The sequence below is a fragment of the Molothrus aeneus genome, unplaced genomic scaffold, assembly GCF_037042795.1.
Source record: "Molothrus aeneus isolate 106 unplaced genomic scaffold, BPBGC_Maene_1.0 scaffold_214, whole genome shotgun sequence".
NCBI classification, from domain to species: Eukaryota; Metazoa; Chordata; class Aves; order Passeriformes; family Icteridae; genus Molothrus; species Molothrus aeneus.
Window position 1 is genome coordinate 110,218 of NW_027098878.1, and position 63,783 is coordinate 174,000.

The following is a 63,783-nucleotide window of genomic DNA, read 5'->3' on the forward strand; positions in this document are numbered from 1 at the left end:
GGGGACAGCGGTGACACCGCGGGGACAGCGCCGGGGGGGGGCTCAGTAGTACGGGGGTGGCACTGGGGGTGACACAGGTGACACAGGTGTGTCCTGGCGGGTGGCACAGGTGACACAGGTGACCCGGGAGGTGACACAGGTGTGTCCTGGCGGGTGACACAGGTGACACAGGTGACACCGGCGTGTCCTGGAGAGTGACACAGGTGACACAGGTGTGTCCTGGAGAGTGACACAGGTGACACAGATGTGTCCTGGCGGGTGACACAGGTGACACAGGTGACACCAGCGTGTCCTGGAGAGTGACACAGGTGACGCTGCCGTGTCCTGGAGGGTGGCACAGGTGACCCGGGAGGTGACACAGGTGTGTCCTGGCGGGTGACACAGGTGACACAGGTGGCACAGGTGACCCGGGAGGTGACACAGGTGACACCAGCGTGTCCTGGAGTGCGGCACAGGTGACACAGGTGACACAGGTGTGTCCTGGCGGCTGGCACAGGTGACACCGGCATGTCCTGGCGGGTGACACAGGTGACACCAGCATGTCCTAGAGGATGGCACAGGTGACACAGGTGACACTGCCGTGTCCTGGAGGGTGGCACAGGTGACACAGGCGTGTCCTGGTGGGTGACATAGGTGACACGGGTGACCCGGGAGGTGACACAGGTGACTCTGCCGTGTCCTGGAGTGCAGCACAGGTGGCACAGGTGACACAGGTGTGTCCTGGCGGGTGGCCCAGGTGACACAGGAGGTGGCACAGGTGGCCCAGGTGTGTCCTGGCGGGTGGCACAGGTGACCCGGGAAGTGGCCCAGGTGACACCGGCGTGTCCTGACGGGTGGCCCAGGTGACACAGGTGACACAGGAGGTGGCACAGGTGGCCCAGGTGACACAGGTAACCCGGGAGGTGGCCCGGGTGACACAGGTGTGTCCTGGCGGGTGGCCCAGGTGACGCAGGTGACACAGGAGGTGGCCCAGGTGGCCCAGGTGACACAGGAGGTGGCACAGGTGGCCCAGGTGACACAGGAGGTGGCACAGGTGGCCCAGGTGGCCCAGCTACACCACGGTGCCGCTCGGGGAGCCGCCGTTCTGCGAGGACAGGCCCTGCAGGGGGAGGGAGGGGACACAAGCCACGCCCTGTGACGTCACCGCGGGGACACCCGGGGGATTCCCCCCATCCCCAAAATCCGCGATTTGTGCCCAAAAAATCAACCCGGACACCCCAAATGGCCCCAAAACCGCCCCAAATCCCCTCTGAGAGCCCGCAAATCCCCCTGAACCACCCCAAAATCCATCCGGGACACCCCAAATCCCATCCCGGACCCCCCAAATCCCATCCCGGACACCCCAAAATCCCTCCCAGACCCCCCAAATTCCCATCCAGAACCCCCCCAAAATCCATCCGGGACACCCCAAATCTCCTCCTGGACGCCCCAAATCCCATCCAGGATCCCCCAAGTCCATCAGGGGCACCCCAAATCCCCTCTGAGACCCCCCAAAATCCCTCCCAGACTCCCCAAATTCCCATCTTGGAAAGCCCAAATCCCCTCGGAGACCCCTCCCCGGACTCACGGAGACCCCGGGCCGCGCCCAGGTGCGGATGAGCCCCTCCTGGCACCCCCAAACCCCATCCCAGACCCCCTAAACCACCCCAAATCCTCCCAAAATCTCCCCAAATCCCCTCGGAGACCCCTCCCCGGACTCACGGGGACCCCGGGCCGCGCCCAGGTGCAGATGAGCCCCTCCTGGCAGGCTGTGACGATGCAATCCTCCAGGAACAGCAGCACCGTCAGCCTCTCCTGGGCGATTTTCTTGCACACCAGCGGCTCCAGCAGGGGCACCTCGTGCAGCCGCGGGCACAGCGCCGTCCCCAGCACCTTGGCCATGTCCAGAGACGCCCCCCGGCCCCGAGAGGAGCCCCCCGTTTGGGGAGGGGGTTTCTCGGCGTTGTTGCCCCCTCCTCCCCGGCTGATGTTGCCCAGGCTGTGGTAACGTTTGTGCTCCTTCTCGGCCGCGCCTCGCGGGTCCCGCAGGCTCAGAGTGGCGAAACGCCCCACGCTCAGCACCGGCGGGACCCGCGGGGACGTCTGGGGACCCCCGCCCGGTTGCGGGAGGCTGTTGGAGCGGGATAACGAGCGAGGCAGGCCCGGAACAGAAGAGGAGGAGGAGGAGGAGGAGGAGGAGGGCGGCGGCGGTGGCGGCTCCTCCCCGGGAGCGGCGGCGGGGCGGGAGCGGGGAAGGGGCGGCCGCAGCTCCAGCACGTCCTCGGTGAGGTCCCACAGGCAGAACTGCGTGTCCTGGCCGGCAGAGCCGAAGCGGTAGGCGACGCTCGGGGGCTCCTCGGCGCCGTCGCCGCCGTGTCCGTCGGGAGGAGCGAAAGGGTCGAAAGCCACCGCGTTGACCCAGGACTTGTGGCCGTGGCCCCGCGCCACCACGCGGCCCTCGGCGAAGGACCACACGGTGACCAGGTCGTCTTCTCCGCCCGTGACCACGTAGCGGCCGTCGGGGCTCCAGCAGACGCACAGGAGGCCCCCGAAGTAGCTCCTCATCATGCCCTGGAGCAGCATGGAGGAGAAGTGGAAGACCCTGAGGACGCCGTCCTGGCTGACGCAGGCCAGCGAGCGCCCGTCCGGCGAGAAGGCGAACTCGTTGAGGGGCCCCGAGCCCACGGCCCACTTCAGCAGGGGGTTCCTGGGCGTCTTGCTCTTGCAGGAGAAGACCCTGAAGCCTTCTCCTTGCGTGAGCAGCGTGTACTGGGGGCTGGTGGCCCCGCAGGGCTGCTCCGAGTCGTACAGGTACAGGTGGCCGCTGGCGTGCGACGCCAGGAACAGGCGCTCGGTGTCCGGCAGCCACTTGACCAAGGTCACCTTGGATTTGTCGATCAGGCGCTGCGGGGGGGAGAGGAGGAGGAGGAGGAGGAGGGTGGGAGGGGAAGGGTTAAAAAATTGAAATGAAATGAAATAAAATTACAAAAAAAAACAAAAAAAAGGGTGGTAAAAGGGGGGGGTTGTGGTGGGTCTGGGGAGGTTCTGGGGGCTCCTGGTGGCCCCACAAGGGAAACCAAGGGGTTCTTGGTGGTTCTATGGAGGTTCTGGGGGTCCCATGGAGGTTCTGGTGGTCCCAAGGGGGTTCTGGTGGTCCCACAAGGGAAACCAAGGGGTTCTTGGTGGTTCCATGGGGGTTCTGGTGGTCCCATTGGGGTCCCAAGGGGTTCTTGGTGGCACTATGGTGGCCCTGGGGACGTTCTGGTGGTACCACAGGGGAAACCAGGGGGTTCTTGGTGGTTCCATGGAGGTTCTGGGGATTCCATGGAGGAAACCAAGGGGTTCCTGGTGGCTCTATGGTGGCCCTGGGGAGGTTCTGGTGGTTCCATGGGGGAAACCAAGGGGTTCCTGGTGGTTCTATGGGGGTTCTGGTGGTCCCAGGGGGTTCCTGGTGGTCCCATGGGTGATCTCAAGGGGTTCCTGGTGGTTCTATGGGGGTTCTGGTGGTCCCAGGGGGTTCCTGGTGGTCCCGTGGGTGATCTCAAGGGGTTCCTGGTGGTCCCATGGGGGATCTCAAGGGGTTCCTGCTGGTCCCACGGGGTTCCTGGTGGTCCCGTGGGTGATCTCAAGGGGTTCCTGCTGGTCCCAGGGGGTTCCTGGTGGCTCTATGGTGGCCCTGGGGAGGTTCTGGTGGTCCCATGGGTGATCTCAAGGGGTTCCTGCTGGTCCCAGGGGGTTCCTGGTGGCTCTATGGTGGCCCTGCCGGTCCCACGTGGCTCCCAAGGCTCCCCGGTGTCCCCGAGGCGCCCCCGGTGTCCCCGGTGTCCCCTCACCTCCTCGTTGAAGAGCCGCCCGGCGCTGTCCTTCTTGGCCAGGTCCAGGTACTGCACCTGCCCGGCGGAGAAGCCCACGAGCAGCGCCAGCGTCTCGGTGCCCGCCGTGAACTGGTTGAAGTCGTGGCACGTGGGCTGCGTGCCCTTGTACACGCGCTTGTCGATGGGACGCTGCAGGTCCAGCGCCTGCGGGGACACGGGGACACCGGCGCTGGCACCGGGGAGGTGGCGCTGGCACCGGAGGGGTGGCACTGGCACCGGAGGGGTGGCACTGCCGGGGAATGTCACCCCCGGTGCTCTTCGGGGACACTGTGGCCACCCTGGGCCACCACTGGGGCTGTCCTGGGGTCACTGGCATTGTCACTGTCACCGTCCCTGGGGTCATTGTCACCAACCTTGGGGTCACTGTCACTGTCATTGTCACCGTCCCTGGGGTCATTGTCACCAGCCCTGGGGTCACTGCCACCAATCTTGGGGTCATCTTTGCCCCTCAATCCCCCCCGTTATTCCCCTGGTTCTCTCCCGGTTCGCCCCCGTTTTCTCCCCCGGTTCTCTCCCGTTTCTCTCCCACTTCTCCCCCCAGTTCTCTCCCCCGTTATTCCCCCTGCTCTTCCCCGTTTTCTCCCTCGCTTCTCTCCCGCTTCTCTCCCCGCTTCTCCCTCGTTATTTCCCCCGGTTCTCCCCCGTTATTTCCCCCGCTTCTCCCCCGTTATTCCCCCGGTTCTCCCCCGTTATCCCCCCGTTACCCTCCGGCTGCCGCGTCCCCCGCTGCCGGCCCCTCCATAGAAATGCAGCTCCCTGCCGAGGTTGCAGCACACGCGGCTCCGTTCGGCGGCTCCCCCGGGCGGGCTCCGGCTCCGGGCCAGCCTCACCACCGAGAGCCGAACCGGCGGCAGCGCCCCGGGGCCCGGCGGGGCAGGCCCGGCCGGGGCTGAGGCGGAGGAGGCGGCGGCGGCGGCGGGGCCCAGCAGGCGGTAGGAGCCCTCGCGGGTACGGAAGCGGCTCTTGAGCTCCGGAGCGGCCGCGGGAGGCTCGGCCGGGCCCGGGCCCGCAGCCGCCGCCGCCGCCGCCGCCATGGCCGCCGGAAGCCGCCTCAGGCCCGGGCGGGAGCGGCCGCCGCCATAGCGGCGCTGAGTCAGCGAGGCCACGCCCACAGGAGAGGCGGGGAAGCCACGCCCATGGGGGTGGGAAGGGCCAATCAGCGAGCGAGGAGGGAAGGGGCGCGGCCAGGGAGAGTCCATATAAGGGATGGGCACGCCCCGAAAGAGGGGAAGCCACGCCCACAGTTGAGACCGCGCCCAGGAGTGATGGAAGCCACGCCTCAAAACACGGAGACCACGCCCCCAGCTGAGGGCAAATCTATGATTGGTGGAAACCACGCCCCCATAACATGGAAACCACGCCCGAAAACACAGAGACCACGCCCCCAAATGAAGCCACACTTATAAGTGGCAGAAGCCGCGCCCCAAAACACAGAGACCACGCCCCCTGGTAAAACCCCACCCCAAAACCGTGACCACGCCCCCTGGTAAACCCCACCCCCAATTCAGGCACTGCCCAAGCCACGCCCACCCAAAACACCTCCACGGGGCCCCACCCCCTAATCTGCATGCCCAAACCCCACCCCCTTTGGGGCAAACCCCCACCCTGCCATACCCACCATGAAGCCACGCCCCTTTTTTGGCATTGCCCCCCCCAAAACCACCCAGGACCCCCCAAAAACCACCCAGGACTCTCCAAAGCTCCGCCCACACCTTTATTAAGCCCCTCCCCCACAGGCTGGGGGGGGGTCTCGGGGGTCTCCCCGCCCCCCCCTCCCCTCAGCCCTCGCAGGGACCCTCGGGGACCCCCCCCGGGGGGGGGCTCTGGGTGCCGGGGGGGGGCGGCTCCGACGAGGGGGGGCTGGGGGGCGGGGCCTCGCCGGGGTGGGGGAGGGGCTGGGGGAGTTCCGTGCCCGCGGGGGGGTCCTGGAGAGGGGGGGGGGATGGAGGGAGAGAGAAAAGAGAAGGGGGAGGGGTTAGAGATGAACCAAACCCCGCCCTCACCCTCCCCAAATTAAGGTAGGAAATGCCCCTCCCCAAATTCCCCACCCCCTCCCCAAAATAGGGGCTGGAAATGCCCCTCCCACCACCCCAAATGCCCCTCCCCCTCCCCAAATGCCCCTCCCCAAATATGGAGGGGGGCGTGGTCCGGCTCGGGGTGGGGGCGGGGCCGCCCCTCGCTCACCTTGGGGGGCTCCAGGGCGGGGTCCGGGGGGGACGCGTCCCCTCCCCCCCCCGAGCTCTCCTCATCCTCGGCGCCGCTGATGAAGATGGGGGGGGGCTCCAGCTCCGGGGGGGCTCCCTCGGGGTGGGGGGGGGGAGGGGAGCCGGGGGGAACCCCCCCGACCCCTCCCCCTCCCAGGACCCCTCCCCCCGCCTTGGCCTTGGGCTCCTCCTCGGAGCTCGGGGGGCGCTTGGGGGGCTTCTCCTGGGGGGACAGCGCGGGGCGGGCGTGGTGGCACCTGCGGGGACACCTGGGCAGGTGTCCCCCCCATGTCCCTGTGTGCCCACCTGGGCAGGTGTCCCCATGTCCCCCCCATGTCCCCCCAATGTCCCCCTGTGCCCACCTGGGCAGGTGTCCCCCCAATGTCCCCCTGTGCCCACCTGGGCAGGTGTCCCCAATGTCCCCATGTCCCCTCCAGGTGTCCCCATGTCCCTGTCCCCGCCCCTCCAGGTGTCCCTGTCCCCACCCCTCCAGGTGTCCCTGTTCCCACCCATCCAGGTGTCCCTGTCCCTGTTCCCACCCCTCCAGGTGTCCCTGTCCCCACCCCTCCAGGTGTCCCCGTCCCCACCTCCCCAGGTGTCCCTGTCCCCACCTCTCCAGGTGTCCCCTCAGGCTCGTGGCGCGTGGTGGCCTCCAGGATGGCCATGGTGGACAGGGGGATGTGCGCTTGCTGTCACCGGGGGAGGGGACAGGTGTGACACCCCCGAGATTGTCACCTGTCCCCGAGATTGTCACCTGTCCCCAAGGGATGTCCCCCTTCTCCAAGGATGCCCAGGAGATGTCACCTGTCCTTGGGACTGTCACGTGTCCCCAGGACTGTCACCTGTCCCAATGGGATGTCACCTGTCCAAAGTTTGTCACCTTTCCCAATGGGCTGTCACCCGCCCCCAGGTGCTGTCACCCATCCCCAGGTGTGTCACCCGCCCCCAGGTGTGTCACCCGCCCCCAGGGGTGTCACCTATCCCCGGGGCTGTCACCCATCCCAATGGGCTGTCACCCGCCCCCAAGTGATGTCACCCACCCCCAGGTGTGTCACCTGTCCCCGGGGCTGTCACCTGGTGCGGGGTGAGGGCGCGCACGTGGCTCAGCAGGGGCTCCCGCAGCTCCGGGCATTTCTCGAAGACGGCGGCGAGCTGGGGCGGGGGCAGCTGCAGAACCACCTGGAAGGACTGGGGCTTGGTGCGCTGGCAGCACTTGATGAAGCCCTCCCACACCTTGGGGTACTTCCACACCTGAGGAGACACACCTGGGTCACACCTGGGACACACCTGAGACACCTGGGATACACCTGAGATACACCTGAGACACCTGAGACACCTGAGACACCTGGGACACCCCTGGGGCTTGGTGCGCTGGCAGCACTTGATGAACCCCTCCCACACCTTGGGGTACTTCCACACCTGCGGAGACACACCTGGGTCACACCTGGGTCACACCTGGGACACACCTGAGACACCTGGGTCACACCTGGGATACACCTGAGACACCTGGGATACACCTGGGATACACCTGAGACACCTGGGTCACACCTGGGACACACCTGAGACACCTGGGTCACACCTGGGATACACCTGAGACACCTGGGTCACACCTGGGACACACCTGAGACACCTGGGTCACACCTGGGATACACCTGAGACACCTGGGATACACCTGGGATACACCTGAGACACCTGGGTCACACCTGGGACACACCTGAGACACCTGGGTCACACCTGGGATACACCTGAGACACATGGGGGTCACCTGAAACACCTGGGACACACCTGGGGTTCACCTGAGACACCTGGGGGTCACCTGAGTCACTTGGGAAACCTGGGGCTCACCTGGGGCCAGCACTTGCCGGACCCTTCACACTCCTTGGGGTACTGACACACCTGGGAGCGCGTCAGGACTTTTGCAGGAATTTTGGGGTAATTTCAGTGGATTTTGGGGTCTCCAGACCTGTTTCATTCATGATGAGCCTGCTCAGGATGCTCGTGACAGAGCCTGGATCTCCGTGCACATCTGGAGTTTTGTGGCCAGTTTGGGGTGAATTTTGGGGTAATTTTGGGGTAATTTCGGGGGTAATTCTTGCAGGAATTTTGTGGTAATTTCAGGGGGATTTTTGGGGTAATTTTTGCAGGAATTTTGGGGTAATTTCAGAGGATTTTTTTGGGGGATTTTGGGCTCTCCAGACCTGTTTCATGATGAGCCTGGACAGGATGTTCATGGTAGGGGTACATGGTCAGGGCCTGGATCACCGTGCGCATCGGGGATTTCGGGGCCAGTTTCGGGGTGAATTTTGGGGTAATTTCGGGGGATTTTTGGGGTAATTTTGGCAGGAATTTTGGGTCAATTTTAGTGGATTTTGGGGTCCCCAGACCTGTTTCATGATGAGCCTGGACAGGATGCTCATGGTGGGGGTACATGGTCAGGGCCTGCATCACCGTGCGCATCGGGGATTTCGGGGCCAGTTTTGGGGTGAATTTTGGGGTAATTTCAGGGGATTTTTTGGGGGATTTTGGGCTCTCCAGACCTGTTTCATGATGAGCCTGCTCAGGATGTTCATGACGAAGCCCCCCAGGCGGGGGTACATGGTCAGGGCCTGGATCACCGTGCGCATCAGCAGCATGGGCAGCGGGCTCTGCTCCATCAGCTGCTGCATCACCACCGCCAGCACCTCCGAGGTGTAAACGTTGCGCTCCGCAAAGCACAGGTTGGTGGCTGAGGGGACACGGGGGGGATGCTGGGAGGCACTGGGAGGGACTGGGAGGGACTGGGAGAGCAATGGGAGGGGCTGGGAGGGGCTGGGAGGGAATGGGAGAGACTGGGAGGGACTGGGAGGGGCTGGGAGGGAATGGGAGGGACTGGGAGAGCAATGGGAGGGACTGGGAGGGGCTGGGAGGGACTGGGATGCACTGGGAAGCACTAAAAGGGCACTGGGAGGGACTGGGAGGGAATGGGGGGCATTAAAAGGGCACTGGGAGGAACTGGGAGGGCACTGGGAGGGACTGGGATGCACTGGGAAGCACTAAAAGGGCACTGGGAGGGACTGGGAGGGGAGTGGGAGGGAATGGGGGGCATTAAAAGGGCACTGGGAGGAACTGGGGGGCATTAAAAGGGCACTGGGAGGAACTGGGAGGGCACTGGGAGGGACTGGGAGGGAATGGGGGGCATTAAAAGGGCACTGGGAGGGACTGGGATGCACTGGGAGGGACTGGGGTCCATGGACAGGGGTCCCATGTCCCCCCCCAGCTGTGTCCCGTGTCTCCTCCATGGCCCTGTCACCCCCTGGGTGTCCCCATGTCCCCAGGGATGTCCCCAGGGATGTCCCCAGGGATGTCCCCTCCTGTCCCCATGTCCCCACCTCTGATGATGGATTTCGTGTCACACTTGGAGGAGTCGATGTTGTGCAGGGCTCCTGTGTCCCTGTGTCCCTCTGTGTCCCTCTGTGTCCCTTTGGGTGTCCCTGTCACCCCTGGGTGTCCCCATGTCCCCACCTTTGATGATGGATTTCATGTCACACTTGGAGGAGTCCATGTTGTGCAGGAGTCTCTCTGTGTCCCTTTGGGTGTCCCCATGTCCCTGTCACCCCCTGGGTGTCCCTGTCACCCCTGGGTGTCCCCATGTCCCCACCTTTGATGATGGATTTCATGTCACACTTGGAGGAGTCGATGTTGTGCAGGGCGATCAGGAGCTCCCCGGGGTTCAGGGGGGACACGGCCGAGGCGCCGTCACCTGCGGGGACATTGGGGTGACAGGGACAGGGGACAGGGACAGGGGCTGTGTCACACCCTGGGGTGGCCCTGGGGTCACCCTGTGCTCCCACAGCCCCTCCTGGGATGTCCCACCCCAAACTGTCCCCAAACTGTCCCCAAACTGTGCTGTGTCTCACCCCAGCTGTCCCCAAACTGTCCCCAAGCTGTCCCCAAGCTGTCCCCAAGGCTGTCTCCATTGTCCCCTCACCGTGCTGCATCCCCAGCTGTCCCATGTCCCCAAGCTGACCCCAAGGCTGTCCCCACTGTCCCCTCACTGTGCTGCGTCCCCAGCAGGCCTGTCCCCAAGGCTGTCCCCATTGTCCCCTCACCGTGCTGCATCCCCAGCTGTCCCATGTCCCCAAGCCGTCCCCAAGGCTGTCCCCACTGTCCCCTCACTGTGCTGCGTCCCCAGCAGGCCTGTCCCCAAGGCTGTCCCCAAGCCGTCCCCAAGGCTGTCCCCACTGTCCCCTCACCGTGCTGCATCCCCAGCTGTCCCATGTCCCCAAGGCTGTCCCCACTGTCCCCTCACCGTGCTGCGTCCCCAGCTGTCCCATGTCCCCAAGCTGTCCCCAAACTGTCCCCAAGGTGTCCCCAAGCTGTCCCCAAGGCTGTCCCCACTGTCCCCTCACCGTGCTGCGTCCCCAGCTGTCCCATGTCCCCAAGCTGTCCCCATGCTGTCCCCAAGGCTGTCCCCACTGTCCCCTCACCGTGCTGCGTCCCCAGCAGGCGGTTGAAGACCTCCTTGACCACGATGGGGTTGAGTTTGATGAGTTTGGGCAGCGCCTGAATCACCTCTTTCTGCACCAAAACCGCGTCCCCGTCAGCCCGGGTGACGACACCCAGGTGACGGTGACACCCGGGTGACGGTGACACCACCCAGGTGACACCGGGGCAGGGGACAAAGGCCACCCCCCGTCACCTTCTCCAGCCCGTTGAGGACGGGGATGAGGAAGCGCACGTCCGGCAGCCGCTTGTGGTAGAGGTCCCGGACGCGCTTGACCAGCTCGGGCGAGGGTGGCACTGCCGGCGGGGAGGGGACAGCGCTGTCACCCCCCTGCCGGCACCCCCGGTGTCCCCAGGGCGGCCCCGCGGTGTCCCCAAGGGGCACCTTTGTCCGTCAGGCTGTGCAGGCAGCGCGTCACCAGCGTCTCGGCTCCCTTGGGGCAGTTCTCCACCAGCAGCAGCAGCTCCGGGGAGTTCATGCCCATGCCGCGGATCTGGCGGGAGGAAAATGAAAATATAGAAATTAAAAATGAAAATGAAAATAAAAGTAAAAAAATTAAAAATAAAAAAAATTAAAAATAAAAATAAAGATATAAAAATAAAGATATAAAATAAAAAGAAAAATAAAAATGAAAATAAAAATAAAGATATAAAAATAAAAATAAAAATATAAAAATAAAAATAAAGATATAAAATAAAAATAAAGGTATAAAAAAAAAAAGAAAATAAAAATAAAGATCTAAAAATAAAAATAAAGATATAAAATAAAAAGAAAAATAAAAAGGAAAATAAAAATAAAAATAAAAAATAAAAAATAAAAAGGATATAAAAATAAAAATATAAATAAAAATAAAGATAAAAATAAAAACAAAGATATAAAAATAAAAATAAAAATAAAAAATAAAAATGAATATAAAAATAAAAAAATAAAGATACAAAAATAAAAATAAAAATAAAAAAAAGAAGATAAAAATTAAAAATAAAAATATAAGGTTTTGTCACCAAAAAATCAGGGGTTTTTTAAAGGAAAATTTTGTCACTGAAATTGGGGTTTTAAATTTAATTTAAATTAATTTCAATTTTAAATTTAATTTAATTTAATTTCGAGTCTAAATTTAATTTAATTTCGATTTAAAATTTAATTTCAATTTAAAATTAAATTTAAATTAATTTCAATTTTAAATTTAATTTAAATTAATTTAAATTTAGATTTAATTTAAACTAGTTTCAATTTTAAATTTAATTTAAACTAATTTTAATTTAAAATTTAATTTCGAATTTAATTTCGAATTTAAATTAAGTTTAACTTAATTTTAATTTTAATTTTAATTTTAATTAATTTCGATTTAAAATTAAATTTAAATGAAATTTTAATTTTAACTAATTTCGATTTTAAATTAAATTTACATTAATTTCAATTTGAAATTTAATCTAATTTCGTTTTTAAATTTAATTTAAATTAATTTTAATCTAAATTTAAATTAATTTCGATTTTAAATTTAAATTAATTTCCATTTCAAAATTTAATTAAATTAATTTTAATTTTAAAATTTAGTTTAAATTAAATTGAAATTAATTTTAATTTCCAATTGAACTTAAATTAATTTCAATTTTAAATTGAATTTAAATTAATTTAAATTTAAAATTAATTTCGATTTTAAATTTAATTGCGACTAATTTCGATTTCAAATTTAATTGACAATAATTTTAATTTAATTAAAATCAAATAAATAAATAAAATAAAATTAAATTAAATAAAATCCAATGTAACTGAGGTGCTGACCGGCTGCTCGATGACGCGCAGCACCGTGCGCTTGATGTCGGCGATGGCCTCGGTGTAGACGGAGGCGAGCTCGTGGATCAGCTTGTGGTTGTGGGGCAGCAGGGCCAGGTACAGGTACAGGCACTGCTTGATGGTCTCCTCGGTCCAGGGCGCCGCCACCTCTGGGGACACCAAAAATGGGGTGAAAATGAGGAAAAACGAGGTTATTGTGAGCAAAAATGGGATTAATGTGAGCAAAAATGGGACAGGTACAGGTACAGGGACAGGTACAGGGACAGGGACAGGTACAGGTACAGGTACAGGCACAGGTGTAGGTACAGGTACAGGGACAGGGACAGGGACAGATACAGGGACAGGCACAGGTACAGGGACAGGGACAGGCACAGGTGTAGGTACAGGTACAGGTACAGGCACAGGTACAGGTACAGGTGCAGGTACAGGTACAGGTACAGGGACAGGTACAGGTACAGGTGCAGGTACAGGTACAGGGACAGGTACAGGGACAGGTACAGGTACAGGTACAGGTACAGGTACAGGGACAGGTACAGGGACAGGCACAGGTACAGGTACAGGGACAGGGACAGGGACAGGGACAGGTACAGGTACAGGTACAGGTACAGGGACAGGTACAGGGACAGGCACAGGCACAGGTACAGGTACAGGTACAGGTACAGGTACAGGGACAGGGACAGGGACAGGTACAGGTACAGGTACAGGGACAGGTACAGGTACAGGTACAGGCACTGCTTGATGGTCTCCTCGGTCCAGGGCGCCACCACCTCTGGGGACACCAAAAATGGGGTGAAAATGAGCAAAAACGGGGTTAGAGTGAGCAAAAATGGGATTAATGTGAGCAAAAATGGGACAGGGACAGGTACAGGGACAGGCACAGGCACAGGGACAGGTACAGGTACAGGGACAGGTACAGGTACAGGGACAGGTACAGGTACAGGTACAGGCACAGGTACAGGCACAGGTACAGGTACAGGTACAGGTACAGGCACTGCTTGATGGCCTCCTTGGTCCAGGGCGCCGCCACCTCTGGGGACACCAAAAATGGGGTGAAAATGGGCAAAAACGGGGTTAGAGTGAGAAAAAATGGGATTACAGTGGGCATTTTGGGATTCCCATGGGATATTTCGGGATCCCCATGGGGCATTTTGGGATTCCCATGGAAAATTTCGGGATTCTGGGCACATTTTGGGATCCCCACGGGACATTTTGGGATCCCCACGGGACATTCTGGGATCCCCATGGAATATTTTGGGATTCCCGTGGAATTTTCGGGATCCCCGTGGAATTTTCGGGATCCCGGGCGCTCACCTGTGTCCTTGTCGGCCCCGAAGAGCACGGAGGGGGGGTTGGGGTGCACCAGGAGCTGCAGGTAATTGAGGGCGAACTTCTCCACGTACTCGCGCAGCTGCTCCTTCTCGTACATGCGCTTGATGAACTGCAGCGCCTGCTGCCGCACCTGTGTGACACACCTGGGTGTGACACCTGTGCCACCTGTGTGACACCTGGGCACACCTGTGTGACACCTGTGTGACACCTGCTACTTCTCGTACATGCGCTTGATGAACTGCAGCGCCTGCTGCCGCACCTGTGTGACACCTGGGTGACACCTGTGTGACACCTGGGCACACCTGTGTGACACCTGTGTGACACCTGTGTGACACCTGTGTGACACCTGTGTGCCACCTGCTCCTTCTCGTACATGCGCTTGATGAACTGCAGCGCCTGCTGCCGCACCTGTGTGACACCTGGGTGTGACACCTGTGTGACACCTGTGTGACACCTGTGCCACCTCTGTGACACCTGTGTCACCTGGGTGTGACACCTGTGTGACACCTGTGTGACACCTGTGTGACACCTGTGTGCCACCTGTGCCACCTGCTCCTTCTCGTACATGCGCTTGATGAACTGCAGCGCCTGCTGCCGCACCTGTGTGACACCTGGGTGTGACACCTGTGTGACACCTGTGCCACCTCTGTGACACCTGTGTGACACCTGTGTGACACCTGGGCACACCTGTGTGACACCTGTGTGACCCCTGGGTCACCTGTGACACCTGTGTGCCACCTGTGTGTGACACCTGTGTGCCACCTGTGTGACACCTGTGTGACCCCTGGGTCACCTGTGACACCTGTGTGCCACCTGCTCCTTCTCGTACATGCGCTTGATGAACTGCAGCGCCTGCTGCCGCACCTGGGACACACCTGTGTCACCTGTCTGTGACACCTGCGTCACCTGGGGCACCTCTGAGTGCCACCTGGGGGTGCTGGGCACCTGTGCCACCTGGGGCACCTGTATTACCTGGCTCCCCCACCTGGGGCCACCGGGGGCACCCAAACCCTCCAAAATCCCCTTGGCACCTCCAAAAATCCCTTGGGACCCCCAAAACCTTCCTAAAACCTCCCCAAAATCCCCCCCCCCCCGCCCCAAACCCCCCAGGTGTCCCCAATGTCCCCAGGTGTCCCCAGCCCCCCCAGGTGTGCCCAGGTGTCCCCACCTTGTCCTTCTCGTGGGAGCTGAGGTCCAGCAGCACGTGCAGGTACTGGAACTGCCGCGACGGGCGCTTGAAGATCAGGTCCCTCAAGGTGGACATGCCCAGGTAGGTGCGGCTCTGAGGGGACGCAGGTGGCACCTCTGGGTGGCCCCTCCGGGTGGCACCTGCCCCGCGTCACCTCCGGGTGCTCCTCCCCTGTGTCACCTCCAGGTGTCCCCTCACGTCACCTCCAGGTGTCACCTCCCCATTGTCACCTCCCCATTGTCACCTCCCCATTCCCTCATGGTGTCACTTCCAGGTGTCCCCTCCCCATGTCCCTTCCCGTGATGACCCCAGGTGTCCCCTCCCTGATGTCCCCAGGTGTCCCCCCATGATGTCTCCTCCCCATGATGTCCCCATGTGTCCCCTCCCCGCGATGTCCCCAGGTGTCCCCTGCCCGCGATGTCCCCAGGTGTCCCCTCCCCAATGTCCCCCCGTGTCCCCAGCCCGTGATGTCCCCAGGTGTCCCCAGGTGTCCCCAGGTGTGCCCAGGTGTGCCCACCTCGTCCTCGCAGTACTTGCGGATCACCTCCAGGGCGCTCTCGGTGATGAGCGGCGCCTCCAGCACCACCTTGGTGAAGATCCTGGGTGGGGACAGGGACGGCGCCGCTGTCACCGGGCTGGGGACAGGGACACGCCCGGGGTGGCCCCGGGGCTGGCCTGGCCTCGGGGGCCCTGCCCTGTCCCCTCAGGTGGCACCGGTGGCACCAGCTCGGCCCTGAGGGCTCGGTGCCACCCCTGGGGACACCGTCCCACACCTGGGGACACCGTCCCACACCTGGGGACACTGTCCACACCTGGTGGCACTGTCCCACACCTGGGGACACCGTCCCACACCTGGTGGCACTGTCCTGCACCTGGTGGCACTGTCCCACACCTGGGGACACTGTCCCACATCTGGTGGCACTGTCCTGCACCTGGTGGCCCTGTCCCACACCTGGGGACACTGTCCCACACCTGGGGACACTGTCCCACACCTGGTGGCACTGTCCTGCACCTGGTGGCACTGTCCCACACCTGGTGGCACCAACCCAACGGCACCAACCCAACCCCGGTGACACCAACTGAGTTTCGTGTCCCCAGCCCAGCCCTGGTGTCCCCATCCCAATTCCACCAACCCAACTGTGGTGCCCCCATCCCAACTGTGGTGCCCCCAACCCAACCCTGGTGTCCCCGTCCCAACAGCACCAACCCAACCGTGGTGTCCCCATCCCAACCGTGGTGCCCCCATCCCTACTGTGGTGTCCCCAACCCAACCCTGGTGTCCCCAACCCAACCCTGGTGTCCCCATCCCAATGGCACCAACCCAACCCTGGTGTCCCCAACCCAACTGTGGTGTCCCCGTCCCAATGGCACCAACCCAACCCTGGTGTCCCCGTCCCAACAGCACCAACCCAACCGTGGTGTCCCCATCCCAACCGTGGTGCCCCCATCCCTACTGTGGTGTCCCCAACCCAACTGTGGTGTCCCCAACCCAACCCTGGTGTCCCCATCCCAATGGCACCAACCCAACCCTGGTGTCCCCAACCCAACCCTGGTGTCCCCATCCCAATGGCACCAACCCAACCCTGGTGTCCCCAACCCAACTGTGGTGTCCCCGTCCCAATGGCACCAACCCAACCCTGGTGTCCCCAACCCAACCCTGGTGTCCCCATCCCAATGGCACCAACCCAACCGTGGTGTCCCCAACCCAACCGTGGTGCCCCCATCCCTACTGTGGTGTCCCCATCCCAACCCTGGTGTCCCCAACCCAACCCTGGTGTCCCCGTCCCAATGGCACCAACCCAACCCTGGTGTCCCCATCCAACCCTGGTGTCCCCGGTGGTGTCCCCGGTGTCCATACCCGTCCTTCTGGTCGGGTTTCTCCTGCAGCCCGGCCAGCAGCCCGATCAGGCACTCGTCGTAGCGCTCGAGGCCGCCGGCGCCGCCGCGCGCCAGGTGCGCGTTGTACTCCTGGAAGAGCCACGCGAAGGCCAGGTCCAGGCGGCCCCGCACGTCGTCCAGGATGAAGGAGAGCACCTCGCCCTTGAGGGGCACCTCGAACTGCGTCACCAGCGAGGCCAGGATCTTCACTCGGGCCTGCGGGGACATCCAGGGGTCACTCAGTGGTCATCCCATGGTCATTCAAGGGTTAATCAATGGTCATTCAATGGTCAATCAAGGGTTTAGTCAAGGGTCACTCAAGGGTCACTGGAACTGCGTCACCAGCAAGGCCAGGATCTTCACTCGGGCCTGCGGGGGACACACGGGGGTCACTCAGTGGTCATTTGAATGGTCACTCAGTGGTCATTTGAATGGTCACTCAACGGTCATTCAAGGGTTAATCAAGGGATTAGTCAAGGGTCACTGGAACTGCGTCACCAGCAAGGCCAGGATCTTCACTTGGGCCTGTGGGCCAGCTGTACCCCAGGGTTATCCCAGGGTTATCCCAGGGTTGTCCCAGGTGTGTCCCAGGGTTATCCCAGCCCTGCCCAGGTGTATCCCAGCCATGCCCAGGTGTACCCCAGGGTTATCCCTGGGTTATCCCAGGGTTATCCCAGCTGTGCCCACGTGTGCCCAGGTGTACCCCAGGATTATCCCAGCTGTGCCCAGGTGTATCCCAGCTGTGCCCAGGTGTACCCCAGGGTTATCCCAGCCGTGCCCAGGTGTACCCCAGGATTATCCCAGGTGTACCCCAGGGTTATCCCAGGTGTGCCCCAGGGTTATCCCAGGTGTGCCCCAGGGTTATCCCAGGTGTACCCCAGGGTTATCCCAGGTGTGCCCCAGGGTTATCCCAGGGTTATCCCAGCTGTGCCCAGGTGTACCCCAGGGTTATCCCAGCCGTGCCCAGGTGTACCCCAGGATTATCCCAGCTGTGCCCAGGTGTATCCCAGCTGTGCCCAGGTGTACCCCAGGGTTATCCCAGCCCTGCCCAGGTGCGCGGCGCGTACCTGGGCGGCCCCGCTGGCGGCCACGGCCCTCTCGGAGCGCAGGATGCGGCGCACGGCGCCGAGCTTCAGCTTCTCCACCTGCACCTCGCTGAGCGGCTTGAGCACGTCGCTGAGGCGGAACACCTTCTTACGGCCCCCGGCGCCCGCCAGCCTGCGCGGGGACAGCGGCAGCACCGGGGACGTCACCGGGGAACGGTGGGGCCAGCGGGGCCACCCGCGGGATGGGGATCGTGCAGGGGATTGGGATCGTGCAGGGGATTGGGATGATCCATGGGAACGGGATCGTGCAGGGGAACGGGATCGTGCAGGGGATTGGGATCATCCACGGGATTGGGATCGTGCAGGGGAATGGGATCGTGCAGGGGATTGGGATGGGTTGGGATTGGGATGATCCATGGGAACGGGATCGTGCAGGGGAACGGGATCGTGCAGGGGATTGGGATCGTGCAGGGGATTGGGATGGGTTGGGATTGGGATGATCCATGGGAACGGGATCGTGCAGGGGAACGGGATCGTGCAGGGGATTGGGATGGGTTGGGATTGGGATCATCCACGGGATTGGGATCGTGCAGGGGAATAACCCTAACCCAAACCCCACCATGCTCCCACTCCAAACCCCTCTGTGATCCCACCCAAAACCCCATGGGGATCCCACCCCAAACCCTGCCAGGATCCCACCCCAAACTCTTTCATGCTCCCACCCCAAACCCCACCATGATCTCACCCCAAACCCTTCCACGCTCCCACCCAAACCCCGCCATGATCCAACCCCAAATCCCTCCGAGATCCCAACCCAAACCCTGCCATGATCCCAACCCAAATCCCTCCGAGATCCCAACCCAAACCCTGCCATGATCCCAACCCAAATCCCTCCGAGATCCCAACCCAAACCCTGCCATGAACCCAACCCAAACCCCACCATGACCCTACCCCAAACCCTCGCCATGATCCCACCCCAAACCCCACCAGGATCCAACCCCAAACCCCTCTGTGATCCCACCCCAAACCCCATGGGGATCCCACCCCAAACCCTGCCATGATCCCACCCCAAACCCTTCCATGCTCCCACCCAAACCCTGCCATGATCCAACCCCAAACCCTGCCATGCTCCCACCCAAACCCCACCATGCTCCCACCCCAAACCCCATGGGGATCCCACCCCAAACCCTGCCATGATCCCACCCCAAACCCTTCCATGCTCCCACCCAAACCCTGCCATGATCCAACCCCAAATCCCTCCAAGATCCCACCCCAAACCCCACCATGATCCAACCCCAAACCTCTCTGTGATCCCACCCAAAACCCCATGGGGATCCCACCCCAAACCCTGCCAGGATCCCACCCCAAACCCTGCCAGGATCCCACCCCAAACCCTGCCAGGATCCCACCCTAAACCCTGCCATGATCCCACCCCAAACCCCACCATGCTCCCACCCCAAACCTCTCTGTGATCCCACCCAAAACCCCATGGGGATCCCACCCCAAACCCTTCCATGCTCCCACCCCGTGGCGGCCCCGCGCCGTGTCCGGGCACCGACCGTGGCTGCGTGGCCGGCATGATGGGCTCGGGCCGGCGCTTGGCCTGGGGCGTCTCGTCCGGCAGCCCCGGGGCCGAGCCGTGGGCGCCCAGCACGGCGATGGCCTGGCCCTGGCCCAGCGCCGACAGGCGCCGCTTGATCACCACCGCGTCCGGCTTGGCCACCTTCTCCTCCTTGGGCTCCTCCCGCAGCAGCTTCGTCTGCTCCACGCCTGGAACGCGGCGGGCACGGTCAGGAACGAGGCGGGGAATGGGGAAAATGGGGTGGGGATGGTCAGAATGGGGTGGGGATGGTGAAAATGGGGTGGGGATGGTGAAATTGGGGTGGGGATGGTGAAATTGGGGTGGAAATGGTCAAAATGGGGTGGGGATGGTCAAAATGGGGTGGGGATGGTCAAAATGGGGTGGGGATGGTCAAAAATGGGGTGGGGATGGTGAAAAATGGGGTGAGGATGGTGAAAATGGGGTGGGGATGGTGAAATTGGGGTGGGGATGGTGAAATTGGGGTGGGAATGGTGAAATTGGGGTGGGATTGGTCAAAATGGGGTGGGAACAGGACCGGGTGTCCAGGGATTGTGGGTGGCCACCAGGGCCATGCTTTGGCCACCCCCAAACTCGCGAGGGCCAAGCGAAGCCCCGGCCAAACTCCACCCAAATCCCCCCAAACCCCCCAACCTCAGACCCCACCCAACACCTCCCCAAAAAAATCCTCACCCCACCCCAATTTCTGCCCCTCCTTGAAGCCAAAAACCCCAAACTCCTCCCCACCAAAACCAGAAGAACCCTAAAACCCACCCGGAACCTCCACGAATCCCAACTTAGATCCCAATTTGCCCCAAATCCACCCCGATTTTGGGGGGGGACTGGGGGCGTCCCCTGACCTGGCCCCAGGCCGGCCGCGGTCATCTGCGTGGCCATGAGCCGGGCCAGGTGCTTGATCTGCGCCTCGGTGCCGGCCGACTCCACGGGCGTGTAGGTGGCCTGGAAGGAGGCGGGCATGGCCTCGGGCAGGTACACCATGCTGATCAGCACCTGCGGGGACACGGGACACCCCAAAAACAAACAAAAAACAGCTCAGGGAGCCCAGGACTGCCTCAGGGAACTCAAAATCACCTCAGGGAGCCCGAAAACCAGCTCAGGGAGCCCGAAATTGGCTCGGGGAACCCAAAACCAGCTCAGGGAACCCAAAATTGGCTGAGGGAGCCCGAAATCAGCTCAGGGAGCCAGAAATCGGCTCAGGGAACCTAAAAACAGCTCAGGGACTCCAGAACGGCCTCAGGGACTCCAAAAACAGCTCAAGGAGCCCAGAACGGCCTCAGGGAACCCAAAAACAGCTCAGGGAGCCCGAAATCAGCTCAGGGAGCCCGAAATCAGCTCAGGGAGCCCGAAATCGGCTCAGGGTGCCCGAAATCAGCTCAGGGAGCCCGAAATCGGCTCAGGGAACCTCAAAAACCACCTCAGGGACTCCAGAACTGCCTCAGGGAACTCAAAATCACCTCAGGGACCCCAAAAACAGCTCAGGGACTCCAGAACTGCCTCAGGGAACTCAAAAACAGCTCATGAACCCCAAAATCGCCTCAGGGAACTCAGAATCACCTCAGGGAACCTAAAAACAGCTCAGGAACCCCAAAAACGCCTCAGGGAACCCAAAATCACCTCAGGGACACCAAAGTCACCTCAGGGAACCCAAAAACATCTCAGGGACAGCAAAATCACTTCAGGGATCCAAAAACTGCCTTGGAGAACCCAAAACTGCCTTGGAGACCCCCTCAGAGTGTCCTCAAAACCACCCCAGGTCCCCAAGACTGTCCCCAAGACCCCTTAAGGCTCCCCCCTAAGTGTCCCCAAGGCCACTGTCCCCTCCTGACCAGCCTGGGGACATTCCTCGGTGTCAGCAGGACAGGTGACACAGGTGACACCCCCCCAGATGTCCCCAAGGCCACTGTCCCCTCCTGACCAGCCTGGGGACATTCCTGAGGGTCAGCAGGACAGGTGACACAGGTGACACCCCCCCCCCCAAAGTGTCCCCAAGGCCATTGTCCCCTCCTGACCAGCCTGGGGACATTCCTGAGGGTCAGTAGGACAGGTGACACAGGTGACACAGGTGACACCCCCCCAAAGTGTCCCCAAGGCCACTGTCCCCTCCTGACCAGCCTGGGGACATTCCTCGGTGTCAGCAGGACAGGTGACACAGGTGACACCCCCCCAAAGTGTCCCCAAGGCCATTGTCCCCTCCTGACCAGGTTGGCCACGTTCTCGGGGGTCAGCAGGACAGGTGACACAGGTGACACCCCCCACCAAGTGTCCCCAAGGCCATTGTCCCCTCCTGACCAGCCTGGGGACATTCCTGAGGGTCAGCAGGACAGGTGACACAGGTGACACCCCCCCCCCCAAAGTGTCCCCAAGGCCATTGTCCCCTCCTGACCAGCCTGGGGACATTCCTGAGGGTCAGCAGGACAGGTGACACAGGTGACACCCCCCCAGATGTCCCCAAGGCCATTGTCCCCTCCTGACCAGGTTGGCCACGTTCTCGGGGGTCAGCAGCGGCTGCAGGAACTCGGCCGTGATGTCGGTGTCCGAGGGGACGGTGACCGCTCCGGCCACTTTGGCCACGGCCACCGCCGGCGCCTCCAGGTCCTTGTCCTCGTCATCCTCGCCCAGGGGTGGCTCTGAGGGGGACACGGGAGGGTCCCCGAGTGTCCCCACGAGGCCACCGGGACCCTCTGATGGCCACCACCATGGGAGAGGTGACGATGATGCCATCACAGGGGAGGTGACACTGACGCCACCACAGCTTGAGGGCGGCATCAGGGTTGTCCTGGGGACGTGTCCAGAACCTTCTGATGGCCACGTCCAGAACCCTCTGATGGCCACCACGGCCACCAGAACCCACCCGGAACCCTGATGGCCACCATGGCCACCCTGAACCCACCACACCTGACACCACCACCAGGAGGTGACACCGATGCCACCACGCGTTCTCACCGATCTTCATCTTCTTGAGGACTTATCCTGGGGCCATGTCCAGAACCCCCTGATGGCCACCACGGCCACCAGAACCCACCCCGAACCCTGATGGCCACCACCACCACGGGGGAGGTGACAATGATGCCACCACAAGCAAGGTGACAATGATGCCACCAATGTCCCACTCACCGATCTTCATCTTCTTGAGGGCTCACCTTGGGGCCATGTCCAGAACCCTCTGATGGCCACCACGGCCACCACCACCCACCCCTGATGACCACCACCACCACGAGGAGGTGACAATGATGCCACCACGGGTTCTCACCGATCTTCATCTTCTTGAGGGCTCACCTTGGGGCCATGTCCAGAACCCTCTGATGGCCACCACAGCCACCAGAACCCACCCCGAACCCTGATGGCCACCACGGCCATCACCACCCATCCCTGATGGCCACCACCACCCAACCCTGAACCCTGATGGCCACCACGGCCATCACCACCCATCCCTGATGGCCACCACCACCCAACCCTGAACCCACCGCACCCGATACCACCACGAGGAGGTGACAATGACGCCACCACGGGTTCTCACCGATCTTCATCTTCTTGAGGGCGGCGTCGGGCTCGTCGCGGGGCCGCTTGCGGGCCTCGCGGGGGCTGGGCATGCTGCGGGCGATCTCGGCCTGCGGCGTGCCCAGGTCCACCAGCAGCGTGGTGATCTGCGGCTGGAAGTCGCCCGAGGACGGGTGGCGCAGCACGCTCAGCAGGTGCAGCTTCAGGTTCTTGCGCACGCTGCTCACCTGGGACTTGGCCAGCGTGGGAGGCAGGTTGGCTACGGGGACACAGGGGACAGGTTAGGGACACCTGGGGACACCTGGGGACACCTGGGACTTGGCCAGCGTGGGAGGCAGGTTGGCTACGGGGACACAGGGGACAGGTTAGGGACACCTGGGGACACCTGGGGACACCTGGGACTGGGCCAGCATGGGAGGCAGGTTGGCTATGGGGGGACAGGGGACGGGTCAGAGACACCTGGGGACACCTGGGGACACCTGGGACTGGGCCAGTGTGGGAGGCAGGTTGGCTATGGGGGGACAGGGGACGGGTCAGGGACACCTGGGGACACCTGGGGACACCTGGGGACAGCTGGGGACACCTGGGACTGGGCCAGTGTGGGAGGCAGGTTGGCTATGGGGGGAGATGGGACGGGTTAGGGACACCTGGGGACACCTGGGGACACCTGGGAACAGCTGGAGACAGCTGGGACTTGGCCAACATTGGTGGCAGGTTGGGTATCGGGGACAGGGATGGGGTTGGGGACAGCTGGGGACACCCTGAAGATGTCACCATGGAGGCATGGATGAGCTCGGCCATGAACATGGGGACACCAGGGGACACCAGGGGACACCAAGGGACACAGGGGACACAGGGGACGTTACCATGGAGGGTCTCGTAGGCCTGGATGACCCCGGCCATGAACATGGGGACACCAAGGGACACCAAGGGACACCAGGGAACACCAAGGGACACCAGGGGACACCAAGGGACACTGGGGACGTTACCATGGAGGGTCTTGTAGGCCTGGATGACCTCGGCCATGAACATGGGGACACCAGGGGACACCAGGGGACACCAGGGGACACAGGGGATGTTACCATGGAGGGTCTCGTAGGCCTGGATGACCTCGGCCATGAACATGGGCCGCTGGCGGGCGATGGTGGCCAGCGAGCCCAGCGCCGCCGTCAGGTTGATGCTGGAGATGGCCGGGTGCACCATGAACTTGAGCAGCTGCTCCAGCGCCGCCTTGCCCTCCTCCCACAGCACGTCTGGGGACAGCGGCGTCACCCGCGGGTCAGGGGTCACCGGGGTCACCGACCCACGGGGAGGTCACCGGGGTCACCGACCCACGGGGAGGTCACCGGGGTCACCCGCGTGTCAGAGGTCACCGGGGTCACCAACCCACGGGGTGGTCATCAGGGTCACCGATCCATGGGGAGGTCACCGGGGTCCCAGTCAGGGGGGTCGGTGGGGTCTCCTCTCCAAGGGTCAGTGGGGTCACCCCACCCCAAAGCGCCCTCACTGACTGTACCTGATGATGCTGATCCCAATCCCAAATCCCGACCCCAAACCCCAAACCCCAGATCCCAAATCCCAATCCCATTCCCAAACCCCACTCACTGTACTTGATGATGGGGTGGTCCCAAACCCCAAACCCAAACCCCAAACCCAAACCCCACTCACTGTAATTGATGATGGGGTGGTCCCAAATTCCATATCCCAAATCCCAAACCCCAAACCCCAACCCCAAACCCCAAACCCCGTGACTCACTGTACTTGATGGGGTGGTCCCAATCCCATTCCTGACCCCAAACCCCAAACCCCAAACCCCAAACCCCGTGACTCACTGTACTTGATGATGGGGTGGTCCCAATCCCATTCCCAATCCCATTCTTGACCCCAAACCCCAAACCCCAAACCCCGTGACTCACTGTACTTGATGATGGGGTGGTCCCAATCCCATTCCCAATCCCATTCTTGACCCCAAACCCCAAACCCAAACCCCAAACCCCGTGACTCACTGTACTTGATGACGGGGTGGTCCCAATCCCATTCCTGACCCCAAACCCCAAACCCCAAACCCCAAACCCCGTGACTCACTGTACTTGATGACGGGGTGGTCCCAATCCCATTCCCAATCCCATTCCTGACCCCAAACCCCAAATCCCAAACCCCGTCACTCACTGTACTTGATGATGGGGTGGCTCCACTCCCATTCCCAATCCCATTCTTGACCCCAACCCCCAAACCCCGTGACTCACTGTACTTGATGACGGGGTGGTCCCAATCCCATTCCTGACCCCAAACCCCAAACCCCAAACCCCAAACCCCGTCACTCACTGTACTTGATGACGGGGTGGTCCCAAACCCCAAACCCCAAATCCCAAACCCCGTGACTCACTGTACTTGATGACGGGGTGGTCCCAATCCCATTCCTGACCCCAAACCCCAAACCCCAAACCCCAAACCCCGTGACTCACTGTACTTGATGATGGGGTGGTCCCAATCCCATTCCTGACCCCATTCCTGACCCCAAACCCCAAACCCCCAACCCCAAACCCCGTGACTCACTGTACTTGATGACGGGGTGGTCCCAAACCCCAAACCCCAAATCCCAAACCCCGTGACTCACTGTACTTGATGACAGGGTGGTCCCAATCCCAATTCCTGACCCCAAACCCCAACCTCAAACCCCAAACCCCGTGACTCACTGTACTTGATGATGGGGTGGTCCCAATCCCATTCCCAATCCCATTCCTGACCCCAACCCCCAAACCCCGTGACTCACTGTACTTGATGACGGGGTGGTCCCAATCCCATTCCTGACCCCAAACCCCAAACCCCAAACCCCAAACCCCGTCACTCACTGTACTTGATGACAGGGTGGTCGCGCGGGATGCGCTCCAGGCTGACGTCGTTCTCGTGCCTCTTGGGCACGTCGGAGTCGGCCGTGCGCGGCGACAGCGTCACGATCAGCCCCTCCACGAACTTGATGGCGTGCGTGCGGACGCCGTCGTTGTCCGAGTCCAGCAGCAGGATGATGTCGCTGGCCATGGAGGACATCATCTCCCAGCAGGCCTCCTGCAGCTCGCTGATCACCTTGGACTTCACCATCCACTGATCCCAACAAAAAAACCCCACCAAAAAAAAAAATTGGGGGGAAAAAAAAAAAAAAAAAAAAAAAAGAAGTTATTTTTGTGGGTAATTACGGTAATCGCATTGAGGGTCGTGGAAATTTTAAGGGGATTTTAATAGGTAATTACGGTAATTATGGTAATTGTATTGGGTATTAAAGACATTTTTTTAATATGTAATTAATGATGGTGATTGATACCAAATATTAAAGCAATTTTTATGTGTAATTACAGTAATTGGTGTCGACCTAAAGTGATTTCTATGGGTAATTACGGTAATCGCGTTGGGAGTAGTGGAAATTGTGAGGGGTTTTTATTGGTAATTACGGTAATCGTGTGGGATGTTAAAGGGCTTTTAATGTGTAATTATGGTGATTGATATAATTTTTATCTGTAATTACACTAATTGGTGTCGACCTAAAGTGATTTCTATGGGTAATTACGGTAATCGCATTGAGGGTCATGGAAATTTTAAGCGGATTTTTATAGGTAATTACGGTAATTATGGTAATTGTATTGGGTATTAAAGACATTTTTTTAATATGTAATTAATGATGGTGATTGACACCAAATATTAAAGCAATTTTTATCTGTAATTACAGTAATTGGTATTGACCTAAAGTGATTTCTATGGGTAATTACGGTAATCGCGTTGGGAGTAGTGGAAATTGTGAGGGGTTTTTATTGGTAATTACGGTAATTGTGCTGGATATTAAAGACTTTTTTTTACCATGTAATTAATTATGGTGATTGATATCAAATATTAAAGCAATTTTTATCTGTAATTGCACTAATTGGTATCGACTGTTGTAATGGAAAGTGTAAGGCAATTTTTATGGGTAATTATGGTAATCATGTGGGACGTTAAAGACTTTTTAATGTGTAATTATGGTGATTGACATCAAATATTAAAGCAATTTTTATCTGTAATTGCACTAATTGGTATCGATTTAAAGTGATTTTTATGGGTAATTACGGCAATTGTACTGGGTATTAAAGGCTTTTTTTTAACATGCAATTAATGCTGGTGATTGCTATCAAATATCCAAGCAATTTGGAGCAATCGAAGCCTCACCTGCAGGGCCACCTTGTAGAGCTGGGTCATGGTCAGGATGGCCTTTTTGACCACGTTGACGTTCTCATCCTTGAGCAGCATGTTCAGGTTGGCCACCAGCTTCAGCAGCAGCTCGATGTCCCTCTTGCTGGGGACAGCAAAAAAAATTGGGTTTATTTGGTTTTATGGCCACAGAAATGGGCAAAAATTCCTACCCAAACGGGCCAAAAATTCCCAAGAAATGGGCACAAAATTCCTACCAAAATGGCCCAAAAATTCCCAAGAAAACGGGCCAAAAATTCCCGACAAATCGGCACAAAATTCCTACCCAAACGGCCCAAAAATTCTCAACAAAATAGCTCAAAAATTCCCACCAGAACAGCCTCAAAATGGCCTTGAAACAGCCCAAAAATTCCCACAGAAATGGCCCAAAATTCCCACAGAAATGGCCCAAAAACTCACAAGGAAATGGCCAAAAATACCCATGGAAACTGACAAACAATTCCCATCAAAATGGCCCAAAATTCCCACAGAAACGGCCCAAAAATTCCCACCAAAAGGACCCAAAAGTCTGCAACAAAGTGACCCAAAATTCCCACAGAAACGGCCCAAAATTCCCATGGAAACGGCCAAAAAATGCCACCAAAATTGTCAAAAAAAATTCCCACCAAAATAGCGCAAAAATGCCCCCAAAGGAGCCCCAAAATTCCCTCCAAAAGAACCCCAAAATTCCACCAAAACAGCTCAAAAATTCCTACCAAACCAGCCCCAAAAAGGCCCCAAAAAGGCCCCAAAAAAGCCCCAAAATCCCCGTTTTTTGCCCCAAATCTCACCAGGCCTCCTCGATGAATCCCACCACGAATTTCCGCACCTCGATGGATTTGTCGGCCTGGAAGGCGATGATTTCCTGGGGGGGGAACATGGGGGGTCAGAGCGGGCTGGGGGCGCCCCAAATTCCCCCCAAAATCACCCCAAACCAATCCCCAATCGCCCCAAATCCACCCCAATCCTGGATCCATCCCAAATTCCCCCAGATTCACCCCAAATCCATCCCCAAATTCACCCCAAATTCACCCCAAACCAATCCCCAATTCCCCCAAATCCATCCCAATGCTGGATCCATCCCAAATTCCCCCAAATTCACCCCAAAATCACCCCAAATCCATCCTAAACACATCCCTGGTTCTTAAATCCATCCCAAATTCCCCCAAATTCAACCCAAACCTGTCCCAAATTCACCCCCAAATCCATCCCAAATTCCCCAAATCCATCCCAAATTCCCCAAAATTCTCCCTCAAATTCATCCAAATTCCCCCCAAATTCACCCCCAAATTCACCCCAAACACATCCCCAAATTCCCCAAAATCCATCCCCAAATTCCCCCCAAATTCCCCCCAAACCTGCCCCAAATTCACCCCCAAATCCATCCCAAAATTTGGTCAAACTCCCCCCAAATCCATCCCAAATTCACCCCAAACACATCCCCAAATTCACCCAAATTCAACCCAAACCTGCCCCAAATTCACCCCAAACACATCCCCAAATTCACCCAAATTCCCCCCAAATTTCCCCCAAATTCACCCCAAATCAATCCCCAATTCCCCCAAATCCATCCCAATGCTGGATCCATCCCAAATTCCCCCAAATTCACCCCAAAATCACCCCAAATCCATCCTAAACACATCCCTGGTTCTTAAATCCATCCCCAAATTCCCCCAAATTCAACCCAAACCTGTCCCAAATTCACCCCCAAATCCATCCCAAATTCCCCAAATCCATCCCAAATTCCCCAAAATTCTCCCTCAAATTCATCCAAATTCCCCCCAAATTCACCCCCAAATTCACCCCAAACACATCCCCAAATTCCCCAAAATCCATCCCCAAATTCCCCCCAAATTCCCCCCAAACCTGCCCCAAATTCACCCCCAAATCCATCCCAAAATTTGGTCAAACTCCCCCCAAATCCATCCCAAATTCACCCCAAACACATCCCCAAATTCACCCAAATTCAACCCAAACCTGCCCCAAATTCACCCCAAACACATCCCCAAATTCACCCAAATTCCCCCCAAATTTCCCCCAAATTCACCCCAAATCAATCCCCAATTCCCCCAAATCCATCCCAATGCTGGATCCATCCCAAATTCCCACAAATTCCCCCAAATTCACCCCAAATCCATCCTAAACACATCCCCAGTTCTTAAATCCATCCCAAATTCCCCCAAATTCAACCCAAACCTGTCCCAAATTCACCCCCAAATCCATCCCAAATTCCCCAAATCCATCCCAAATTCCCCAAAATTCTCCCTCAAATTCATCCAAATTCCCCCCAAATTCACCCCCAAATTCACCCCAAACACATCCCCAAATTCCCCAAAATCCATCCCCAAATTCCCCCCAAATTCCCCCCAAACCTGCCCCAAATTCACCCCCAAATCCATCCCAAAATTTGGTCAAACTCCCCCCAAACCCATCCCAAATTCCCCCCAAACCCATCCCAAATTCACCTCAAACCTGTCCCCAGTTCCCCCAAATCCACCCCAAATTCCCTCAAATCCCCCAAAATTCCTCCAAATTTCCCGCACCCACCCCAAATTCCCCAAATTCCCCAAATTCCCCCCAAATTTCCCAGCTCCGCCCTGATTCCGCTCACATCCAGGAAGTTGTCCAGGAGCGTGGGGTCCTTGTTGATGATCAGCTCCTGCACCTGGGGACAGGTGGGGACATTGTGGGGACATTGTGGGGACATTGTGGGGACAGAGCCACCTCCACCCCAAATCCCAATTTTCCCCCCCAAATCCCAAATTTCCCACCCAAATCCCAAATTTCCCACCCAAATCCCAAATTTCCCCAAAAAAATCCCAATTTCCCTCCCCCAATCCCATTTTTTCCCACCCAAATCCCAATTTCCCCCCCCCAAATCCCAATTTTCCCTCCCCAAATCCCAATTTCCCACCCCAATCCCATTTTCCCACCCCAAATCCCAATTTCCCCCCCTAAATCCCAATTTCCCTCCCCAAATCCCAATTTCCCACCCCAAATCCCAATTTTCCCACCCCAAATCCCAATTTCCCCACCCCAAATCCCAATTTCCCACCCAAATCCCATTTTCCCACCCCAAATCCCAATTTCCCACCCCAAATCCCAATTTCCCACCCAAATCCCAATTTCCCACCCCAAATCCCAATTTCCCACCCCAAATCCCAATTTCCCTCCCCAAATCCCAAATTTCCCACCCCCAATCCCAATTTTCCCACCCAAATCTTCATTTTTTCCACCCAAATCCCACCCATTCCCCCTCAAATCCCAATTTCCCACCCCAAATCCCAATTTCCCTCCCCAAATCCCAATTTTCCCCCCAATAATCCCAATTTCCCCTCCCAAAATCCCAATTTTACCCCCAAAATCCCCTTTCCTCTTCCCAAAATCCCATTTTTTATATAAAAAAATTCAATTTCCCTGCCCAAAATCCCATTTTACCCCCCCAAAATCCCCTTTCCTCCCTGCAAATGTTCCTTTTCCCCCATTTTTTCCCCATTTTTGCCCAATCTCACCTGTTTTAGGATGCTGATTTTCCCCTCGTTCCCGATCAGCGCCGCCTGGTTCAGCAGATCCACCACCTGCAAATGGAATTTTTCTCCTTTTTTGCTGCTTTTTCACCCATTTTTCCCATTTTTCACCCATTCCCAGGTTCTCCTCCCATCCCTCCCATCCCCATTTTTCCCTCATTTTTCCCATTTTTTGCCTTTTTCCCCTGAGTATTTCTGGATTTTTTCCCATTTTTATCCCGTTTCCCCTCCATTTTCCTGGGTTTGACTCCATTTTTTCTCATTTTCCCAATTTTTTCCCATTTTTATCCCGTTCCCCCCCAATTTTCCTGGGTTTTACCCCATTTTTCCCTTTTTCCTATTTTTACCCAATTTTTACCCATTTTCCCCCCACTTTTCCCCTTTTTCCCCAATTTTTCCCTCCCATTTTTTCCTTTTTCCCATTTTCCCCCATTTTCCTGGGGTTTACCCCATTTTTCCCATTTCTCCCATTTTTTATCCCATTTTCCAGTTTTTAACTCCGTTTTTATCCTGTTTTTTGCCCTGTTTTCCCCATTTTCTGCCCCATTTTCCCCATTTTTTGTCCCATTTCTCACCCATTCCCAGGTGCTCCTCCTGTCTCTCCCATGCCCATTTTTCCTGGGTTTTTTCAGGTTTTTCCCCATTTTTTCTGATTTGTCCCATTTTCCCCATTTTTCGCCCATTTTTCCCTGGTTTTTCCCTGTTTTTCCAATTTTTTGCCCCATTTTTCCTGTTTTTCGCCCCATTTTTTCCCATTTTTTGCCCCATTTTTCCCCGGTTTTTCCCCCATTTTTGCCCCCATTTTTTGCCCCATTTTTCTCATTTTTTGCCCATTTTGTGCCCCATTTTCCCCATTTTTCCCCGTTTTTTGCCCCATTTTTCCCCGGTTTTTCCCCCATTTTTTGCCCCCATTTTCTGCCCCATTTTCCCCATTTTTTGCCCGATTTTCCTAATTTTTTGCCCATTTTTTGCCCCATTTTTCCCATTTTCCCCCGTTTTTCCCTGTTTTCCCAGTTTTTTGCCCCATTTTTCGCCCCATTTTTCCCCGGTTTTTCCCCCATTTCCCCCATTTTTTGCCCCATTTTTCCCTGGTTTTTCCCCCATTTTTTGCCCCATTTTCCCCATTTTTTGCCCCATTTTCCTCATTTTGTTCCCAATTTTTCCTGTTTTTACCATTTTTTGCCCCATTTTCCTCATTTTTTCCCCGTTTTTGCCCGTTTTCCCCGTTTTCTGCCCCATTTTTCCCGTTTTTCCCCATTTTTGCCCGTTTTCCCCGTTTTTTGCCCCGTTTCTCACCCGTTCCGAGGTGCTCCTCCCGTCGCTGCCGGGCTCCTCCTCGCTGGGCCCCTCCTGAGCCCCGGCCATGGCCCCGAAATGGGACCCCAGACCCAAATGGGAGCCTGGGGAGAGAAGGATCCCATAGAGACCCCATAGAGACCCCAGAGAGACCCCATAGGGACCCCAGACCCAAATCAGAACCCATAGAGACCCCAGAGAGACCCCAGACCCAAATCAGACCCCATAGAGACCCCATAGAGACCCCATAGAGACCCCAGACCCAAATCAGAACCCATAGAGACCCCAGAGAGACCCCATAGAGACCCCAGACCCAAATCAGAACCCACAGAGACCCCATAGAGACCCCAGACCCAAAACAGAACCCATAGAGACCCCATAGGGACCCCAGACCCAAATCAGAACCCATAGAGACCCCAGAGAGACCCCAGACCCAAATCAGAACCCACAGAGACCCCAGAGAGACCCCAGACCCAAAACAGAACCCATAGAGACCCCATAGGGACCCCAGACCCAAAACAGAACCCATAGAGACCCCAGACCCAAAACAGAACCCATAGAGACCCCATAGAGACCCCAGAGAGACCCCAGACCCAAATCAGAACCCATAGAGACCCCATAGAGACCCCATAGAGACCCCAGACCCAAACCAGAACCCATAGAGACCCCAGACCCAAAAGGGAATCTGGGGAGAGAGAGATCCTATAGAGAGAGACCCCAGACCCAAAACAGAACCCATAGAGACCCCAGACCCCATGGAGACCCTACAGAGACCCCATAGAGACCCCAGACCCCATAAAGACCCCAGACTCCATAGAAATGCTATAGACACCCTAGACCCCATAGAAACCCTATAGAGACCCCAGACCCATAACGGCCCCTATAGAGATAAACCCTACAGAGACCCCAGACCCCACAGAGACCCTACAGAGACCCCAGACCCTATAGAGACCCCAGACCCCATAGGGACCCTACAGAGACCCCAGACCCAAAACGGCCCCTATATAGATAAACCCTACAGAGACCCCAGACCCCATAGAGACCCCAGACCCATAACGGCCCCTATAGAGACCCCAGACCCATAACGGCCCCTATAGAGATAAACCCTACAGAGACCCCAGACCCCATAGAGACCCCAAACCCCATAGAGACCCTATAGAGACCCTAAAGACACCCCAGACCCCACAGCCCCCCCCATATCCCCCACCCTATCAATCCCCAGCCCCCCCCAGGCACCTCGAGAGCCCCCGCGGCTCCTGCGGGCCCCGAGCCCCCTCCCCACCCCTTATCGATCCCCTATTTCCCCCCTTATCGATCATTATCGATCCCTTATCGGTTCCCCCCCCCCTCACCGCTCCCGCGCTCTCCGCGTCTCCCCCCGCGCGCCGCTGACGTCACCAGCGCGCGCCGCTGACGTCACCAGCGCGCGCCGCGAAGAAAGGGGGCGTGGCTTCATCGCTTGGCTCCGCCCCTTCCTTCACGTCACGGGGGGGAGAGGGAGAGAGAGCGCGGGATCGACGTGGGGAAGGGGGGGAACCCCAAAATATCAGGGAACAACTCCCCCCCCCAAAAAAATAAACCAATCCCACAGACTCCAAAATAGCGGAACCACCCCCAAAAACCCTCCCATATCCATGAGAGCCCCCCCAAAAAATACCGAGACCACCCAAAACACTTCCCATGTCCCCTGAGACCCCCCCCAAAATGCCGAGACCCCCCAAAAGTATCGGGACGACCCCCAAAAATCTCCCCACAGACCCTGAGACCCCCCCCAAAATATCGGGACCCCCCCAAAAAAACCTTCCCATATCCCCTGAGGCCCCCTCCCAAATATCGGGACCCCACCCCAAAATCCCACCCATAGACCCTGAGACCCCTCCCAAATACCGGGACCACCCCAAAATATCGGGACCCCCCACAAAACCCCCCCCCAAAATACCGAGATCCCCTGTATCCCCCCCCCTGCTCTCCCCGAACATGGTACGGCCCAAGCCACGCCCCGTTTGAAGCCTCGTCCAATCAGCGCAGCCTCTTCCTCTGGCCACGCCCCCCCGCGCGAGCCGGAGGCAGCGAGGTGCGAAGGGGGGGGGGAGGGGAGGAAGTCCTGGGACCCCCCAAAATTGAGACCCCCTCCCCAAAATTTGGGACCCCCCTCCTCAAAATTAGGACCCCCACCCTAAATTGGGTCCGCACCCCAAAATTGGGACCCCCCACCCCAAAATCTGCGTCCCCAAAAAGCCCCCAAGGCCTGGGACCGCCCCAATTCCAGGGCCTGGGAATGGCCCCAAAATGGGGACCCCACCCCAAAATTGAGACCCCACCCCAAAACTGGGACCCCTCCCCAGAACTGGGACCCCCCATCCTAAAACTGGGACCCCACCCCAAAACTGAGACCCCCCCACCTCAAAATTGGGACCCCTCCCCACAACTGGGGTTGGGATCTGCGGGGTCTCGGATTTCATTGCAGGTTCGGGACCCCTCCTCAAAAAGGGTCGGGACCCCCAAAAAGGGTCAGGACCCCCCAAAAAGGGTCAGGACCCTCCCAAAAAGGGTCAGGACCCTCCCAAAAAGGGTCGGGACCCCCCCCAGGATGGAGCCCCCGACCTGCGGCAGCCCCGGAGAGTGGCACCGGTGAGGGGGGGACACACCTGGGACACCCCAATGTCCCCAATGTCCCCATCACCCCCCCAGTGTCCCCCATCCCCCCAATGCCCCAATGCCCCCAAATGCCCCCAATGTCCCCAATGTCCCCAATGTCCCCAATGTCCCCAATCCCCCCAATGCCCCAATGTCCCCAAATGCCCCCAATCCCCCCGTTGTCCCCAATGTCCCCTCAGTGTCCCCACTGTCCCCAATGCTCCCAATGTCCCCAATCCCCCCAATGTCCCCAATGTCCCCTCAGTGTCCCCATTGTCCCCGCTGTCCCCTCAGTGTCCCCAATCCCCCCATTGTCCCCACTGTCCCCAATCCCCCCAATGTCCCCATCATCCCCGATGTCCCCGATGTCCCCGATGTCCCCACTGTCCCCGATGTCCCCAGTGTCCCCTCAGTGTCCCCTCGGTGTCCCCGCTGTCCCCAGGTCCCCCCGGGACTGGCGCTCGCTGCTCCCCGAGTTGGCCCAGATGGTGCCATGGCCCCGCGGCGGGGGAGGGGCGCGCTCCGAGGTACCCGGGGGGGGACACAGAGGGGACATGGGGGGGACATTGAGGGGACATTGAGGGGACATGGGGGGGGTATTGAGGAGACACTGGCAGGACACGAGGGGGACATTGAGGGGACATGGGGGGGACATTGAGGGGACACTGGGGGGACATTGAAGGGACATTGAGGGGACACTGGGGGGACATTGAGGGGACACTGGGGGACCCTGGGGGGAGATGGGGACAGGTGACACCAGGAATAGATGACAGCGGGGACAGGTGGCACCGGGGACAGGTGGCACCGGGGACAGGTGACACTTTGCCAAGGTGACATTGGGGACAGGTGACACTGGGGACAGGTGGCACCGGGGACAGGTGGCACTGGGGACAGGTGACACCGGGGACAGGTGTCAGCAGGGACAGGTGACACTGGGGACAGGTGACATTGGGGACAGGTGGCACCGAGGACAGGTGGCACCGGGGACAGGTGACACTTTGCCAAGGTGACATTGGGGACAGGTGACACTGGGGACAGGTGGCACCGGGGACAGGTGGCACTGGGGACAGGTAACACCGCGGACAGGTGACACTGGGGACAGGTGTCAGCAGGGACAGGTGGCACTGGGGACAGGTGACACCGCGGACAGGTGACACTGGGGACAGGTGACAGCAGGGACAGGTGACACCGGGGACAGGTGACAGCAGGGACAGGTGGCACTGGGGACAGGTGACACCGCAGACAGGTGACACCGGGGACAGGTGACACTGGGGACAGGTGACACCGCGGACAGGTGACACTGGGGACAGGTGACACTGGGGACAGGTGTCAGCAGGGACAGGTGGCACTGGGGACAGGTGACATTGGGGACAGGTGACACTGGGGACAGGTGTCAGCAGGGACAGGTGGCACTGGGGACAGGTGGCACTGGGGACAGGTGACATTGGGGACAGGTGACATTGGGGACAGGTGGCACTGGGGACAGGTGACATTGGGGACAGGTGGCACCGGGGACAGGTGACATTGGGGACAGGTGACACTGGGGACAGGTGTCAGCAGGGACAGGTGGCACTGGGGACAGGTGACATTGGGGACAGGTGACATTGGGGACAGGTGGCACTGGGGACAGGTGTCAGCGCTGTGCCCGGGCAGGTGCAGGTGCTGCAGAACGTCCTGGGTTACCTGGAGTTCCTGCAGGAGCGCGTGCGGGCGGCGCGGGCGGCGGCCGGTGAGGACGGGGACCCCAACCCAAATTGGGAACCCCCTCCCCAAATCGGGGACCCCAACCCAAATTGGGGACCCCAACCCAAATCAGGGACCCCCCCCCCAAAATCATGGACCCCAACCCAAATCGGGGACCCCGACCCAAATCAGGGACCCCAACCCAAATCGGGGACCCCCCCCCAGAATCAGGGACCCCAACCCAAATTGGGAACCCCTCCCCAAATTAGGGACCCCAACCCAAATTGGGAACCCCTCCCCAAATTAGGGACCCCAACCCAAATTGGGGACCCCAACCCAAATTGGGGACCCCTCCCCAAATTGGGGACCCCAACCCAAATCAGGGACCCCCCCCCCCCAAAATCAGGGACCCCAACCCAAATCGGGGACCCCTTGTCAATTTAGGGACCCCAACCCAAATTGGGGACCCCTCCTGTAATTGGGGACCCCTCCCCAAATCGGGGACCCCTCCCCAAATCGGGGACCCCGACCCAAATCGGGGATCCCAACCCAAATCAGGGACCCGTCCTCAAATTAGGGACCCCAACCCAAATTAGGCACCCCTCCTCAAATTGGGGACCCCAACCCAAATTAGGGACCCCAACCCAAATTGGGGAGCCTGACCCAAATCGGGGACCCCTTGTCAATTTAGGGACCCCATCCCAAACTGGGGACCCCTCCTCAAATCGGGGACCCCAACCCAAATCGGGGACCCCTCCTCAAATCAGGGACACCCCCGAATCGGGGACCCCAACCCAAATTGGGGACCCCTCCTCAAATTGGGGACCCCAACCCAGATCAGGAACCCCAACCCAAAATCAGGGACCCCAACCCAAATTCAGGACCCAACCCAAATCAGGGACCCCCCCCAAATTGGGGACCCCAACCCAAATCGGTAACCCCAACCCAAATCAGGGACCCCAACCCAAATCAGGGACCCCTCCCCAATTTAGGGATCCCCCCCTAATCCTGCAATGCCCCTTTAAACCCCCCCAAAATCCCCTCTAGACCCCCCCCAGACCCCTCCCCAAATTATCCCAATCCCCAAATACCCCAAAAGGCCCCAAAATCTCCTTCAATCGCCCCAAAATCCCCCCCAGGCCTCTCCCCCTTTGGGGACACCTCGGAGCCGCCCCCCCCCAGCCTTGGGGACACCGAGCCCAGGTGGGGACACTTGGGGACATTTTGGGGACACTTGGGGACATTTTGGGGTTTCTGAGGGGAAATTTTGAGGGGAAATTTTGGAGGTTCTGAGGGGAAATTTTGGAGCTTTTGAGGGAAAATTTTGGTGGCTTTGAGGGGAAATTTTGGGGGTTTTGAGGTGAAATTTTAAGGGAAAATTTTGGGGGTTTTGAGGTGAAATTTTGAGGGCTTTGAGGGGAAATTTTGGTGGCTTTGAGGGGAAATTTTGGGGGCTTTGAGGTGAAATTTTGGGGGCTTTGAGGTGAAATTTTGGAGTTGTTTTGAGGGGAAATTTTGGGGGGAAACTTTGCATTTATTCTTCGGGGCTTTTAAATCAAAAAGTTCGATTTCTTTTCTTGTGGTTTTGAGTAGAAATTTTGGGGTTTTATGGGTTTTATGGTTTTTTGGTTTTTTTTTTTGCCTTTTTATGCATAATCTGGGGGTGTCCCCACGCAGGGAGGAGGAAGAGGAGGAAGAGGAGGAGGAAGAGGAGGGCGAGGGGGACACCAGTCCCTGGCTGTGCCAAACTGGGCCGGACTGGGAGCCCCCCCTGAGCCCCCCCCAGCCCCGGGGGGGGGTCCTGGGGCTCAGCCCCTCCCTCTTCACCCCCCCCGAGCCCCCCGAGCCCCCCGAGGGCGTCGTCAGAGGTGGGGGAGGCGAAATTTCGGGGGTTTTTGGGGTTTTTTTGGGGTTTTTTTAGGATTTTTTTTGAGAGGAATATTTGGGGGAAAATTTGATTTTTTTAGGGTTTTTTTTTTTTTTTTGTGTGTGTGGGGGGGATTTTGGGGAGGAATTTGGGAGAAGTTTGGGTTTTTTGGGGGAGGCTTGGTGAAATTTTGGGGGGGAATATTTGGAGGAAAATTTGATTTTTTTTTAATGTGTTTTTGGGGGGATTTTGATCAAATTTGTGGCTTTTTCAGGGTTTATTTTGTGGGATTTTTTTCCGAGGGATTTTGGGGAGGAATTTGGGAGAAATTTGGTTTTTTTGGGGGGGAGGTTTGGTGAAATTTTGGGGGGGAATATTTGGGGGAAAATTTGATTTTTTAGGGTTTTTTTTGTGTGTATTTTTGGGAGGATTTTGATCAAATTTGTGGCTTTTTCAGGGTTTATTTTGTGGGATTTTTTCTGAGGGATTTTGGGGAGGAATTTGGGAGAAATTTGGGTTTTTTGGGGGAGGTTTGGTGAAATTTTTTTGGGAGGAATATTTGGGGGAAAATTTGATTTTTTTAGGGGTTTTTTTTTTTTGTGGTTTTGGGGGGATTTTGATGAAATTTGTGGCTTTTTCAGGGTTTTTTTGTGGGTTTTTTTTTTGAGAGATTTTGGGAGAAATTTGGGTTTTTTGGGGGGAGGTTTGGTGAAATTTTGGGGGGGAATATTTGGGGAAAAATTTGATTTTTTTAGTGGGGTTTTTTTTGGTGTGTGTGTGTGTGTTTTGGGGGGGATTTCGGTGAAATTTGGTGGGGTTTTTGTGGCATTTTCGGGGGGTTTTTTGTGTCACTTTGTGTCCCCTCCCCTCAGAGCTGTTCCCGGACGCGCAGCTCAGCCCCCAGGTGGGTCCCCTCCCCCTCCCCATTGTCACCTCTCCAGTGTCACCTCCCCATTGTCACCTCCCTCATTGTCACCCTCATTGTCACCTCCCTCATTGTCACCCTCATTGTCACCACCCCCATTGTCACCACCCTCATTGTCACCCCCATTGTCACCCCCATTGTCACCCCATTGTCACCCCCATTGTCACCCTGTCACCCCCATTGTCACCCTCATTGTCACCCCATTGTCACCCCCATTGTCACACTCACTGTCACCCAATTGTCACCCTGTCACCCTCATTGTCACCCCCATTGTCACCCCCATTGTCACCCTCATTGTCACCCCCATTGTCACCCTGTCACCTCCATTGTCACCATCATTGTCACCCTCATTGTCACCCTCACTGTCACCCCCATTGTCACCCTCACTGTCACCCAATTGTCACCCTCATTGTCACCCCATTGTCACCCTCATTGTCACCCTCCCCCTCTCTCCGATGCCACCCTGGTGCCACCTCCTTGCCCGCATTGTCACCCTCATTGTCACCCCCATTGTCACCCCATTGTCACCCTCACTGTCACCCCATTGTCACCCTGTCACCCTCATTGTCACCCCCATTGTCACCCCCATTGTCACCCCATTGTCACCCCCATTGTCACCCCCATTGTCACCCCATTGTCACCCTCCCCCTCTCTCCGATGCCACCCTGGTGCCACCTCTCTGTCCCCTGACCCCACAGGACCCGGTGGCCTCCGGTGGCCCTGATGGGACCCGGGGGGGGACCCGCGGCCGGGGACAGGGACAGGGACAGGGACAGGGACAGGGACAAAGACAAGGACAGGGACAGGGACAGGGACAAGGACAGGGACAGGGACAGGGACAAGGACAGGGACAGGGACAAAGACAAGGACAGGGACAAGGACAGGGACAAAGACAAGGACAGGGACAGGGACAAGGACAGGGACAGGGACAGGGACAGGGACAAAGACAAGGACAGGGACAGGGACAGGGACAAGGACAGGGACAAAGACAGGGACAGGGACAGGGACAAGGACAGGGACAGGGACAGGGACAGGGACAGGGACAGGGACGTCCCCGCAAGCGCAAGTGCGTCAACGGCTTCATCATGTTCTGCCGCGTGAACCGGCGCGAGTACATGAGGTGACACCTGGGGACATTGGGGACATTGGGGGGGACAATTGGGACGTGGGGGGTATGGGGACATCCTGGGGACACTGGGGACACTGGGGGTGTTGAGGATATTTGGGGCATTGGGGACATTGGGGACCTCTGGGGAAAGGGGGGCTATGGGGACGTTGGGGGGGATGTGGGGACATTGGGGACATCCTGGGGATGTTGGGGATGTTGGGGACAATGAGATATTGGGGACATTGGGGACATCGGGGGCTTTGGGGACACCGGGGACACCGGGGGACTCTTGGGGATGTTGGGGACATTGGGGACACCTGGGGACAAAGGGACAATGAGGAGGTGGGGACAGAGGGACAGTGGAGGGGGGGACCTTGGGGACACCTGAGGGCCCTGGGGAGGGGACACAAGGTGGGGATGGTTGGTGGCACTTTGGTGACACTGAGGTGACACTTTGGTGACACTGAGGTGACACTTTGGTGGCGCTTTGGTGACACTGAGGTGACACTGAGGTGACACTTTGGTGGCACTTCGGTGTCACTTTGGTGGCACTTTGGTGACACTGAGGTGACACTTTGGTGGCGCTTTGGTGGCACTGAGGTGGCACTTTGGTGACACTTTGGTGGCACTTTGGTGGCACTGAGGTGACACTGAGGTGACACTTTGGTGGCACTGAGGTGGCACTTCGGTGGCACTTCGGTGGCACTTTGGTGGCACTGAGGTGGCACTTTGGTGGCACTGAGGTGACACTGAGGTGACAGCGCCATCCCCGGCCTCACCTCCACGGCGGCCACGCGGGACCTGGCCCAGCTCTGGCGCAGCCTCAGCCCCGAGGAGCGCCGGCCCTACTGGTTCGTACTGGTTGGGACTGGTTCGGACTGGTTTGGACTGGTTGGGACTGGTTCGGACTGGTTGGGACTGGTTTGGACTGGTTGGGACTGGTTTATACTGGTTTGGAGGGGTTTGGACTGGTTTGTGCTGGTTTATATTGGTACGTACTGGTTTGGACTGGTTTATACTGGTTCATACTGGTTTATACCTGTCCATACTGGTCCATACTGGTCTATATAGGTTTATACCGGTCCGTACTGGTTTATACTGGTCCATACTGGTCCATACTGGTCTATACTGGTCCATACTGGTTTATACTGGTTTATACTGGTCTCGCAGCTGGCACGGCACGCACGCCGTTTCAGCCTCCAGCACAATCGGATGTACTGGTTTATACTGGTCCATACCGGTCCATACTGGTCTATACTGGTCTATACTGGTTTATACTGGTCCCGCAGCCGGCGCGCACGCCGTTTCAGCCTCCAGCACGACCGGATGTACTGGTTTATACTGGTCTATATAGGTTTATACTGGCCCATACCGGTCCATACTGGTTTATACTGGTCTATACTGGTCTATACTGGTCTATACTGGTTTATACTGGTCCCGCAGCCGGCGCGCGCGCCGTTTCAGCCTCCAGCACGACCGGATGGTGCGGCCGGACCGGGGCAGCGACAGCGACAGCGACGGCGACAGCGCGGCCACGCCCCTGCGGCTGCTGCTGGCTGCGCATGCGCGGCCCGGGGCCGGCGTGTGACAGCCTGGGGACAATGGGGACAGCCTGGGGACAGCTTGGGGACAGCCTGGGGACAGCCCAGGGACAGCCTGGGGACAATGGGGACAGCCTGGGGACAGCCTGGGGACAGCTTGGGGACAGCTTGGGGACAATGGGGACAGCCTGGGGACAGCCGGGGGACAGCCCGGGGCCGGTGTGTGACAGCCTGGGGACAGCCCGGTGACAACGGGGACAGCTTGGGGACAGCCTGGGGACAATGGGGACAGCCTGGGGACAGCCTGGGGACAGCTTGGGGACAATGGGGACAGCCAGGGGACAGCCTGGTGTCAGCTTGGGGACAGCCTGGTGTCCCCTCCAGGGTGTTGTCCCCATCCCAGTTCGTGTCCCCATCGTGTCCCTGTCCCAGTTCCTGTCCCCAATTCCAGTCCATGTCCCCATCCTGGTTTTTGTCCCCAATTCCAGTCCCTGTTCCAGTTCGTGTCCCCAATTCCAGTCCATGTCACCAGTCCAGTCCATGTCACCATCACATCCCTCTCCCCATCTTGGTCCCTGTCCCCATCTTGGTCCCTGTTCCCGTTCCAGTTCCTGTCCCAGTTCCTGTCCCCCATTGAAGTCAGTGTCCCCATCGTGTCCCTGTCCCACTTTGTGTCCCTGTCCCCATCATGTCCCAGTTCTTGTCCCCATCCCAGTTTACGTCCCTGTCCCCATCCTGGTTTGTGTCCCCATCTGTGTCCCCATCCTGTCCCTGTCCCCACCATGTCCCCATCCTGGTCCCTGTCCCCATCCTGTCCCTGTCCCCATCCCGGTTGTCACAATTGAAGTCGCTGTCCCCATGGTGTCCCCCTGGTGTCCCCATGGTGTCCCCGTCCCCATTGGTGTCCCTGTCCCAGGTCCTGTCCCCATTGGTGTCCCCAACCCCGTTCTTGTCCCCATGGTGTCCCTGTCCCAGTCCCTGTCCCCATGGTGTCCCCATGGTGTCCCCAACCCCGTTCTTGTCCCCCACCCGTGCCCCTCCAATGTCCCCAAGTGGCTCCTCCAGTGTCCCCCAAGACTCCAGTGCCACCTCCCTGTGCACCCCCCCAATGTCCCCAAGTGTCCCCCAATGTCCCCAAGTGTCCCCCAATGTCCCCTGTGCCCCTCAGTGCCACCCCCCAGTGTCCCCAGCCCACGGGGGGGGTCCCCAGCAGCGACAGGAGGTGACAATGGGGGGGATTTGGGGACAATGGGGGGGATTTGGGGACAATTTGGGAGATTTGGGGACAATTTGGGGACAATGGGAGGGATTTGGGGACAACTTGTAGGAATTTGAGGACAATTTTGGGGTCAGTGGAGGGGATTTGGGGACAATTCAGGGGAACGTGGGGACACTGGGGACAATTTGGGGACAATTTGGGGCATTTGGGGACACTGAGAAGAGATTTGGGGACAATTTGGGGGAATTGGGGAAAATTCAGGGGAATTTGGGGACAATTCGGGGTCAATGGAGGGGATCTGGGGACAAATCAAAGGAATTTGGGGACAATTTGGGGGATTCAGGGACAATTCAGGGGGAATTGGGGACAATGGGGGGGTGGTGACACTGGAAATGTCCCTTTTAGTGCCATTTTTGTCCCTTTTTGCCCCATTTAAGTCCCTTTTAGTCCCATTTTGGTGCCTTTTCCCCCCATTTTTGTCCCATTTTTGTCCCCTCCCCCCCTTGTGGCCACCGCAGTTTTTTTGCCAAAATCTTTTATTGCTGCCCTTCCCCCACCCCAAAATCCCCCCCAAAAACCCCAAATAAATATCCAAGAAAAAATTCCGTGAAAAAAAGGGGGAATTTCGGGCAATCCCGGGGATTTTTGGGGGGAATTTGGGGAATTTTGGGGCTCCCCGATTATCACACGGTGATAAGGCAGCGCTGACAGCCCCCGGGGGGGCGATTTGGGGGAATTTGAGGGGATTTTGGGGAATTTCCAAAGGAATTTTGGGGAATTTTTAAGGCATTTGGAAGAGTTTTCGGCTGTACAAAATTTACAAAGGGGGGAAATTCCAAAAAATTGGGGAGAAATCCTAAAATTGGGGAAAAATCCTAAAAAACTGAGGGGGAAGGGGGAAATTCCAAAAATTGGGGGGGGCGGAGGAAAATCCCAAAAACTGGGGGAGAAGCCCAAAAATTGGGGAAAGAATCCCAGAAATTTTGGGAGAAAATTCCCAAAAATTGGGGGCAAAAAAATTCCCAAATCCCCCCTGTCCCTTTGTCCCCAAATCCCCCCTGTCCCCGTGGAAACCCCCCCAAAAACGGGAATAATCCCCATAAAACTGAGAATAATCCCCCCCAAAAATGGGAAAATCCCCCCCAAAATTGAGACACACCCCCCCCGCTCCCCAAAAAGCGGGGAAAGCCCCCAAAAAAGGGACAAACCCCCCAAAATGGGAATCATCAATACAAAGAGTTACGGACAGTCCGGGTACCTTTTTCTGGGCAGGACGAGCCCGAAAAAAGAACCCACGGTAACAGAGGATTAACCCTTTAAAGTAATAACCTGTTGCATATTCATAGACCTCATTAGTGATGCATAAATTCCACTCAAACACGGGAATCGATCTGTCTGTCCTGGATTTATTAATTCAGCTGTCATATTCCAGCTGAATTAATAAATAAAGATAAATTTATAATAATTTAATTATGATAATCGTGACACAAAATAGTCCCACTCTCGGTGCCGGGAGCGCAGAAGGCGAAAACGCGGAGGGATACCAGGGATCGGGTGTGCAGCGCTAACCCCTGCGGAGGGATCTCTCGGTGATGCGGCCGTGCCGCATCAAGCTCTGGCAGCGGCAGAAACGCGGAAGGATACACGCGAGTCGCTGCAGTTTTCCCTTGCTGTGCTGCCGTGTATAGACGCGGTGGCGGCGGAAGCGGCGTGCCCGGGCACGGGGATGCCGGCTGTGGCCGGACAGCGGCGGAAGCGGCTCGGAACCGGGACCGGGCGGCACCAAAGCTGCGGGAAAGCAGCGGCGGGGTGGCGGCGGGGCCGTGCAGATAAAACTGCGCATGCGCGCGGCTGATCCCGAAAGCGGCGCTGTGTTTGGATGAAGCGGCGCGGAGTGATATCGCTGGTGCGGCGGTTGTAGCAACTGCGCATGCGTGGTGTGCTGCACTAGGGCAGCGTGAGGGAGCCAACATGGCGGGCGGGCGCGGGAGGTGGCGGAGCCGCAGAAACGGGATACGGGAAGGCAACGCCGGCACGGCTGTGGTCGCAGGAGGCGGCGGAGCCGCGCCATGCAGCAGCTCTGAAGCGGGGGGCCGCGCTGGGGAAGGCGCGGCTCGGCCCGCCGTGGAGCGGCATCGGCAGGAGCGGAAAAGCGACCGCGGGCGGCGGCGGGGCGGCCCCGTCAGCGGGGGATGATCCCGGGGGGGTGGCGGGAGGCGGGAGGAGCGGCGGGGAGGCGGCGGGAGGCTGCCGCGGGCTGGGGTGGCGGCTGGCCCGGCGGGCAGGGGCGGCGCGGCAGGCGCGGCAAAAGCCGCAGCCACCGGTGCGGACGCCGCGGCGCCGGCACGGGGGGGCTCGGCGGGCTGGGGCGCTCCGGTCCCGGCGCAAGCGGTGCCGTGCCGGGACCGGGGGATGGCGCTGAAACGGCGGCAGGGACGGGATTAAACATGGGCGTCTGCCCTGCCGCGGGGCCCGTGGGCGGCTCGGAACGCCGGGGTTGGGGGGCGGCAACGCGCACAGGGGGCGCTGGGGACGCGGCGCGGCCGCGCCGGGCGCGCTCGGCACCGCAGAGCCGGGAGCGGCAGGGAACGGCAAAGACGCAGCAGCAGCGACGGGACTCGGGCCAGCACCGGCCCCGCTGGGTCGGCAAAGGGGGCGAGGGGGACGTGGGGGGGCGGCCGCAGTCGCGGGTAACGGGGGGGGGGGGAAGCGGCGGCAGGAGGGGGCGGGGCCGCGGTGCCGCCGGTGGGCGGGGCCGTAAAAGCGGAGTTGAGGGGCGGGGCCCGCGGTAGCCGCGGCAGCCGGGACCGACGGGACGGCAAAGGCGGGGATGGCGGGAGCGGTGGGCGGGGCCGGGGGGCGGAGCGGAAAGGGGCGAGCAGCGCCGCGGGTACCGTGGGGTCGGACGGGCAGGTGGGGGCGTGGCCCGCTGGAGACTCGCGGCGGGAAGGGGCGGAGTCGCGGCGGGGGCGGAGCTCGGCGGGGCGGCTGCTGCGGGCACCCCCGTGCGGCAAACGGAGCTCGAGCGGCGCCCGGCGGGCTGGGACCGGCCCCGCGGCAGCCATGGCCCGGCACGAGATACGAATAAAGAGCTTTAAAAACGTGTCCAGAGTTTCTGGTTTAAATGGCTGAACGGCAGTTTTGCGACAGTCGCGCTTTAGGGCCCCTTTTGCGACAGTCGCGTATTACGACCCTTTTTAAGGCAGTCACGTTTTACGACAGTCGCGCTTTACGGCACCTTTTACGGCAGTCGCGCTTTACGGCCCCTTTTACGACATCCGCGTTTTACGGCACCTTTTACGACAGTTCTGCTTTACGGCGCCTTTTACGACAGTCGCGCTTTACGGCGCCTTTTACGACACCCGCGCTTTACGGCACCTTTTGCGATATCCGCACTTTACGGCCCCTTTTACGACAGTCGCACTTTACGGCCCCTTTTGCGACATCCGCGCTTTACGGCCCCTTTTACGACAGTCGCGATTTACGGCCCATTTACGACATCCGCGCTTTACGGCGCCTTTTGCGACATCCGCGCATTTCGGCACTACTTTTTATGGAACTTTTCCGGTATTTTACGGCACTTTACGGTTTTTATTTTGTTTTTTATTAATTTTTATTTAATTGAATTTTTTTCATTTTTTCAATTTTATTTTTGATTTTTCTATTTTAAAGCTTTTTATGTTATTATTTTAATTTTATTTCATTTTTCTTTCATTTTTCTTTTTAATTTGACAATTTTTTAAAGCATTTATTTTGGTTTTTATTTTATTTTTATTTGTAATTTTTTTATTTTTAAAGCTTTTTATCTCATTTTTTAATTTTTAAATTAATTTTTATTTTTAATTCTTCTATTTTTAAAGCGTTTATTTTAGATTTTTTTTAGATTTTTTTTATTTTTCAATTTTTAAAGCTTTTTATTTTTTATTTTATTTTTAATTTTATTTTTATTTTTTTCTATTTTTAAAGCAATTATTGTATTTTTTTAGTTTTATTTTTTATTCAATTTTTATTTTTAATTCTTCTATTTTTAAAGCTTTTTATTATATTTTTTTACTTTTTATTTGATTTTTATTTTTAAGTTTTCTATTTTAAAAGCTTTTTATTTTATTTTTTTAAATTTTATTTTTTATTTATTTTTATTTTTTCTATTTTTAAAGCATTTTATTTTTTCATTTTTTATTTATTTTTTTTTAATTTTTCTATTTTTAAAGCATTTATGTTAATTCATAATTTTATTTTTTATTTATATTTAATTTTTCTATTTTTAAAGCACTTATTTTATTTTTAAAATTTTATTTTTTATTTAATTTGTATTTTTAATTTTTCTTTTTTTAAAGCATTTATTTTAATTTTTTTAAATTTAATTTTTCTTTTTAATTTTTCTATTTTTAAAGCATTTTATTTTTTTCATTTTATTTATTAATTTAATTTTTATTTTTTATTTTTCTATTTCTAAAGCATTTATTTTGGGTTTTTAAATTTTTTTATTTATTTTTAATTTTTCTATTTTCAAAGCATTTATTTTCTTTTTTAAATTTGATTTTCAATTTATTTTTTATTTTTAATTTTTCTATTTTTAAAGCACTTATTTTTTTCATTTTTTTCATTTTATTTTTAATTTAATTTTTATTTTTAATTTTTCTATTTTTAAAGCATTTATTTTATTTTTTAAATTTTTTAATTGGGGACAATGGGGGCATTTGGGGACAATTTGGGGACAATGGAGGGGATTTGGGGACAAATCAAAGGAATTTGGGGACAATTTGGGGGATTCAGGGACAATTCAGGGGGAATTGGGGACAATGGGGGGGTGGTGACACTGGAAATGTCCCTTTTAGTGCCATTTTTGTCCCTTTTTGCCCCATTTAAGTCCCTTTTAGTCCCATTTTGGTGCCTTTCCCCCAATTTTTTCCCATTTTTGTCCCCTCCCCCCCTTGTGGCCACCGCAGTTTTTTTGCCAAAATCTTTTATTGCCGCCCCTCCCCCACCCCAAAATCCCCCCAAAAAACCCCAAATAAATATCCAAGAAAAAAATTCCGTGAAAAAAAAGGGGAATTTCGGGCAATCCCGGGGATTTTTGGGGGGAATTTGGGGAATTTTGGGGCTCCCCGATTATCACACGGTGATAAGGCAGCGCTGACAGCCCCCGGGGGGGGCGATTTGGGGGAATTTGAGGGGATTTTGGGCAATTTCCAAAGGAATTTTGGGGAATTTTTAGGGCATTTGGAAGAGTTTTCGGCTGTACAAAATTTACAAATGGGGGAAATTCCAAAAAATTGGGGAAAATCCTAAAAAACTGAGGGGGAGGGGGGGAAAATCCCAAAAAGTGGGGCGGAAGCCCAAAATTGGGGGAAAATCCCAGAAATTTTGGGAGAAAATTCCCAAAAATTAGGGGGAAAAAGTCTCAAAATTGGGGGAAAATCCCAGAAATTTTGGGAGAAAATTCCCAAAAATTGGGGGGAAAATGTCTCAAAATTGGGTGGAAAAATAAAAAAAATTGGAGGGGGGGGAAATCCTAAAATTTGAAGGGAAAAATCCCAGAAATTTTGGGAGAAAATTCCCAAAAATTGGGGGGAAAAAAGTCTCAAAATTGGGGGAAAATCCCAGAAATTTTGGGAGAAAATTCCCAAAAATTGGGCGGGGAAAAGACTCAAAATTGGGTGGAAAAATAACAAAAAAAATTGGAGGGAGGGAAACCCAAAAATGAGGGGGGAAATCCTAAAATTTGGAGGGAAAAATCCCAAAAATTGGGGGAAATCCCAAAATTTAGGGGGAAAGAAAATCCCCAAATTTGGAAGGAAAAAAATCCTAAAAAATTGGAGGGGAGAATCCCTGAAATTTGGGATTTATTCAGGGGTGAAATTCCTAAATTTTGAATTTTTCTGGGGAAAAAAAATCCCCAAAATTGGGGATTTACCTGGGGGGAAAGAATCAAAAAAAATTGGGCAAAAATTCCTAAAATTTGGGGACAAAATGCCCAAATTTGGGATTTTTTTTGGGGGGGAAAGATCCCCAAAATTTGGGATTTGCTTGGGAGGAAAATCCTAAAAATTGGGATTTATCGCAGGAAGGAAAATATGAAAAATTGGGGGAAAATCCCCAAAAATTGGGGGGGAAAAAATCCTAAAAATTGGGAAAAATCCTTAAAATTTGGGCTTTACCTGGAGAGAAATATCCCCAAAATTTGGGATTTATTTGGTGGAGGAAAATACAAAAAATGCTGGGGGAAAATCCCTAAAATTTGGGATTTATCTGGGGGGAAAATCCTAAAATTTGGGATTTACAGGGAGGGAAAAAATCCTAAAAATTTGAGGGGAAAATCCCTAAAATTTGGGTTTTACCTGTGCCCAAAATTTGGGATTTTTCTCAAAAAAAGTGAGAAAAACCCAAAAAATTTTGGGGGAAAACCCAAAAATTTGGGATTTAAAGGGAGGGAAAAAAATCCTAAAATTTTGAGGGAAAATCCCCAAAATTTGGGATTTTTCTGGTGAAGGAAAATGTGAAAAAATTGAAAAAAATCCTAAAAAATTGGGGAAAAAAAAATTCCCTAAAATTTGGGATTTCAAATCGTCCCAAATTCGAGGGGGGGCGGGGACAGGTGACAATGGCAGGTGCCACCTCAGGTGCCACCAACAGGTGGAGAAACCAACGGCGCCACCTCCTGCTCGCGTCCCCAGGTGCCACCAGGTGTCCCCAGGTGTCCTCAGGTGTGTCCAGGTGTCCCCAGGTGTGTCCAGGTGTGACTCCAGTCTGGGGGAGGTGACAGAGGCCACCACAGGTGCCACCAACACACGGAGGAACGGACGGTGCCACCTCTAGATGGGTTCCTCAGGTGTCCCCAGGTGTGTCCCCAGGTGCCACCAGATGTGTCCAGGTGCCACCAGATGTGTCCAGGTGTCCCCAGGTGCCACTGACACCCTGGCACCGCCTCCTGTCCTGTCCTGGCGCTGTCCCCAGGTGTCCCCAGGTGCCACCAGGTGTGTCCCCAGGTGTGCCCAGGTGTCATCCTGGTCTGGGGGAGGTGACAGGTGCCACCAGGTGCCACCAACACACGGAGAAATGAACGGCGCCACCTCCTGATGGGTTCCGGTGCTGTCCCCAGGTGCCACCAGGTGATTCTCAGCTGAGTCCCCAGGCGTTCCCAGGTGTCCCCAGGTGAGTTCCCAGGTATTCCCAGGTGTCTCCAGGTGTCCCCAGGTGCCACCAGGTGAGTTCTCAGGTGAATCCCCAGGTGAGTTCCCAGGTGTGCCCAGGTGTCCCCGGGTGTCTCCAGGTGAGTTCCCAGGTGTCCCCAGGTGTGCCTGGCTGTCTCCCCAGGTGTGTCCCCAGGTGAGTCCCCAGGTGTGCCCAGGTGCCACCAGGTGAGTTCCCAGGTGTCCCCAGGCGTGTCCCCAGGTGAGTCCCCAGGTGAGTCCCGAGGTGAGTCCCCAGGTATTCCCAGGTGAGTCCCCAGGTGAGTCCCCAGGTATTCCCAGGCGAGTCCCCAGGTGTCCCCAGGTGAGTCCCCAGGTATTCCCAGGTGAGTCCCCAGGTGTCCCCAGGTGTCCCCAGGTGAGTTCCCAGGTATTCCCAGGTGTCCCCAGGCGTGTCCCCAGGTGAGTCCCCGGGTATTCCCAGGTGTGCCCAGGTGAGTCCCCAGGTATTCCCAGGTGAGTTCCCAGGTGTCCCCAGGTGTGTCCCCAGGTGTCCCCAGGTGTGCCCAGGTGTGTCCCCAGGTGTCACACGAACACCTTGGCCAGGGCGTCGGCGCCGGCGCTGGCGCTGAGGGCGCGGCGGGGGTGGAAGGCCACGGCCAGCACGGCCTCGTGGTGCTTGCGGCGATGGGCGGGGAGCTCCTGCACACAGGTGTGGTCAGAGAGGTGCCAGAGCCGCAGGGAGCAGTCGTGACCTGGGGACAGAGAGGGACACAGGTGACACAGGTGAGATCACACAGGTGACACAGGTGAGATCACACAGGTGACACAGGTGACACAAGGGAGATCACACACAGGTGAGGGGACACAGGTGACACAGGTGACACAGGGGAGGGACAGCTCCTGCACACAGGTGTGGTCAGAGAGGTGCCAGAGCCGCAGGGAGCAGTCGTGACCTGGGGACACAGAGAGGGACACAGGTGACACAGGTGACACAGATGAGGGGACACAGGTGACACAGGTGACACAAGGGAGATCACACACAGGTGAGGGGACACAGGTGACACAGGGGACACAGGTGAGATCACACAGGTGACACAGGTGACACAGGTGACACAGGTGAGGGACAGCTCCTGCACACAGGTGTGGTCAGACAGGTGCCACAGGCAGAGGGAGCAGTCGTGACCTGGGGACACAGAGAGGGGACACAGGTGACACAGGGGACACAGGTGAGATCACACAGGTGACACAGGGGAGGGACAGCTCCTGCACACAGGTGTGGTCAGACAGGTGCCAGAGCCGCAGGGAGCAGTCGTGACCTGGGGACACAGAGAGGGACACAGGTGACACAGGTGAGATCACACAGGTGACACAGGTGAGATCACACAGGTGACACAGGGGACACAGGTGAGATCACACAGGTGACACAGGTGACAGAGAGGGGACACAGGTGACACAGGTGTGGTCAGACAGGTGCCACAGGCGCAGGGAGCAGTCGTGACCTGGGGACAGAGAGGGGACACACCTGGGGACACACCTGGGGACACACCTGGGGACACTGGGAGAGGTGACAATGACAAGGGTCATTCACGGTCACTCTGTGGTCATTGGTCACCCATTGGTCACTCAGCGGTCACCCATTGGTCACCCATTGGTCAGTGGTCACTCATTGGTCACCCATTGGTCAGTGGTCACCCGTTGGTCACTCATTGGTCACTCAGCGGTCATTGGTCACCCATTGGTCAGTGGTCATTGGTCACTCATTGGTCACCCATTGGTCACTCAGTGGTCACCCGTTGGTCACTCATTGGTCAGTGGTCACTCATTGGTCACTCAGTGGTCACTCATTGGTCAGTGGTCACCCACTGGTCAGTGGTCACTCATTGGTCACTCATTGGTCACTCACTGGTCACTCAGTGGTCACCCATTGGTCACTCAGCGGTCAGTGGTCACTCATGGTCAGCGGTCAGTGGTCACCCACTGGTCAGTGGTCACTCATTGGTCACTCAGTGGTCAGTGGTCAGTGGTCACCCACTGGTCAGTGGTCACTCATTGGTCACTCAGTGGTCAGCGGTCAGTGATCACCCACTGGTCAGTGGTCACTCATTGGTCACTCAGTGGTCACTCATTGGTCAGTGGTCACCCACTGGTCAGTGGTCACTCATTGGTCACTCAGTGGTCACTCATTGGTCAGTGGTCACCCACTGGTCAGTGGTCACTCATTGGTCACTCAGTGGTCACTCAGTGGTCAGTGGTCACCCACTGGTCAGTGGTCACTCAGTGGTCATTGGTCACCCATTGGTCACTCATTGGTCACTGAGTGGTCACTCAGCGGTCAGTGGTCACCCATTGGTCAGTAGTCACCCACTGGTCACTCAGTGGTCACCCATTGGTCACTCAGTGGTCACTCAGTGGTCACCCACTGGTCAGTGGTCACTCATGGTCATTGGTCAGTGGTCACTCACTGCCGGACAGCAGGAAGGCTCCGCTGGGGTCCAGGGCCAGGCAGGTGACGGCGTCCAGGTGAGCGACCATGGAGTGCACGACCTCACCTGGGGAGGGGCGGGGCCAGCGCCGTCACCATGGAGACACCGCGGGGCCCCGGTGACGTCACCATGGAGACACCGCGGGGCCCCGGTGACGTCACCATGGAGACACCGCGGGGCCCCGGTGACGTCACCATGGAGACACCGTGCGACCCCGGTGACATCACCATGGAGACGGTGACCCCAGTGACCTCCCAATTACACCTTTAATGACCCCTAATGACCCCTAATTACCCCTAATGACCCCACAATTATCCCCTAATTACCCTATAATGACCGCATAATTACCCCTAATGATCCCTTTAATGACCCCTAATTACACCTTTTCATGACTTCTAATTACACCTTCAATGACCTTTAATTATTCCTGATGACCCCATAATTAACCCCATAATGACTGCTAATTGCAACCTAATTACACCCTAATAACCCCTAATTACCTTCTCATTACCCTAATTACCCCCTGATGGCCCTGATTACCCCCTCATGACCCTAATGACCCCACAATTGCCTTCTCATTACCCTCCAATTACCCTAATAACCCCTAATTAACCACTAATTACCTATAATTACCCCTAATTGCCCCCTAATGCTCCCCTAATTACCCCTACGTAACCCTCTAATGACCCCTAATTACCCCATAATGACCCCTAATGCCCCCTAATGACCCTAATTACCCCCTAATTATCCCCAATGACCCCTAATCACCCTAATTACCCCCTAATGACGCTAATTCCCCCCAATGACCCTAATTACCCCCTAATTACCCCTAATGCCCCCAATGACCCCTAATCACCCTAATTACCCCCTAATTACCCCCTAATGACCCCTAATTACCCCCTACATAACCCTCTAATGACCCCTAATTACCCCATAATGCCCCCTAATGACCCTAATTACCCCCTAATTACCCCTAATGACCCTAATTACCGTGATTAATGCCCTCACCTGTGCGGGTGTCCAGGTACCGGATGCTGCGGTCGTCGCTGGCCGTGATGCCCAGCGGCTGCGAGGGGTGGGCGAGCACCTGGTTCACCTGGGCACGGCCACCTGGGGACATTGGGGACATTGGGGACACCTGGGGGGGCATTGGGGACACCTGGGGGGACATTGGGGACACCTGCGACACCTGGGGACATTGGGGACACTGGGGACAGTGACAGTGAGCACCTGGTTCACCTGGGCACGGCCACCTGGGGACATTGGGGACATTGGGGACACCTGGGGGGGCATTGGGGACACTGGGGACAGTGAGAGTGAGCACCTGGTTCACCTGGGCACGGCCACCTGGGGACATTGGGGACATTGGAGACACCTGGGGGGGCATTGGGGACACTGGGGACAGTGACAGTGAGCACCTGGTTCACCTGGGCACGGCCACCTGGGGACATTGGGGACATTGGGGACACCTGGGGGGGCATTGGGGACACTGGGGACAGTGACAGTGAGCACCTGGTTCACCTGGGCACGGCCACCTGGGGACATTGGGGACATTGGAGACACCTGGGGACACCTGGGGACAGTGACAGTGAGCACCTGGTTCACCTGGGCACGGCCACCTGGGGACATTGGGGACATTGGGGACACCTGGGGGGGCATTGGGGACACCTGGGGACAGTGACAGTGAGCACCTGGTTCACCTGGGCACGGCCACCTGGGGACATTGGGGACATTGGGGACACCTGGGGGGACATTGGGGACACTGGGGACAGTGACAGTGAGCATCTGGTTCACCTGGGCACGGCCACCTGGGGACATTGGGGACATTGGGGACACCTGGGGACAGTGACAGTGAGCACCTGGTTCACCTGGGCACGGCCACCTGGGGGACACAGGGGACACTGGGGGCATTGGGGACACCTGGGGACATTGGGAGGGGTTCAGGTGGCTCCAGGTGACCCTTGGGGACATTGGGGGGTTCAGGTGGCCCTTGGGGACATTGGGGACATTGGGGGGGGGGTTCAGGTGATCTCAGGTGACCCTTGGGGACATTGGGAGGGGTTCAGACAATCTCAGGTGACCATTGGGGACATTGGGGGGGGTTCAGGTGGCCCTTGGGGACGTTGGGGACATTGGGGTGGTTCAGGTGATCTCAGGTGGCCCTTGGGGACATTGGGGGGGTTCAGGTGGCCCTTGGGGACATTGGGGGGGGTTCAGGTGATCTCAGGTGACCCTTGGGGACATTGGGGGGGTTCAGGTGATCTCAGGTGGCCCTTGGGGACATTGGGGGGGTTCAGGTGGCCCTTGGGGACATTGGGGGGGGTTCAGGTGATCTCAGGTGACCCTTGGGGACATTGGGGGGGTTCAGGTGATCTCAGGTGGCCCTTGGGGACATTGGGGGGGGGTTCAGGTGGCCCTTGGGGACATTGGGGACATTGGGGGGGGGTGACTCACCGCTGTTTGGGGACACTAGGGTGGCCTTGGTGGCCTCGAGGTCGTAGAGCACGGTGGCACCGGAGCGGAACCCGGCCAGCAGGTGGGCGGGCTGGGAGGGGACGAAGGCCACCGAGGTGGGGACGCCGTGATCTGAAACAGAGACAGGTGAGGGACACCTGGGGACAGGTGTGTGACACTGGGGGACAGGTGTGTGACACAAACGCCACCGAGGTGGGGACGCCGTGACCTGAAACCAACGGGGACAGGTGAGGGGACAGGTGTGTGACACCTGCACAGATGTGTCCCCCCCAGGTGTGTCCCCAGCACCCCCAGGTGTGTCCCCAGTGTCCCCAGGTGTGTCCCCAGGTGTGTCCCCAGGTGTGTCCCGTGCTCACCTGGCTGCCCGCCCAGCACACTCAGGCAGGCGCCTGCGCTGTCCCCAATGTCCCCAGGTGTGTCCCCAGCTGTGTCCCCAGGTGTGTCCCCAATGTCCCCAGGTGTGTCCCCATGCTCACCTGGGTGCCCGCCCAGCACGCTCAGGCAGGCGCCTGCGCTGTCCCCAGTGTCCCCAGGTGTGTCCCCAGGTGTGTCCCCAATGCCCCAATGTCCCCAGGTGTGTCCCCAGGTGTGTCCCCAGGTGTGTCCCCAGGTGCTCACCTGGCTGCCCGCCCAGCACGCTCAGGCAGGCGCCTGCGCTGTCCCCAATGTCCCCAGGTGTGTCCCCAGGTGTGTCCCCAGGTGTGTCCCCAGGTGTGTCCCCATGCTCACCTGGCTGCCCGCCCAGCACGCTCAGGCAGGCGCCCGCGCTGTTCCCAATGTCCCCAGGTGTGTCCCCAATGTCCCCAGGTGTGTCCCCGTGCTCACCTGGCTGCCCGCCCAGCACGCTCAGGCAGGCGCCCGCGCTGTCCCCGGCGCTGTCCCCGTTGCTGTCCCCGCGCGGGTCCCACAGGCGCACGGTGCCATCGGCCGAGCACGAGGCCAGGCGGCGCCCGGTGACGTCGAAGGCCAGGCCCCAGACGGCGTCCGAGTGGCCCTCGAGGACCCCCCGGAGCACGCGCGGGTCTGGGGACACACAGGGGACATCAGCGGGGACATCGCTGGGGACGTTGGGGACAATGGGGGGCATTGGAGGACAATGGGGACAAGGGGGGATTGGGGGCATTGGAGGACAATGGGGAGATTGAGGGGATTGGGGACATTGGGGGAGATTGGGGACATTTGGGGGGACATTGGGGACACTGGGGGACATTGGGGACACTGGGGGGCATTGGGGACATTGGGGACACTGGGGGGCATTGGGGACATTGGGGGATTGGGGACAATGGGGGGGATTGGGACAATGGGAACATTGGGGACATGGGGGGATTGGGGACATTGGGGACATCAGTGGGGACACTGGGGACATTGGGGACAATGGGGGGGATTGGGACAATGGGGACATTGGGGGGTGATGGGGACATTGGGGACAATGGGGACATTGTGGGGGATTGGGGACACTTGGGGACATTTGGGGAATTGGGGACACTGGGGACATCAAGGGGACAGTTGGGGACATCACTAGGGACATTGGGGACACTGGGAACATTGGGGACATTTGGGGACATGGGGGGGTAGCATTGTCCTCATGTCCCCGGCTGCCACCCCAGCCCCGCTGTCCCCAATGCCCCCAAGTGCCACCACACCCCAATGTCCCCAATGTCCCCAATGCCCCCAATGTCCCCGGGTGCCACCACACCCCAATGTCCCCAAGTGTCCCCAATGTCCCCAAGTGTCCCCAATGTCCCTGAGTGCCACCCACACCCCAATGTCCCCGCTGTCCCCAGGTGTCCCCGCTGTCCCCAGGTGCCACCCACCGTAGCCATCGTAGGGGTCGCTGTCCAGCCCCGGGAGGCGCCAGCAGCGAATCCGAGCGTCCACCCCGGCGCTGCAGCACAGCCCGGTGCCACCGATGTCACCTGTGTCACCCGCGTCACCTGCCGCCACCGCCACCGCCAGCACGGGGCCCCTGGAATGGGGACAGAAATGGCAACGGTGGCACCGATGTCACCAATGTCAGCAATGTCACCTGTGTCACCTGCCGCCACCGCCACCGCCAGTACAGGGGCCCTGCATGGGGACAGAGTGACAGAAATGGCAACGGTGGCACTGATGTCACCAATGTCACCAATGTCACCTGTGCCACCGCCACCGCCAGCACGGGGCCCCTGGAATGGGGACAGAGGGACAGAAGTGTCACCAATGTCACCAATGTCACCTCTGTCACCTGAGCCACCTGCTGCCAGTACAGGACCCCCAGGACAGTGACAAAGTGACAGAAATGGGAACGGTGGCGCCACTGTCACCAATGTCACCTGTGTCACTGCCAGCACAGGGGCCATGGGTGGGGACAAAGGGACAGAAATGGCAATGGTGGCACCAATGTCACCGATGCCACCAATGTCACCTGCCGCCACCGCCACTGCCAGCACGGGGCCCCTGGAATGGGGACAGAGGGACAGAAATGGCAACGGTGGCACCGATGTCACCGATGTCACCTGTGCCACCTGTGCCACTGCCAGCGCCAGCACGGGGCCCCTGGGCAGTGACAAAGGGACAGAAGTGACACCGGTGGCACCGCTGTCACCGGTGCCACCACCAGCACTGGGACCCTGGGTGGTGACAAAGGGACAGAAATCCCAATGCAAGCACAGCCAGGTGACAGTGAGGTGACAGTGAGGTGACAGTGAGGTGACAATGAAGGTGACACTGAGGTGACAAAGTGACAAAAAAACCAGGAATAAAGCCACAAGCACAAAGGTGACATCGAGGGTGACAATGAGGTGACAAAGAGGTGACAATGAAGGTGACACCGAGGTGACCAATGAACGTGACACTGATGTGACACTGAGGTGACAAAGTGACAAAAAAACCAGGAATAAAGCCACAAGCACAAAGGTGACATCGAGGGTGACAATGAGGTGACACTGAGGTGACACTCACATAACAAAGAGGTGACACTGAGGGGACAGTGAGATAACGAAGATGTGACACTGAGGGGACACTGGGGTCACAATGAGGTGACAATGAGGGGACACTGAGGGGACATCAAGGTGACACCGAGCTGGCACAGAGGTGACACTGAGGTGACAAAATGGCAAACCACAGCAATAAAGCCACAACCGCTGACGTGACAAGGAAGGTGACACTGAGGTGACACCGAGGTGACAATGAAGGTGACAAAGTGACAAAACACAGGAAAAAAGCCACAACCACAAAGGTGACAACGAAGGTGACACCGAGAGGACAAAGTGACAAAAAACCAGAATAAAGCCCCAAGCACTGAAGTGACATCGAAGGTGACAACGAAGGTGACAATGAGAGGACACCGAGGTGACAACGAAGGTGACAAAGTGACCAAGTGACCCGACCTGTGCCCGCGGAAGGCGTACACGGGCTCCACGTCCAGTGCCGCGCTCCTGAGGGGACAACGGTGACAGAGCCGGTGACAAACGGTGACGGCCACGCCCCCACCATTGCCACCCCCATTGTCACCCCCGTTTGTCACCCATCTGTCACCCATCTGTCACCCATTTGTCACCCCCTTGTCACCCCTTTGTCACCCGTCTGTCACCCATTTGTCACCCGTTTCTCACCCATTTGTCACCCTTTTGTCACTCGTCTGTCACCCCCTGTCACCCCATTGTCACCCTTTTGTCACCCATTTGTCACCCGTCTGTCACCCCATTGTCACCCGTTTGTCACCCATTTGTCACCCGTTTGTCACCTGTCACCCTTTTGTCACCCGTTTGTCACCCGTCTGTCACCCCATTGTCACCCGTCTGTCACCCGTCTGTCACCCATCTGTCACCCCATTGTCACCCATCTGTCACCCGTCTGTCACCCATTTGTCACCCATCTGTCACCCATTTGTCACCCGTCTGTCACCCATCTGTCACCCCATTGTCACCCGTTTGTCACCCCATTTGTCACCCGTCTGTCACCCATTTGTCACCCATCTGTCACCTGTCTGTCACCCGTCTGTCACCCATCTGTCACCCCATTTGTCACCCATCTGTCACCCGTCTGTCACCCGTTTGTCACCTGTCACCCATTTGTCACCCGTCTGTCACCCGTCTGTCAGCCCATTGTCACCCATTTGTCACCCATCTGTCACCCGTCTGTCACCCGTTTGTCACCCCATTTGTCACCCATCTGTCACCTGTCTGTCACCCATTTGTCACCCATTTGTCACCCGTCTCTCATCCGTTTGTCACCCGTCTGTCACCCGTTTGTCACCCATTTGTCACCCCCGTCTGTCACCTGTCTGTCACCCTTCTGTCACCCATCTGTCACCCCATTGTCACCCGTCTGTCACCCATCTGTCACCCCATTGTCACCCGTCTGTCACTCATTTGTCACCCGTTTGTCACCCGTCTGTCACCCACTTCTTGGGGACCAACGGCTTCTGCAGGTTCCAGAGCTTGAGGGTGGCGTCCTCGGAGGCCGTCACCAGCGCCGGGTGACAGGGGACAAAGGCCAGCGCCCGCACGGCGTCGTAGTGGCTGCGCAGCGTCAGGCGCGGGCTCCAGCTGCGCCGCGGGGACAGCGCCGGCACCTGGGGACACGCGGGTGGCACTTGGGGACACGATGGGGACATGGGGGAACCAGGGCCATGGTGGCATTTGGGGACACTGAGGACAGGCACGGGCTCCAGCTGCGCCGCGGGGACAGCGCCGGCACCTGGGGACACGCGGGTGGCACTTGGGGACACGCGGGTGGCACTTGGGGACACATGGGGACATTGGGACATGGGGATATTGGGGCATGGTGGCACTTGGGGACACTGAGGACAGGCGCCTCAGGGACAGTGCTGGCACCTGGGGACACGCGGGTGGCACTTGGGGACACGATGGGGACATGCGGGGACACTTTGGGGACACTGGGTTATGGGAGGAACCAGGGCCGTGGTGGCATTTGGGGACATTCTGGGGACACTGAGGACAGCTCCAGCTGCGCCGCGGGGACAGCGCCGGCACCTGGGGACATGAAGGTGGCACTTGGGGACACGCGGGGGACACAGCAGAATTGGGGTGTGGTGGCATTTGGGGACTTGGTGGTACTTGGGGACATGCAGGGACACGATGGGGACACGATGGGGATGCAGCAGAATCGGGGCTTGGTGGCACTTGGGGACACTGAGGACAGGTGCCTCAGGGACAGCGCTGGCACCTGGGGACATGGGGTGGCACTTGGGTGGCACTTGGGGACATTGGGGACATGGGGGAACCAGGGCCATGGTGGCATCTGGGGACACTGAGGACAGCTCCAGCTGCGCCGTGGGGACAGCGCTGGCACCTGGGGACACGATGGGGACACGATGGGGACACGCGGGTGGCACTTTGGGGACACTTGGGGACACTTTGGGGACACTAGGACATGAGGATATTGGGGTATGGTGGCACTTGGGGACACGCTGGGGACACAGCAGAATCGGGGTGTGGTGGCATTTGGGGACTTGGTGGCACTTGGGGACATTGGGGACATGGGGGAATCAGGGCCATGGTGGCATTGGGGACACTGAGGACAGGCAGGGGTGGTGTCACTGGGGACACTGGGGACACTGGGGACACTGGGGACAGGGGTCACTCACGTCACCGCCGTCGTTGTCGTTTGTCACCGTCAGCTCCGCCAGGTCCCCGAGGCCGTCCAGGGCCAGCGCCTCGGCCTTGGGGACACCTGGGGACAATGGGGACACCGGGGTGGCCTTGGGGACACCTGGGGACAATGGGGACACCAGGGAGGCCTTGGGGACACCTGGGTGGCCTTGGGGACACACAGGGACAATGGGGACAATGGGGACATTGGCGTGGCCTTGGGGACACATAGGGACCCCCCAGGTGACACAGAGGTGACACAGGTGACACAGAGAGGTGACACAGAGAGGTGACAGACACAGGTGACACACAGGTGACACTGAGGTGACACAGAGGTGACACACGGGTGACACAGGTGACAAACGCATCCTCACCTTCCGGTGGCCGCAGTGGCCGCGGTGGCCCCAGGTCCCCGTCCCGCAGGTGGCACCGGTGGCTCTCTGTGACAATGGGGGCCAGGACGTGTCCCCAGGTGTCCCCAGAGTGTCCCCAAGGTGTCCCCGACCTCACCTCTGATGTCCCCAAGGTGTCCCCAAAGTGTCCCCAAGCTCATCCCAGGTGTCCCCAGGTGTCCCTGACCTCACCTCTGATGTCCCCAAGGTGTCCCCAAATGTCCCCAAGGTGTCCCCAAAGTGTCCCCAAGTGTCCCAAGGTGTCCCCAAGGTGTCCCCGACCTCACCTCTGATGTCCCCAGGTGTCCCCAAGGTGTCCCCAGGTGTCCCCAGGAAGTCGAACTCGCCCAGGGCGTCCTCGGAGTCCTCCTCATCTTCATCCTCCTCCTCCTCCTCCTCCTCCTCGGGGACCTTGGGGACACTCTGGGGACAAAAGGGACACGAGGGTCAGGGCGGGGACAAAGAGGGACAAAAAAGGGACAAAAAAACCCAAAAAGGGAGAAAAAAGGGACAAAAAAAGGAGAAAAAAGAGGAGAAAAAAGGGACAAAAAGGGACAAAAATCCTCCAAAAATTCCCTTAAAATCCCCCCCAAAATCCCCTCTAAAATTTCCTAAAAATTTCCACTAAAATTTCATCTAAAAGTCTTCCAAAAAATCCCCCCAAAATCCCCTAAAAATTCCCCAAAAATCCTCCAATAATTCTCCAAAATCCCTTTAAAATCCCCCCAAATCCTCTAAAATTTCCCAAAAATCCTCCCCAAATCCTCTAAAATTTCCTAAAAATTTCCTCTGAAAATCTTCTAAAATTCCCTAAAAATCCCCCAAAAAATCCCCCAAAAATCCTCCCCAAATCCCCCAAAATCCCCTAAAAATTCCCCAAAAATCATCTAAAAATCCCCCAAAATTCCCAAAAAATTCCCTTAAAATCCCCCCAAATTCCCCAAAAATTCTCTCTAAAATTTCCTCTAAAAATCCTCCCAGAATCCCCCGAAAATCCCCTAAAAAATCCTCCCCAAATCTCCCAAAACCCCCGAAAATTCCCCAAATTTCCCCCAAAAATTCACAAAAAAATTCCTAAAAATCCTCTAAAATCCCCCAACCCCCCCCAAATTCCCTTAAAATCCTCCCAAAAACCTCTAAAATTTCCTAAAAATTTCCTCTAAAAATCTTCCAAAAAATCCCCTAAAAATCCTCCCCAAATCCCCCCAAATTCCCTGAAAATCCCCTAAAAATTCCCCAAAAATCTCCAAAATTCCCAAAAAATTCCCTTAAAATCCTCCCCAAATCTCCCAAAATCCCCCCAAAATTCCCTTAAAATCCCCCCTAAAATCCTCTGAAATTTCCCAAAAATCCTCCCAAAATCCCCTAAAATGCCCAAAATCCCCCCAAAAAGCCCCAAAATGCCCCAAATTCCCCCCAAAAAGCCCCAAAATGCCCCAAATTTGGGACCTTTCCCCTCCTGCGGGCGGGGGTGGGGGAGGGGCTCTCGGGCTCTTCCTCTTCATCGCTGTCATCCTCGGGGGGGGAGGGGCTGAGCCCGGCCTGCGGCTCCTTCCCGGCGTTCCTGGAGGGGGAAAATGGGGGAAAAAATCCCAAAATGGGGGAAAAAGAAAGGAAAAGTGAAAAATTCAGCCCCCCCAAAAAAATCCCCAAAAAATCCCAAAAAATCCCCAAAAAATCGCAAAAAAAACCCCAAAAATTCCCCTCAAAATCCCCAAAAAATCCCCAAAAAATCCCAAAAAATCCCCAAAAAATTGCAAAAAAATTCCACAAAAAACCCCCCCAAAAATCCCAAAAAATCCCCAAAAAAATCGCCCAAAAAATCCCTAAAAAATCCCGAAAAAAATCCCAAAAAAGGGGAAAAAAAGGAAAATAAAAGTGAAAAACCCAGCCCCAAAAAATTCCAAAAATCTCCCCCCCAAAAAATCCCAAAAAAATCCCCAAAAAAATCCCCCCCAAAATCTCCAAAAATCTCCCTAAAAATCCCAAAAAATCTCCAAAAAATCCCCAAAAATCCCAAAAAATCCCCCAAAAAATCCCGAAAAAACCCCGAAAAAATCCCAAAAAAATCCCCAAAAAGGGAAAAAAAAGCGAAAAACCCAGCCCAAAAAATCCCCCAAAAATCCCCAAAAAGTCCCCAAAAAATCTCCCCCAACCCCCCCAAAATTCCCTCAAAATCCCCCCAAAAATTCCCTCAAATCCCCCCTACAACCCCCAAATTTCCCAAAAATTCCCTAAAAATCCCATGAAAATCTCCCCAACCCCCCCAGAATTCCCTCCAAATCCCCCCTAATTTTCCAAAAATCCCAATTCCCCCAAAATTCCCTAAAAATTCCCTCAACATTCCATCCAAATCTCCCCCAACCCCCCCCAAAATTCCCTCAAAACGCCCCCAAAACCTCCCAACCCCACCCCAAAAAATTTCCTAAAATCCCCAAATCCCCAAAAATATTCCCTAAAAATTCCCTAAAACTTCCATCGAAATCTCCCCCAAAATTCCCTCATAATCCCCCCAAAATTCCCTAAAAATTCCCCAAAATTCCCTCAAAATCCCAAAAATTCCCTCTAAACCCCCCAAAACCTCCCAACCCCACCCCAAAAAATTCTCTAAAATCCCCAAATCCCCAAAATTCCCTAAAAATTCCCTCAAAATCCCATCCAAATCTTCCCCAAACCACCCCAAAATTCCATAAAAATCCCAAAATTCCCTAAAAATCCCCTCAAAAATCCCCTCAAAAATTCCCTAAAACTTCCATCGAAATCTCCCCCAAACCCCCCCAAAATTCCCTCAAAATGCCCCCCAAAATTCC

At 56.5% G+C, this 63,783-nt stretch overlaps 3 protein-coding genes across 3 annotated transcripts; all 3 read right to left on the minus strand.

Moving 5' to 3' along the window:
• Positions 1-551: 551 nt before the first annotated feature.
• DMWD (DM1 locus, WD repeat containing) lies at positions 552-5,053 on the minus strand. The gene is made up of 4 exons (XM_066570129.1): positions 4,559-5,053; positions 3,813-3,998; positions 1,702-2,883; positions 552-1,099 (listed from the first exon to the last, which is right to left on the minus strand). Exons 1-4 carry the CDS (start codon positions 5,051-5,053, stop codon positions 1,052-1,054), a joined length of 1,911 nt encoding a protein of 636 aa, XP_066426226.1. The 3' UTR covers positions 552-1,051.
• A 579-nt stretch (positions 5,054-5,632) lies between these two features.
• Positions 5,633-33,368, minus strand: SYMPK (symplekin scaffold protein). The gene is made up of 27 exons (XM_066570130.1): positions 33,266-33,368; positions 31,914-32,017; positions 30,603-30,668; positions 29,702-29,755; positions 27,882-27,955; positions 27,070-27,196; positions 25,728-25,977; positions 23,958-24,128; positions 22,895-23,134; positions 21,850-22,004; positions 20,217-20,367; positions 19,337-19,547; positions 17,799-17,949; positions 16,712-16,947; positions 15,371-15,452; positions 14,833-14,946; positions 13,647-13,794; positions 12,324-12,484; positions 10,926-11,034; positions 10,737-10,837; positions 10,525-10,615; positions 9,696-9,797; positions 8,596-8,783; positions 7,133-7,309; positions 6,670-6,747; positions 6,039-6,281; positions 5,633-5,779 (listed from the first exon to the last, which is right to left on the minus strand). Exons 2-27 carry the CDS (start codon positions 31,980-31,982, stop codon positions 5,633-5,635), a joined length of 3,696 nt encoding a protein of 1,231 aa, XP_066426227.1. The 5' UTR covers positions 31,983-32,017; positions 33,266-33,368.
• A 15,410-nt stretch (positions 33,369-48,778) lies between these two features.
• Positions 48,779-62,599, minus strand: LOC136569783 (striatin-4-like; the record flags this gene model as incomplete). The annotated part of the gene is made up of 12 exons (XM_066570138.1): positions 48,779-50,781; positions 52,492-52,578; positions 53,521-53,622; positions 54,967-55,098; positions 55,813-56,010; positions 56,802-56,953; positions 58,356-58,403; positions 59,373-59,542; positions 60,578-60,663; positions 60,956-61,021; positions 61,261-61,396; positions 62,423-62,599. Coding segments are annotated over 12 exons (1,524 nt in total), but the record flags the coding sequence as incomplete, so codon positions are not given.
• Positions 62,600-63,783: the final 1,184 nt, after the last annotated feature.

Excerpts from the sequence above, each read along its gene's own strand:
- SYMPK (XM_066570130.1), bottom strand. The coding sequence starts at position 31,982 with ATGGCCGGGGCTCAGGAGGGGCCCAGCGAGGAGGAGCCCGGCAGCGAC. Across the intron at positions 15,453-16,711 it reads AAACCCGACCAGAAGGACGG|GATCTTCACCAAGGTGGTGC; the intron begins GTATGGACACCG and ends GTCCCCACCCAG. Across the intron at positions 6,748-7,132 it reads GCGCCCTCACCCCGCACCAG|CAAGCGCACATCCCCCTGTC; the intron begins GTGACAGCCCCG and ends CCCCGGTGACAG.
- DMWD (XM_066570129.1), bottom strand. The coding sequence starts at position 5,053 with ATGGACTCTCCCTGGCCGCGCCCCTTCCCTCCTCGCTCGCTGATTGGC. Across the intron at positions 2,884-3,812 it reads GGCGGCTCTTCAACGAGGAG|CGCCTGATCGACAAATCCAA; the intron begins GTGAGGGGACAC and ends TCCCCCCCGCAG. Across the intron at positions 1,100-1,701 it reads GGGCGCGGCCCGGGGTCCCC|GGCCTGTCCTCGCAGAACGG; the intron begins GTGAGTCCGGGG and ends CTCCCCCTGCAG.